General features: G+C 36.4%; 1 protein-coding gene and 1 pseudogene across 3 annotated transcripts; one reads left to right on the top strand and one right to left on the bottom strand.

Annotated features, from left to right (window-relative positions):
* Positions 1–6,945: 6,945 nt before the first annotated feature.
* LOC128554161 (exportin-6-like) lies at positions 6,946–65,124 on the top strand (annotated as a pseudogene).
* LOC128554162 (transcription intermediary factor 1-alpha-like) lies at positions 30,076–41,540 on the bottom strand. Of its 3 annotated transcripts, none has more exons than XM_053535412.1 (3): positions 41,521–41,540; positions 40,681–40,765; positions 30,076–32,009 (listed from the first exon to the last, which is right to left on the bottom strand). In XM_053535412.1, exon 3 carries the CDS (start codon positions 32,001–32,003, stop codon positions 30,225–30,227), a length of 1,779 nt encoding a protein of 592 aa, XP_053391387.1. In that variant the 5' UTR covers positions 32,004–32,009; positions 40,681–40,765; positions 41,521–41,540; the 3' UTR covers positions 30,076–30,224. The 3 variants fall into 3 exon arrangements, with proteins under 3 accessions (XP_053391387.1, XP_053391385.1, XP_053391386.1); XM_053535410.1 differs by lacking the exon at positions 41,521–41,540 and adding an exon at positions 41,063–41,143; XM_053535411.1 differs by lacking the exons at positions 40,681–40,765; positions 41,521–41,540 and adding an exon at positions 39,394–39,676.
* Positions 65,125–66,908: the final 1,784 nt, after the last annotated feature.

Here is a 66,908-nt window from a genome sequence, read left to right as displayed (position 1 = left end):
AATCTTCTTATATAGATTTTATCATGTATTTCTAGAGATCTGAAGAAGGCCTAAATGTTTCTAATTCTTCTGACTTTATTTATATATCAGTATATACATATTTGGATTAAACACACTTTAAAATTAAATACTATACAAACTGAACACTGGTCAGCTCTGAACTTTGGTATAGACTTATGGCTAAAGTATTTGAGAAATTTAAGATGCTCCTACATTATATGTGCTTTATATAATGCCCTGTATAACTTGCATTCATAACTGGAGGATTAAAGAAGAAAATTTTGAAAACTGATGTTAAGAAGAGGTGTATTTGCCATTATTTCTTTCTTCTGTGATATGTTGTATAGTGTCTTGTCCAAATTAAGCTTATGTGATTGTTAAACCCAGTGGTATGCAATCAGTTTTATCTATATAATATATAAGCATTAAATTTCATGGGCATGAGATTTCATGGTTTGGGCCAAAACTGTTATATATGGAATATAAATTCATGGATTTCAAATGTTGAACATAAAATGAAAATTAGGATTTAATATCATGTATTCCCCAACCATGAAATCCATTAAAGTTAGTCCCTCATGAATATTAACGATTTCACAGTATAAGAGAGATCGTGTTTGTAAACAAATCCATTGTATTTTCTATTTTTAGAACTGATAAGACAAAGACCGGGTGGGCAGACGCCGGGCGTCCATGTTTTTTGTAAACAGTGATGTTTTTCTAACGGCTTAAACTTTTTTAAAACAAAAATAATGTCAATATTTTTTTGATCAATGGAAAGTGTATAAAACAAGCAATTTATTGATTACTTTTGATTATAATTTCAAAATTAAATGGATAAATTATGAACGCTTAACTTACAGTGTTTTTTCAAAAAGTTCGGAGGATCGCTACGCCGCTATTAAAATCTTATGTCATTTAAAACGGTTATTCATTTTAAAAAGATATTTAAATGGGAAAATATGAAAATCGTAAGCATTTCAAAACTTTTTGAATTTTTAAAATCCATAAATGAACGAAAAAGTTATTAAAAATTAAAAATTCAGATCCCATACACAAACGATGTAAAAACATTTGTTTTACCCACCACCGAATAAACAGGTATTTATGCGTGACGTCATGGCGATCTCTCCTATAAACTGAATTAATAGAGTGTATAAGTGGTCAGTCAAAAATATATACTGTTGTATTAAATGCAAGGTTACCCAAGTCAATTTAAATGCAATTCAGATATATGTGCACATGGTTTATTTTTTTATCAGTACTCATCCTTTAACCTGCTTAAGTGCTTAAGTGAAAAGCAATAAAATATGTTGAGATTGTAAAAATTTAACCTGCGTATGAAAACAGTGGGATTAATAACTTTATCCGTTGTTTTAGAATATCTGCCATTGTTGTTGTATTGTTAGATATTGGCAGAAATAGGAAATGCTTTCACTACAACTGAAATAAAAAAGAAAAAGTTACTTTAGGGGAAAAAGATCATGGCCAGACTTTGCGGATGTTGTCATTATATAAGCATAATAATTGTTACTGTGTCTTTAACTGTACTTGTCAAACTATATTTTTCCATCTGTGGTATTTTATGCTTGCAAATAAAATATTTAATAAAAATACTTTTCTCTTTAACAATTTACTTACAAAATATGTATGTATTTGCTCTGCTGTTAAGCAAACCTATGACAAGCAGTTGTAAACTGTGGTAGCCCCATGTATATATGCTAAGTGGCAGGTTGAAAAGTAAATGGATAGTTGGAAAGTGAAATTTCCACAGAGTGAATGTTTGCATATATTTAGCCTTTACATACAAATAAGCACCTTTATTATATACAGTCAAAATCCTACAAGACCATATGTAATAAGCGACTTTTAAATTAAACGACCATTAAAAATTCATCCCGAACATTTTCACTATATAAATTAATTCTACTAAGTGATTTTTAGCTCATCTGATTTTTTGGAAAAAAAAGGTGAGTTATTGTCATCACTTGATCGGTGTCGGCTTCGGCGTTGCCTGGTTGTTTTATGTTTAGGTCAGCTTTTCTCCTAAACTATCAAAGGTATTGCTTTGAAACTTGGAACACTTGTTCACCATCAATAGCTGACCTTGTACAGCAAGAAACATAACTCCATCCTTTTTGTAATGCTTTTTGTAAGAATTATGGCCCCTTTTGGACTTAGAAAATATCAGATTTATTGTTTAAGTTTTATGTTTAGGTCAGCTTTTCTCCTAAACTATTCAAGCTATTGCTTTGAAACTTGCAACAGTTGTTTACCATCATAAGCTGACTCTGTACATCAAGAGACATAACTCCATCCTGCTTTTTGCAAGAATTATGGCCCTTTTTGGACTTAGAAAATTATGGGTAGGACAATTTTTCTATTATACAAAAAAAAATCAGATGAGCGGCAGCACCTGCAAGGCGGTGCTCTTGTTTCTTATGCGACCAGCAGCCACAGAAAATATGTTCCAATCTGTAAAGATATATCTGTTAAGAGACTATTAGATTTAACGGCCAATCTTCCCTTAAGGCATTTTGAACCTGTCTAAAGTCGGCTGGTACTTTTGCGATTGTACATGGTATAATTATGGCAATTAAATCAAGATTTCAAACTCATTTGGCGGTCATTTAACTATGAAATAGCTGTTCACCACAAGAAAACATGTTTTGATGATTTGACAAATAAGGTTAGACTTCAGTCACTTACTTTCAACCAAATAATATTATCATTTCCGGTTTACTTCCAGGTCTAGGTTAAGGATGTTTTTCATTTTAAAAAAATTAAGGCCAAGTCATACTTAAATTGAATCTGTTGGCTTTTTAGGGCCACTGACTATTGAGCGAGCCATGGCTATTGCATGGGACTTGGGGAACATGCAACTTTTTCAAGAAAAAATGATGATGATTAATAAGAATGACTGATGGTGACTGGTTATATCAATTCATGCAAAAAAAACAACAACGAAAAATCAAACAAAAAAAACATTTATTTTACATAATTGGTTAATTGACAAACATTGTAACAGAATGTAAAATTAATGTATAATTATAGTATACATAGTTTTTTAACAGTACAATAATACTAGTGTTACTAAAAAAATCTGTTAAGAGACCTCTTTTTGGGGGACTCCTCGGTGGTCTCATGATAAAGGTTTGACTGTTACAGTGCTGTATATAAATTCTGTCAAAAATATGGCTTGTATTTTACAAGTTAGTACCATCTGGCAGAAAAATTCTATATTGTGTCTTTTGTATTGCATGTTACCGGACTACTTTAATATGCAGAACCAGATAAACTTCTATAAATAGCAGGCATAAAAACTACCGGTATCGTACATTCTTATTCGGCAACTTTCACTAGTCTAAGAGCCAAATACAGCATTTCTGTTCAAGCTACTATTATAATGACCCAATTTTATTTCATCCAGTTACTGTAAAAGAATGTATACAGTGCAAAGTTTTGATTGGTTTGTTATGTTGCTTTCTTTGTTTTGATTTAACACCTTTTTCAGTTTATTTACAGTATTTCAGTTATGTTAAGCGTACCAGTGTTCCTGGATATGTACCAGTACAGACAATCAGAGGTGGAGGACGAATGATCGCTATGGATCCATCCTGCAATCTGTTGATCTGTGCTCTCCCTACTAAGTGGATGGGTAATTTGCACCACAGTGGCACAATTATAGGCATTATAGCAACTTTCCAGTTTTTTGTGAAGAAGACGACCTCAGGTAAAAAAACTGACTTTTACGAAATTCAACAACAATGATTGTTTGGAACGTTATTGTTACTATATGTTGCAGTAAAGAAAAGCAACGTTTGTTTTCCTTTATTTTAAAATTCTGAAGTTTTAAAAGGTCATATTGCACAATATTTTATCAATATCTTGAATGAAGATTTCCTTGATTAACTTGTTTTTAGCTTGACTATACGAAGAAAATAGAGAGCTATACTACACGCTGGCATGGGTTAAAGTTTTTAGCTCACCTGTCACAAAGTGACAAGGTGAGCTTTTGTGATTGCGCGGTGTCCGTCGTCCGTGCGTGCGTAAACTTTTCCTTGTGACATCTCTAGAGGTCACATTTTTCATGGGATCTTTATGAAAATGGGTCAGAATGTTCATCTTGGTAAATTCTAGGTCAAGTTCGAAACTGGGTCACGTGCCTTCAAAAACTAGGTCAGTAGGTCTAAAAATAGAAAAACCTTGTGACCTCTCTAGAGGCCATAATTTTCAATGGATATTCATGAAAATTGGTCAGAATGTTCACCTTGATGATATCTAGGTCAAGTTTGAAACTGGGTCACGTTCGATAAAAAAAAATGGGTCAGTAGGTCTAAAAATAGAAAAACCTTGTGACCTCTCTAGAGGCCATATATTTCATGAAATCTTCATGAAAATTGGTCAGAATGTTCACCTTGATGATATCTAAGTCAAGTTCGAAAGTGGGTCACGTGCCATCAAAAACTAGGTCAGTAGGTCAAATAATAGAAAAACCTTGTGACCACTCTAGAGGCCATATTTTCCATGGGATCTGTATGAAAGTTGGTCTGAATGTTCATCTTGATGATATCTAGGTCAAGTTCAAAACTGGGTCATGTGCCGTCAAAAACTAGGTCGGTAGGTCAAATAATAGAAAAACCTTGTGACCTCTCTAAAGGCCATACTTGTGAATGGATCTCCATAAAAATTGGTCAGAATGTTCATCTTGATGATATTTAGGTCAAGTTCGAAAGTGGGTCACGTGCCTTCAAAAAGTAGGTCAGTAGGTCAAATAATGAAAAAACGTGACCTCTCTAGAGGCCATATTTTTCATGGAATCTGTATGAAAGTTGGTCTGAATGTTTATCTTGATGATATCTAGGTCAAGTTTGAAACTGGGTCAACTGCGATCAAAAACTAGGTCAGTAGGTCTTGAAATAGAAAAACCTTGTGACCTCTCTAGAGGCCATACCCTTGAATGGATCTTCATGAAAATTGGTCAGAATGTTCACCTTGATGATATCTAGGTCAAGTTTGAAACTGGGTCACGTGCCTTAAAAAACTAGGTCAATAGGTCAAATAATAGAAAAACCTTGTGACCTCTCTAGAGACCATATTTTTCAATGGATCTTCATGAAAATTGGTCAGAATTTTTATCTTGATAATATCTAGGTCAAGTTCAAAACTGGGTCACATGAGCTCAAAAACTAGGTCACTATGTCAAATAATAGAAAAAACGACGTCATACTCAAAACTGGATCATGTGGGAAGAGGTGAGCGATTCAGGACCATCATGGTCCTCTTGTTTTATAATGTCAGATATCTTGAACAATATAAAAGATATTCAACTGGGACTTGGAGTACTTGCATATAGTGACAGTGTGTACATGAATGACAAGGGACATTACTCTGTCAGCAATATTTTCAGAGTTATGTCCCTTTTTAACTGAAAACATTTTGGTAAAAGTTTTTGATAAAGTCAAATATTTTAAAACACTATCAAAGATATTCAACTGAGACTTGGAGTACTTTCATACAGTGATAGTGTGCACATTTATGACAAGGGACATTACTCTGTTAGCAATATTTTCAGAGTTATGCCCCTTTTAACTTAGAAATTTGATTTAAATTATTTATAATGATAGCTATCTCTGCAATGCATTGATATATTGGATTCAAACTTCACTCATGGTCAGTAAATATAGTCACAGGTCCAGGTCCTAGAATTCTAACTTGTATTTTAACAAAATTATGTGCCATTTAATACTCAGAAAGTTCATGTGTTAATACAGAGTACATTTTTCTGCCTTTGTAAGTACTTGGTGGGTATTGTATTGAAACTTCACTTATGTCTTGAAGTTATAGCAGATAGTCACTGGTCAAAGTCCAATAATGAAATATATTTTAACAGAACTTTACCCTTTTGTCTACTTAGTCCATATTGAGGGTTTGTATGTCAAACTCACAGAATGGATGTTTGATGATGTATTACATGTAAGTTTTTTGGTCATTTCTTTGTGTATTTTAGGACCCATGACAATATAAAATTGACCATCAACATTTTGGATTCAGATCCTCAAACGTACTTGTATGTGTATAGACTAGGCATTAAAGACTGATAATAAAGAATTTGTTACAAAATTTCAACTTTTTTATTTTTTGATTAATATGTTGTACAAATGCCAGTCTATTTAAGAGATTTTTGCAGAAAACAGATAGTAATATTATGATAATGGACATATGATAAAGACTAGATATATTCACAATTTTACAAAGATAAATAAAAAAATATAATATTGTATCTAGTATTTATACTGGACATTATATTCCTTCACATATTTATATTATTTTGTCACTTTTAAGTACAGCAGATACAAATAATTTTTGATCATTGAAAGTCTTTTGATTCTTTTACATTAGAACTTAAGATGTTTCTTGCAAAGAAATTTAACTCTTGACCTTTGTAATCAGTATACACATTATTGTATGCCATTAATTTCATACGTGTATTGTACGAATTACATTCATTGGTGACTTAAAGGCTGTCTGGAATTGGTGCTGTCCGACATGTTTGAAATATGTAACTATATATTGTTACACACAGGTCACAGTAGAATACTTGCCTTGCCTTGCCTTGCCTTGCCCTTACCCTTACCTTTACACTACGGTGACTATGCCTACATCTACACCTTCATCTAACCTTACCTTACCTTACCTTAATACTTAGGTCTTTACTTTAAAGTTGAATCATTACATTATATATATACTTTGGAAGGAAACTTTTTGTTTGGCAATGAATGTAACATGAAATTCTCTATGTTGAGTCATTTAAGATGACGCCCCATTATAAAAATTCAAAATGGTATGTACTAGAATACATATTACACTTAGTAAAATGTTGGGGGCTTTTTTTCAGATATGAAGTTTAGTTATAAAATAAATGTTCTATTTTATTCACCACAGAATCTGATAACAAAGCAGTGGGTTGGATTCTCTGTAGAAGATAAGCGGGAGATTCGTATTTTGTTGAATCATGCAGAACCTGCTGGAACACCATACCAAGGTACCATCTTTCATCAGGAATAAACTAGTCAAACTTGTGGTGGATGTCGCCAAGATTGACTGGCCTCACTTCTATCCAGACTTCTCAAATATTTTGCAGGTATATTGTGAAAGATAATTAAGTATAAAAACTTAAAATCTGACAGTACCTTTGTAAAAACTTTATGTTGCCTATTTAATGTAAATTAAATATGTAAGTTTACAGTTTGCATGTATACGCATTTCCTTAGGTGAAGCTATATAAAGCTGATGCTTACCAGTTTTCATGAATCTTTTGGGTGACCCAAGAAGACTAAGCATTCAATTCTAGATTGATATGTGACATAATCTAACCAGTTATATCATTATGTCTCCCCCCAGCTCTGGGGGAGACATATTGTTTTTGCCCTGTTCGTCCATCACACTTCATTTCCAATCAATAACTGGAGAACCATTTGATCTAGAACCTTCAAACTTCATAGGGTTGTAGGGCTGTTGGAGTAGATGACCCCTATTGTTTTTGGGGTCACTCCGTCAAAGGTCAAGGTCACAGGGGCCTGAACATTGAAAACCATTTCCGATCACTAACTAGAGAGCCACTTGACCCAGAATGTTGAAACTTCATAGGATGATTGATCATGTAGTGTAGATGACCCCTATTGTTTTTGGGGTCACTCCGCCAAAGGTCAAGGTCATAGGGGCCTGAACATTGAAAACCATTTCTGATCAATAACTTGAGTACCACTTGACCCAGAATGTTGAAACTTCATAGGATGATTGATCATGCACAGTAGATGACCCCTATTGATTTTGGGGTCACTCTGTTAAAGGTCAAGGTCACAGGGGCCTGAACATTGAAAACCATTTCCAGTCAGTAACTTGAGAACGACTTGACCCAGAATGTTGAAACTTAATAGGATGATTGGTCATGCAGAGTAGATGACCCCTATCGATTTTGGGTCACTTTGTTAAAGGTCAAGGTCACAGGGGCCTGAACTTTGAAAATCGTTTCCGATCAATAACTTGAGAACCTCTCGACCCAGAATGTTGAAACTTCATAGGATGATTGTTCCTGCAGAGTAAATGACCCATATTGTTTTTGGGGTCACTCCATTAAAGGTCAAGGTCACAGGGGCCTGAACATTGATAACCATTTCCGATCAATAACTTGAGAACCTCTTGATCCAGAATGTTGAAACTTCATAGGATGATTGAACATGCAGAGTAGATGACCCCTATCGATTTTGGGGTCACTCTGTTAAAGGTCAAGGTCACAGGGGCCTGAACATTGAAAACCATTTCCAGTCAGTAACTTGAGAACGACTTGACCCAGAATGTTGAAACTTAATAGGATGATTGGTCATGCAGAGTAGATGACCCCTATCGATTTTGGGTCACTTTGTTAAAGGTCAAGGTCACAGGGGCCTGAACTTTGAAAATCGTTTCCGATCGATAACTTGAGAACCTCTCGACCCAGAATGTTGAAACTTCATAGGATGATTGTTCCTGCAGAGTAAATGACCCATATTGTTTTTGGGGTCACTCCATTAAAGGTCAAGGTCACAGGGGCCTGAACATTGATAACCATTTCCGATCAATAACTTGAGAACCTCTTGATCCAGAATGTTGAAACTTCATAGGATGATTGAACATGCAGAGTAGATGACCCCTATCGATTTTGGGGTCACTCTGTTAAAGGTCAAGGTCACAGAAGCTTGAATATGGAAAACAATTTCCGATCAATAACTTGAGAACCACTTAACCCAAAAATTTAAAACTTCATAGGATGATTGGTCATGCAGAGTAGATGACCCCTATTGATTTTTGGGTCAGTCTATTAAAGGTCAAGGTCACAGGGGCCTGGTCATGTAAAATCATTTCCGGAAAATAACTCGAGAACCACTTGACCTAGAATGTTGGAACTTAATAGGATGATTGGACATGCAGAGTAGATGACCCCTATTTATTTTGGGGTCACTTGATCAAAGGTCAAGGTCACAGGAGCCTGAACAGTGACTTGAGAACCACTAGGCCAAGAGTGTTGAAACTTAGTGGGATGACTGGACATGCCAAGTAGATGATCCCTATTGCAGCCAATCATCATTGTCTCTTTGACTTTCGCTCCTGACCCCTATTGACTTCTTGCCTATAGGACTTTGCATTGGGGGAGACATGCGCTTTTTTGCAAAAGCAATTTCTAGTTATCATCATTTTCAGTAGAAATTACTCATGATTTGGCATATGAAAAATGTGCATTTTACTTGGAAAGCATGCAGTTTGATGCAACATTATTTCATAAATCTATTATAATTGCTAAAATACCTGTCAAATAATAATTGACAATTGATAATGTGTGGAGGGGCACCTGGGCTTTTTCTCCTCCATTAAAGCTGAAAAAGTTGCCATATGACCCAAATTGTGTTAGTGTGACTCTAGACACAACAAAACACAAAAAGTCATTAATGAATTTGTCATTTCCAGCTTGTACAACAGTCCGAGACGACTTCTTTGGGGATCATACTTCTGCATACAGCATCAGAGGAACTGGCGGTACCCAGGGAGGACCTTTCTATGTCCAGGAAGGAGGAGCTGCATAAACTGCTTCTACAACAAGTTCCCACAATTCTTAGCTTACTCAACAGTATGTGTGATATTTATATAGAATGTTTTACCTACCATTCTGATCTTACTAAACAGTATTCATGATATTTTTATAGGCCTCCTTGAAGCTGCATTTTTAGCTCACCTGAGCACAAAGTGCTCAGTATGAGCTACATGTTTTATGATAGCTTGCCACCCGGCATCCGTCGTCTGTCCGCACTTTCCTTTAAACAACATCTCCTAAATCACCAGGCCATTTTGATGAAACTTCACTGAGATGTTCCTTAGATAGTCTTCTTGAAAATTTGTTCATGCCATGGCGACAGAAAGGAAAAACTTTAAAAAACTTCTTGCCAAAACCATATGGCCTAGGGCTTTGATATTTGGTATGTAGCATTCATCTAGTGGTCCTTTACCAAGATTATACAAATTATCCCCCTAGGGTCAAATATGGCTCTGCTCTTAGGGTCACATGGTTTACATAGATATTTATAGGGAAAACATTGAAATTTGTCTAGTCCAAAAGCATAGGGCCTACCGTCATCCTATTAATATAAGACGCACATTTTTTTACGAGATTCTGATCTCGAAGGACAGATGCGTCCTATGTATGGGGATAGAAAAAGACAAGACATTTGCCCCGACTCAAAAATTAAGAAAATCAATCTTTGTTTACCCCGTGTACCTCTATATTGAAGAGAATTCAAAGGGAGTAAATACCAATGACTTAGTCATAGCTAATAGCCGGGACCCGGTGTCTTAAATTACTTTTGTATAAAATGTAAAATTTAGAGCTTGCGTAAAATCTTTAGATAAATAAATGCTGTTTTTCATTAAAATATATTTTACAACGCATTTCTGTAACTGATCATTAAATTTTTAACAAGACCTGTATAAAACTTTCCCGGCGTGTTTTCACACATTTTGCATTAAAATACTTGAAACTCCATATCTGGTAGCCCGGAAATTGATTATCTAATCTTTAAACATAATTATGATAGTTGTCTATAATCCTGTTGTTCATCGAGATATTCACGCCCGAAGCATTACTTATCTTACACATATTAATTTGCAAACCAGTCTTAAAATTGTGTACTTTCATTTCACTGGTGTCAATATTCATGGAGTGGTCAGAGGATGTGGCAGTTTAGTGCTTACACAGAGTTTATGCTTTTCAGTTTAAATACTTGCCACAACATGCAAAAACATCGGCAGTGATTTAGCAAAAACCGACGAGTTCGTAGAAACTATAGCAAATTTCGGACAAACATAAATTTGGATAAGAGATAAGTGGGTATACACATTTTTCCAGAATTCTGCTGATATTTTTTTACTGCGTCCTATACACGAGTGCGACCGATAATCGGCCGATTACAGTAGGGCTTTGATATTTGGTATATAGCATATAATATAGTGATCCTCTACCAAGATTGTTCAAATTATCCCCCTGGGGTCAAATATGGCTCTGCCCTGGGGGTCACATGGTTTACATAGACTTATATAGGGAAAACTTTGAAAAATGGTCTAGTCCAAAAGCACCGGGCCTAAGGGGCTTTGATATTTGGTATATAGCATATAATATAGTGATCCTCTACAAGATTGTTCAAATTATTACCCTGGGGTGAAAAAAGGCCCCGGCCCCAATTTTTACATAGTCTTATATAGTAAAAAACTTTGAAAATCTTCTTGTCTGAAACTGCAAGGTATAGGCTTTTGTTATTTGGTATGTTGCATTGCCAAGTGATCCTCTACCAAAATTGTTCAAAATATGGGTGAAAAAAAGTCTTGTCCTGGCGGTCCAAAGTTTTACCTAGACTTATATAGGAAAAAGTTAAAAAGTCTTCTTGTCTAAACGTTAAAGGCCTAGGCTTTGGATATTTATGCCCCCGGCATCTACTGACTGTCCTGTCCGTCCGTCCGTACGAGGTTAACCAAATTGGACACGTTTCGTCTATCATCAATACTCCTAACTAGAATGACTTGATACTAATGCAGATTATCCTGTGACCATTCCTCATCTTCAGACATCACCTGGCCTCAGTTTGACCTTGACCTTGTTTTGGACTTAGGCTGCTTTATATCGACCACGATGCCACTGGGAGCATCAAGCGTTTATTGAACGCAGCTCCTTGTTGTTATGTAGCATTGCCAAGTGGTTCTCTAGCAGGTTTTTACAAATTATGCCCCTAAGGTGAAAAAGAGGCCCATCCTGGGGTCACTTATTATATCAGTTATATAGGAAAAATAATTATCTGATCATATTTCCTAGACTGTTTAATTACAATTATCTGATGACCGCAAGTAGGGGTCGCTTGACTGTGACCTTGACTTACTGACCTACTTTCTTGTTTTTTAAGATAAAGCCTTGAAATTTAGATGTCATATACAGTTTTGCTTACAGATCTTAAAACTGACTTTCAGTAACCTACTGACCTACTTTAATAATATTATAGCATCAATTTGACATTTGAAACATGTAGCTCATATTACTTGGGGTGAGCGATTCAGGGTCATCATGACCCTCGTTTTCATACAGTACTATTGTCGATTGATTTATACTTTCAAATTCCTGATGATGATTAAGATGACTGTCATCTTACGCAGCAACTTTCTTACTGGTGATAACAGTAGTGATACATGTTGATATGATGTAATTATACTTTATTTAATGCATCATGCTGATCATAGTTAATAAGCTGGCATGTTCAGGGATACAAAACATTGCTTGAATTTGCTGTTTGGGCAAATCAGTCCACTCAAGCAGAAGCTACATATTGTATTTATAAATCCTGGTCATAGCAACGTTTGACCAAGAGCTCCACAAACATTTACTTATAATTTGACAAAAATCTCCACTATTATTCACCAGATAGGGAAGTTTGACTAAGGCCTCCAAAATCTTTTACCTGATGGGGAAGTTTGACCAAAATCTGATCTGCAGGTAAGTTTGACCAAGATCACCACAATATCTTACCTGATAGAATAGCTTGTGCAGGATCTCCAAAGTATTTTACTTATTACGGAAGTTTGACCAAAATTTCCACAATATTTTACCTGATTTGGGAAGTTTGACCAAGAACTTGACAAGTTTTTACTTGATATGGAAGCATGACCGAGATCTCCACAATCTTTTACTAATGATTGGGAATTTGGCCAAAAACTCTACAATTATTTACCTGATATTGAAATTTGACAAAGATCTCTTCAGTCCTTTACCTGATATTGAAGTTTGACAAAGATCTTCTCAATTTTTTACCTGATACTGAAGTTTTACCAAGAACTTGACAGTCTCTCACCTGATATGGAAGTTTGACCAAGATCTCCACAATTTTTTACCTGATATTGAAGTTTGACCAAGAACTTGACAGTCTCTTCTCTGATATGGAAGTTTGACCAAGATCTCCACAATCTTTTACATGATAGGGAGGTTTGATCTAAAACTTAAAAATCTGTTACTTGATATGGAAGAAATATAATTGTAATTTTATTTCTTCATTCTGTAGAAATATATGTACCAACAAAGCACTTTTGACTTTTTATATGTATATTGTTACAGATGTATTGGACATGGCTCTGGAAAGGCATCGTCACCTTGTAATGGCCACACCACCTCCATCCCCTACCCATGGGGAATCAGGGGGCAGGAAACAACAGTCAGTTCTACTGTTTACTGATTCACCACTCAAGTCTGGTAAGTTTGTTTCATTTTACTATCTGATCAAAATAAACTTTTTTTCATAGCATTAACTCTGTTGATCTTATTTTAGAATCAGTGAAAAGTTAATATATATTTGATTTTTAGTTCATCTGATTTTTTGAAAAAAAATGATGAGTTATTGTCATCACTTGAGCGGTTGTCGGCGTCGGCGTCTGCGTCGGCGTTGCCTGGTTAAGTTTTATGTTTAGGTCAGCTTTTCTCCTAAACTATCAAAGCTATTGCTTTGAAACTTGGAATACTTGTTCACCATCATAAGCTGACCCTGTATAGCAAGAAACATAACTCCATCTTGCTTTTTGCAAGATTTATGGCCCCTTTTGTACTTAGAAAATATCAGATTTCTTGGTTAAGTTTTATGTTTAGGTCAACTTTTCTCCTAAACTATCAAAGCTATTGCTTTGAAACTTGGAATACTTGTTTACCATCATAAGCAGACCCTGTACATCAAGAAACATAACTCCATCTTGCTTTTTGCAAGATTTATTGCCCCTTTTGGACTTAGAAAATCAGTTTTCTTGGTTAAGTTTTATGTTTAGGTCAGCTTTTATCCTAAACTATCAAAGCTATTGCTTTAAAACTTGCAACACTTGTTCACCATCATAAGCTGACCCTGTACAGCAAGAAACATAACTCCATCATGCTTTTTGCAAGATTTATGGCCCCTTTTGGACTTAGAAAATATCAGATTTCTTGGTTAAGTTTTATGTTTAGGTCAACTTTTTCTCTTAAACTATCAAAGCTATTGCTTTGAAACTTGCAACACTTGTTCACCATCATAAGCTGACCCTGTACAGCAAGCAACATAACTCCATCCTGCTTTTTGCAATAATTATTGCCCCTTTTGGACTTAGAAAATCATTTTCTTGGTTGAGTATTATGTTTAAGTATACTTTTCTCATAAACTATCAAAGCTATTGCTTTAAAACTTGCAACAGTTTTTCACCATCATAAGTGGACACTGTACATCAAGAAACATAACTCTATCCTGCTTTTTGCAAGAATGATGGCCCTTTTTAGACTTAGAAAATCATGGGTAGGACAATATTTCTATTATACAAAAAAAATCAGATGAGCGTCAGCACCCGCAAGGCGGTGCTCTTGTTAGGAGGAGTTTTAACTTCACCAGAGTTAACAATGGAGTAGCCAGTTACCCACAGAATAACTGGTTTATAAATGTATTTCAGATTCTTTTATGAATGACATGTTCAAGTCACCTGGAAGCCATGTACAGATGGAGGCCCTGCCACCATTGGACTCTGGAACCCAGGAAGTGTGCCCTCACTCTGAACTGCCTTTCTCGCTACATCAGTTGGATCCCTCTGTCATCCTTCATCACCCTTTCCCTTCTTAGCACCATCTTCCATTTTGCTGGTTTTGGGTGCGAAACCCAGGGAGGATGTACCATGAATTCTGGTGCCAGTTTCAGCTCCACATCGTGTCATCTAGGTATACTTGCAATGAACTGTATCAATGAACTGTTATCTAAGAACTGTGTACCAGCAGAGTTTGAGGACTACTTATTACAGATGTTCCAACAAACATTTTACCTGTTACAGAAACTGACCAAGGATAGTAGTACATGTTCTAGCGGAAACAGACTGACAGAACTGGATGAAAAGTATGTATATGACTTATTTTTAGCAACATGTACATTAAGCCAACCTTGAAATAAATTCTTCATCTTCTGTCATAAGTAAAACTCTGTTTCCAGATGATGGGAGCAAGTAAGAAACCAAGTTAATTTTATAGAGTTATGAGTTGTTCTGCAGGTATTTGGTAACATAATATAGTCATCTGATGTTATCAAAATAGTATCGGATATTTCTAATTAGTAAAAACAACTGTAGAGAATTTTGTAAGGATTTATTTTTATTCATTTGTGCAGTCTTAGTGAAATGCTATTAAAATTTTTTTTCAGTTATGTAGAGAAGTTCACCGACTTTTTGAGGTTGTTTGTTAGTATACATCTACGGAGATTCGAGTCGAGCACGCAATTTCCTGTCATAGAATTCCTGGCTTTACTCTTAATACAATTGAAAATGGAAGAACAACTTCAATCTGGTTTTTAATTTATTTCCAACTAGTTTCGGCTTTCAATGCCTTCATCAGGGGTATAATGTTTACAATCAATAACGTTGATGACGTCATGTAGAGCATGACGCCATAACAACGACGTCAAAACGTATGCAACAGCATGGCGTAATATCACATTCAAAAACATTATACATATAATACAGAAATGCACAATGTAAAGGATCTATGAAGATACATTATTTCCAGAGAAAATGCAGATAGCAAATAGGATATTAAAAGTCTGGAAAAAACTTGAACATTTATAATGCTTATTACTGTATTTTATATATCAAAAATAGTCTATAGAATTGACTGATTATACAGAGAAAAATGTAAGAAATGTAAAACATAAAGATCAAAAATCTTAAATTAATTATTAGTACAAATATTTTGAGTTCATTCCATTTGGATAAACTGTGTCTAACTCATGCATCCAGTAAGTCTCCCTCAGTAGATGTTTCCAATCACCATTTATGTGTTTTATGGGCATGAATGAAAAGTCATCAGTTGTGTGAAGGTTGGAATTAAAATGTTCAGAAACATTAGTTAAAGATTTGGGATAATGGTTTATATCAAAACAATGACTATTCATGCGTTTAGAGCACATCTGGTTGGTCTGTCCAACGTACTGAAAATTACATCTTTTACATGTGATAACATAAATTACATTTTTGGAACTACATGAAAGACTCTTTCTAATTCTGTAGTTTTTCAGAAGATGTAAAAAATTTAGATTCATTTATAGTTGAACAATGTGAGCAGCGAGCTCTATTATATTTAGAAATTTGACCATACCTACTTGGTCTTGTAAAAGAAGAATGAACCAGAATATCATTTAAACTAGTAGGTCTCTTGTAAGCAACAATAGGCTTGAATTTAGAAAGGTACTGAACACTCTGCCTATTAGAAAGTTGTAATAAATTCCAGTACTTATTCAAAACCTCCCCAATGTTAGGTAGAGATGGCTTGTATATACATACAAAAGGAATTATGTTATTAGAAGTGTCATCTGTTTTACTACTAATTAGTGCATCATCCATAGACACTGACTTTATTTTATCAAAACACTTATCAGTTATCGACGTGGGATAATTTCTTTTGATAAAAAAAGTTTTTAATTTCTCCTGTTCCTGTACAAAAGAATTATCATCTGAGGTAAGACGTCTGTAACGCTTTGCCTGACTTAGAGGGATACTCCTTTTACAAGACATAGGACGAGAAGAAGAAAATTCTACATACTGATGGCTATTAGTTTGTTTTTCGTGAACTTTTGTACAAATAATACCACCATCATTCTTGTATATCTCAACATCCAAAAAGGTTACTGTTTCCCTAGAGATGCTACTGGTAAACTTTATGCACGGATGATAACTATTTAGATTTTCTATGAAAGACTGAAGCTTATCAAAACTGTGCTCCCAGATAAAGAAAATATCATCCAAAAATCTAAACCATATGAGAGGTTTATATTGACAAGTTTGTAAAAAATCTGATTCAAGCTTGCCCATAAAAACTGAAGCATAACTTGGAGCCATTTTCGTACCCATAGCAGTACCATGAATTTGCAGAAAGTTTTCTCCATCAAACTGAAAATGATTTTTTGTTAAAACCAAATTTATCAAGTCACAAATAGATTCAATAGAAAGCTTGCTTTTGGTATTACCATTCTGCTGCAAGAAAAATTTACAAGCGTCAATACCATCTGCATGAGGAATATTGCTGTAAAGTGAACTTACATCAAGAGTTTCTAAAAAACATTGTCCTTTAACTTCGGGACTGCTTTGAGTTTAGTAATAAAGTCTGCAGAGTCCCTAATGTAAGAAGGTAAATTTTCCATGTGAGGTTTTAAAATTCCATCAAGATATGCAGAAATATTTTCAGTTATTGAGTTACAACCTGATACAATAGGTCTGCCCGGAAAACCTAATGGCAATTCATTATTATGTTCTTTGTGAATTTTGGGAAGAACATACTTACATTGTATGGCACTCTTAATAGTTCTTCATCATTACAATCTATTGAATTCAAAGTATTAAGAATTTCTTGTTGCAAGTTTGCACTGGATTATAATCTAGCTTTTTATAATATACCAAGCAAATCCTATTTTTTAAACATTACTATTAAGGGGTCCAATACCTTAAGTTTACTTATAATGTTCTATAACATTGGAAATATGGTGGAGATATAGAGTGTGAGCATTATTGCCAAACTACTGTTTAAGCACACCAGCATTGTTTCGCAACTGACCGTTCCAAGTCGTTGCCGCACTACGTTCCTTTATTTTACGTTTTGAACTTTCTGTCTATTGCCGCACTACGTTCCTTTATTTTACGTTTTGAACTTTCTGTCTATTGGCTTTATTTTGTTCATGTATTTGTCATGTTCTAAACTATGCATGCATTGCTAGTGTTACGGTTCAAAGATGCGTTGCCTTAACATGAATAAGAGTATATCACAAATTGGATCTGTTGAGAAATATTTTCAGTTGCAGAGAAAGAATGATGAAAGAAAGAAAATGGAATGATTATCTCCTGCCCCTGATGCCCCTCCTCGTGCTATTAGCTAAACATAATTACAGAAAACCCATATTAAACTCAGAACGTTATATGCAGGTTTGATTAATAATACTGTTTATAGATACCTTTGTTATCGCGGAACTGAAGACGAATTCAGTAAAACGCTTTCAGTGTTGATGTCAAGTTTAAATGAATATAATTAAACAGTAATTCTGAGTAATTAAGCCGACTTGAGTCTAACAATTGTATTAATTTTTAGAAAATATCTGTCAAACTTCTACTGGCATAGTCGTCTTGATTGTGCTTAAATCTAAATAAAATAAAATTGCAAACAATGCACCTAATATGCACATGTTCTAATGATAGGAGGATAGACAATTACTTGTGCCGACATTGATTTGTATTTCGACAAAATCATTTCCCTCTATGTACTGATCAAAAGCAGATATTAGGCCTCACCAAATTAAAAAGTTGTTCATCGGATTTGCCGCTCGTATATTTTCAGAAACACAAAAAAATTATTTTTTTTTGTTTTTGGCTTGCGCTCGCCCCATTGAAAAAAATCAATCCAAAATTTTTTGGTGCACTACTTTTTACGGACGTAAAAGTGTATAAATGCTTATACTTCCAGTCCCAGATTGTTCTCAGATGGATTTTAATCAAAATAAATACATACTACGAACACATCGTCTATAATAAATCCTAATACTTATATTTAGTTGCATTAAAGTTATTTCCCCTTTATGCAGTTACGCCATTTTCTTCATATGTTTACCAAATTACATACTACAAAATCGATTTATTTCATTGAAAACTGGATGAAGAAAAACATACTAATTTGTTTGATAACATCAATCTACATTATTTTGGTAAGGGTAAATACTTATTGATGCATGTCACTTATCTGTTTTTTCCTGTCCAAATGATCAGCATTTGCATACGAAAGTTGGTGGGGTAAGGAATTTACATTACGAGTTGTTTTCAGGACAGTTTTGATTTTTCAAATGTTCCGATCATTTAGTAGACTAATGTTAATGCACGTTAATCTCCATTTCAGACTTTAATTGAGACTTTGTTTCAACAAATTTAATATGTTATGAAAGTTTAAAGTTAGAAAAAAGAGCTGTACATAAGACATCATGCTCGACTTTTCTAAATCAGAGCTTGGCCAGTAAAAGGGGCATAATAGTCAGAAGCTATTAAAGTACAGAGCTATTGGTCATTATATAAAACTTAATTAAAAATATTCTATGTTAAAAAGGGGCATAACTCTGTCTAGATTCAGACTTAAGAGTATTGTTTCTCCTGGTGTAGACTTTGACTGTAAATAACTGTTCTAAGTTTCAAATCAGAAGCTTTAATAGATCTAGCAACACTCACATAGATATTTGATGTATCAAAAACTTTGTAAAGTCAGCTAAGAATGCCACATTTTCATAGCAGTAAAATATTCGATTTGATTACAGTGTACTGTATGACAATGTTATTACCTTTTTTCACGAGTTCGCTTTGTTGTGCGTCTGCGGGTTAGATTTTCTCAATCCCTGGGGACTTACTTTTTAATTTAAAAGGGCTATACATTCTATTTTAAGGTTTTTATTAGTCAGTCGAGAGCCAAATGAAGACAAATATATTTCTTCGCTCTTCGCTCGCTCCTGATTTTCTCAAAAACCAAAAAAAATATTTAAATTATTTTTTCGCTCGCCGCCTCAAATTTTTCAGAAAAAAATCCGATGAACAACTTATCAATTTGGTGTGGCCTTAATAACATATTTTCCCTTATTGTATGTTATATTTCTTATAACTTTTGGAAATAATCTTATTTCAGATTCAACATCATAAGATTAGTTGAAAATAATTAATTTCAAGAGGTAGCAGCGACAGGTATAAATGCCTTGTAAATTAAGTGGGTGGGGTACAAAACAAACAGTTAAAATAAATTAAATATACTTTCTACTGAGAAAGTGTAAATTTAATATATTTGATATGTCTAATTGGCTTGTTTAATAACATCATATCCGATATTATAAGCAATTTTACTAATATTTTCACCCATTATTCAGCAGTATTATTTTTGTAAACGGTCGCCATATTGATGACGTCATTTCCTTATCTCGTCGCTGTCCCCAGAAGAGATACATGCATATTATTTTTGTCTTGGACCAAGGAATAATTTGGTATATGTGGCTATACTTCTCAACTACTTTCGAGCAGGATTATGAATGGCCGTGGACTATATGTTGTGACTGGCAATCTAAACGTCAAAACTTCTAATAAGGACCAAAATAATGGAGGATAAATCAAAGTTCACAGTCATGTAAAAGTTATTGGTTTTATCGCTTGCGTGTATACACAATACATACATAGGTTTAAATCACCAGAACATTTGTAATTTTGGATTTTTACATGAGGAATTTAATTCCCCTTTTGATACATTTAATTTTTTTTTTAATTTATGGCCAATTCGTGAAATAATCAGCATTTAAACATTAAGCCTATAAGCATGTAAAGCGCCGGCAGGGATGGGAATTTCATCGGAAATTGCTTCAACTATATGTTTGACATGAGTGGGGATATTGCCCATATATATATTTATATACTAGTTTATTTACAGAAAATAAAATAAAATAAAAAATTAAATAAAATAAAAAATCTCAGTAGGCCTAGCTATTACTTCGGTTTGCTTCAGATTAGTTATCCCCGCCGATGAAATCGGGAGAGGGGTATTGAAATGGCATTGTCCGTCCATCACCTTCATGCGTGCGTCAGTGCATCCGTCCGCAGCCATTTCTCTAGCAGGTAATAGCAGGTAGAATTTCATGAAACTTGAAATAAACATGAACCAACATACTGTGATGATGCCCGTCAAGTTTTTTTGTGCCCTGCCCCCCCACCCCATGAGTATAGATTTGCTCTTGTCCGTGCTTCCGTCCGAAGTTCGTGATAAGCCTAGCTCAAAAAGTATTTGACATAAATTAATGAAACCTTGCATGAGTCTTTATCATGATATGAACTTGCGCACCTTCTATTTTTCGTCTGGCTCCGCCCCCTAATTTTAGAGTTATGGCCCCTGAAATAGTCAAAAATGCACATTTTCACCTTGTGACATGCCTAGCTCAAAAAGAATTTGATATAAATTGATGAAACCTTGCTTGAGTCTTTATCATGGTATGAACTTGCGCACCTCCTATTTTTCATCTGGCTCCGCCCCCTATTTTTAGAGTTATGGCCCCTGAAATAGTCAAAAATGCACATTTTCACCCTGTGACACGCCTAGCTCAAAAAGTATTTGATATAGATTCATAAAACCTTGCACGACTCTTAATCATGATATGAACTTGTGCACCTCCTATTTTTCATCTGGGTCCACTTTCTATTTCTAGAGTTATGGCCCCTGAAATAGTAAAAAATGCACATTTTCACCTTGTGACACGCCTAGCTCAAGAAGTATCTGATATAAATTGATGAAACCTTGCATGAGTCTTATCATGATATGAACTTGCGCACCTCCTATTTTTCATCTGGGTCCGCTTTCTATTTCTAGAGTTATGGCCCCTGAAATAGTAAAAAATGCACATTTTCACCTTGTGACACGCCTAGCTCAAGAAGTATCTGATATAAATTGATGAAACCTTGCATGAGTCTTATCATGATATGAACTTGCGCACCTCCTATTTTTCATCTGGGTCTGCCCCCTATTTCCAGAGTTATGGCCCCTGAAATAGTCAAAAAATGCACATTTTCACCTAATTATGTGCCTCACTCAAAAAGTATTTTCGACATTGTGTCTGACATCATTAGTCCTCCACCTCTGATTCATGTGGGGAAGTTGGCAGTTACTTGCGGAGAACAGGTTTGTACTGGTACAGAATCCAGGAAAACTGGTTAGGTTAACTGCCCGCCGTTACATAACTGAAATAATGTTGAAAAATGGCATTAAATCCAAAACAAACAAAAAGTATTTAATGTAAATTCATGAAACCTTGCTCGAGTCTTTATCATAATGTGACCTTGCACACTTTGCATTCTTCTTGAGAATTTTAGCATTTATTACAGAATTATGGCCCTTGAAATAGCCAGAATAGTGGATTTTTTATTTGTGATGCTCATAGCTCAAAAAGTATATGATATAGAATAATGAATCCATTTCATAAATCTTTTTTTTTTGAGGCTATACCCCATTCAGACTGCAAACATTTGAATGATTTCCCCTTATTTGTGACAAATGTACCAGTGGGGGTGGGGGGCACACCCTGTGTCCTACAGACACATTCTAGTTTTGGATTGGTCAATTTCCCTTAGAGTTATTGCCCTTGATTTAATGAAAAATGCCCAAAAATGTCCGTCCGCAGCCATTTCTCAGTAACTAGCAGGTAGAATTTCATGAAACTTTAAATAAATATGAACCAACATACTGTGATGATGCCCGTCAAGTTTTTTTTTGGATTGGTCAATTTCCCTTAGAGTTATTGCCCTTGATTTAATGAAAAATCCATGTCTGCCGCCATTTCTCAGTAACAAGCTTGTAGAATTTCATGAAACTTGAAATAAATATGAACCAACATACTTCGATGATGTCTGTCATTTTTTTTAGCTTGACTTTTCGAAGAAAAAGTAGAGCTATTGCACTCACCCCGGCGTCGGCGTTGGCATTGCCGTCGCCGTTGGTTAAAGTTTTTGATAAAGTCAAATATCTCTGTTACTATCAAAGCTATTGACTTGAAACTTAAAATAGTTATTTACTATCAAAGTCTACACCAGGAGAAACAATCCCCATAACTCTGATTTGAATTTTGACAGAATTATGTCCCTTTTTAACTTAGAATTTTTGGTTAATGTTTTTGATAAAGTCAAATATCTCTGTTACTGTCAAAGCTATTGACTTGAAACTTAAAATACTTATTTACCATCAAAATCTACACCAGAAGAAACAATCCCCATAGCTCTGATTGAATTTTGACAGAATCATGTCCCATTTTAACTTAGAATTTTTTGTTAAAATTTTTGATAAAGTCAAATATCTCTGTTACTATCAAAGCTTTTGACTTAAAACTTAAAATACTTATTTACCATCAAAGTCTACACCAGGAGAAACAATCCCCATAACTCTGATTTGAATTTTGACAGAATTATGCCCCTTTTTAACTTAGATTTTTTTGTTAAAATTTTTGATAAAGTCAAATATCTCTGTTACTATTAAAGCTTTTGACTTGAAACTCAAAATAGTTACTTACTATCAAAGTCTACACCAGGAGACACAATTTCCATAACTCTGTTTGAATTTTGATAGAATTATGCCCCTTTTTAACTTAGAATTTTTTGTTAAAATTTTTGATAAAGTCAAATATCTCTGTTACTATTAAAGCTTTTGACTTGAAACTCAAAATAGTTATTTTCTATCAAAGTCTTCACCAGGAGACACAAGTCCCATAACTCTGATTTGAATTTTGACAGAATTATGTCCCTTTTTAACTTGGAATTTTTTTTTACTGGCAAAGCTCTAATTCAGAGTCAAGCACTGAGAAAAGTCGAGGGCGCTGTCTTACGGACAGCTCTTGTTTTTCAATTGGTCAATTTTCCTTAGAGTTATTGCCCTTTAATTGTTTAATCTACAGATTTGTACATTACCAATTGGTAGAATTTCATAAGACTTCTTTCATTCTTTTCAATGAACATTTATTATAAACATGTGGTCACCACCTTGCCTTGGTCACACCCCCCCCCCCCCCCCCCCCCCCCCCCCCCCCCCCCCACAAAAAAAAAAAAATTCCTTTTTATGCCCTCGAAGGGAGGCATATAGTTTTTGAACTGTCTGTCTGTCGGTCTGTCAGTCTGTCCGCAATTTTCGTGTCCGGTCCATATCTTTGTCATCGATGGATGGATTTTCAAATAACTTGGCATGAATGTGTACCACAGTAAGACGACGTGTCGCGCGCTAGACCCAGGCCCGTAGCTCAAAGGTCAAGGTCACACTTAGACATTAAAGGATAGTGCATTGATGGGCGTGTCCGGTCCATATCTTTGTCATCGATGGATGGATTTTCAAATAACTTGGCATGAATGTGTACCACAGTAAGACGACGTGTTGCGCGCAAGACCCAGGTCCGTAGCTCAAAGGTCAAGGTCACACTTAGATGTTAATGGATAGTGCATTGATGGGCGTGTCCGGTCCATATCTTTGTCATCGATGGATGGATTTTCAAATAACTTGGCATGAATGTGTGCCACAGTAAGACGACATGTCGCGCGCAAGACTCAGGTCCGTAGCTTAAAGGTCAAGGTCACACTTAGACATTAAAGGTCATTTTACATGATAGTGCATTGATGGGCGTGTCCGGTCCATATCATTGTCATTCATGCATGGATTTTAAAATAACTACGCATGAATGTGTGACACAGTAAGACGACGTGTCGCGCGCAAGACCCAGCTTCGTAGGTCAAAGGTCCTAAACTCTAACATCGGCCATAACTATTCATTCAAAGTGCCATCGGGGGCATGTGTCATCCTATGGAGACAGCTCTTGTTATTATTTTTTCAAACCTCCATGAATATTTATCAAAATGCAAAGTTGCACCGTTCCCCCACTTCACCCACCTAGTCGTGCCCATCATCCCGATCATGCATCTCACCCCCCTTTTTTTTTCATTTTTACTTTTCCATCAATGTTTCAATATTCATAATCAACATCAATGATAAATGACAATAATCAATGTTTTGTACCCTCACCCGGTCACCACTGCTGCCCCCCTCCTCCCCCAACCAAAAAATAGCATTCATTTTCTGTTAAATTGATTTTGACTAATGAAATGATTTGCTTCTTAGTAACATCCTTAACTTTTTGCCAGATATATTTTTTTGCCATTCCTGACCACAAACCCTTTCGGCGGGGGATACCAATTCATCGAATTTGCTTGTTGGACTATTTTTGGCAGTGGCAGTCGTCTTTTACCAATAATACTGGAATATCTAGACATCTGTGAATTTGGCTGACAATTTAAATATAAAAGATTCAGGCTTTAAATTAAAGCCCCTTTTTATATGTATGATTTATGCCTTGAACACATTCCCTCGAAATGAACAATTTGGAAGATATTATACAATGTTTTATTGTATTAAATATATAAATGAAAAATAAAATAAAAAAAAAAAAAAACTTTTAGAAGGCTGTCACAGATCACGTCCTTTTTTCGACAATGGGACATCTTTTAACCTTTTACCTTTGATAAGTTGGAGGAAATATGTAGGGTAATACTTGTGATTTGTTTAATATAATGGTTATTGGTCCAAGCTTTTCCGGACCATGTTCTGATTAGTTGTATGGTTTTCTTTTGTTTTTATTGTTTTTTCTTGACTATTTCACCTAGGCCAAGCACAATGAAACATTACAATTTAAAAACATTGTTCTTGAACATATCAGTTCAGTTTAGATCATGATGCATTCATTTAAATCATCGTCATACTTTAGATACGATCAGTATACCTTTTGAATTTAACAACTGAGTCTGCCCCAACTCATTTGAAGGCAAGTTCGAGTTTGGAAGGCCCGCTATTTGCTCACAAAAATGGTAATCATGCTACTCGATACCAATTTTCGGCTATATTGCGCAAATGCACATCTCTTCCTAGGTTTAAGACAAAAACTTTCAAACGCATAGTTTTCGTATTGGCAAGGCTACTGATTAAGCTAGAAGGGGAATCTCGGGATCCGTCTTTATGGAATTATGCAGGTGGCGCTCATTGTCATATGTCATACACTCAGGATTTGTTTGTCACACATTCAGTATTAATGACATCCTTTTAACAACGGATAATCAGGGACTTCATCACATACTAGGCTGTAACAGAGGCAAGGTTAACCCGAAGTTACCCAACAATTTCTCCGTCGCTTGGTGGTGCAAGAGAAGGGTGTGTCTTTAGGGCCTAAAGCACGCCATGCAGTTGCTTGCTCTCGGATAATAACGGATCAATTTGTTCTGGAATATTGCTTGGATTCATTGAATGAACGTGTTCTAAAACTACCCTTACAGAAGAAAAAGGCCTGCTGCGTACTCTTGCTGTGTACATACAGCGTATATGATGCGTACATGATGTGTTCTGAAATCAAGGGCTTTAAATAGTACGCAGGATATACACCGCACATACACCGATAGTACGTTTGTAGTACACTTTTGACATGCAAATGAGCTCTGCCGCGTACTACTTGCTGCGTACATGCTGTGGACTACATAGTACACATGATGTACGCTGGAGGAATTTAGTATGCGGGAAATAGTACGCAGCATGTACGTGGCACATACACTTTTCACATACAAATGAGCCTGCGGTGTGCTACCCCTGCGGCGTACATGCTGTGTACTCCTGCGGCGTACATGCTGTGTACTCCTGGCCCGAGTCCTGTTGCGTACATGCTGTGTACTCCTGCTGCATACATGCTGTGTACTCTTGTGGCAAAACTGCTGTGATAATGTAAATTCCTTACCCCACCAACTTTCGTATGCAAATGCTGATCATTTGGACAGAAAAAAACAGAAAAAAGATAAGTGACATGCATCAATAAGTATTTACCCTTACCAAAATAATGTAGATTGATGTTATCAAATAAATATGTATGCTTTTCTTCATCCACTTTTCAATGAAATAAATCAATTTTTGTAGCATGTAATTTGGTAAACATTTGAAGAAAATGGCGTAACTGCATCAAGGGGAAACAACTTTAATGCAACTAAATATAAGTGTTATGATTTATTATAGACGATGTGTGCGTAGTATGTATTTATTTTGATTAAAATCCATCTGAGAACAATCTAGGACTGGAATTATATAAGCATTTATACACTTTTACGTCTGTAAAAAGTAGCGCACCAAAAAATTTTGGATTGATTTTTTCCAATGGGGCGAGCGCAATTAGCCAAAAACGTTCTGAAAATATACGAGCGGCAAATCCGATGAACAACTTTTTAATTTGGTGAGGCCTTAATGAGTTAACATAATGAGCATTAAAGCCTTTATAAAACATGATAGAATGGTGTTTTGCTTAAGAGTATTCAAATAACAGTGAGAGCTATTAATTCTTCTCATTCGGGCGCTGTTGAGGCATTATCTTGGTAATTATTTCATGTATTACAAAATGTAATGCAACGAAGTTCAAATAAGGCTTTTCAATTATCCAAGTTAGAAAGCTCCAGGATTAATTCAAAATGAAAAAGAATATATTTTTACACTGCATGCAAGGTGCAGCTCAGAAATCACTAAGATGTAAGCTTCAAAAATGAACATTGCAAAAAGTTTGGCAAATTTTCATTGTTCAGAATACTGGTAATCTGAACTATTCTATGCTATTAAGATAAAAGTTACTTGGAAATCAAGTTCTTGCTTCCAAAAAAAAAAAAATGTACAAATCCTTCCTGCATGAAGTGTACTTCAGACTTTTACCTAAAAAAATTCAAAGTATAAACACCAAAAGAAAATGAACAAGTCCCTCCCACGTATATGAAGTTTACTTCAGACTTTAACTTATAAAAAAAAAACTAAGTATAAATGCCAAAAGAAATTGTACAAGTCTTTCCCGCGTATATGAAGTGTACTGCACAAATTTCAAAGTATCTGCATTGTACATGCAGTGTACTATTTTCTTGTACAAGTCCCTCCTGCGTACATGCAGTGTACTCCTTAAATTTTCAGAGTCTGTGCTGCGTACTTGAAGTGTACTAGTGACCTCCTGCGTACATGCTGTGTACTCGTCGAAATAGTACGCGGCATGTATGCGGCATGCGGTGTATGTAAAATGTACTCCTCTGGCATACTACTGTGTTTGCGGCATATACACAGCAAATACGCAGCATGTACGCCACAGAGGCTTGCTTCTGTAAGGGTAGTATTGTAAGAATTTTGGGGGAAATAAAAAGAAATTTTAGTTATTTCTTTGTTATTTTGTGGTGGAAAATTCTTATGTCTGGGTGCGACTTGGGCATGCCATACTGAGTTGTTAACTGTCAATTACTAAATCTTTTTGCATACTCATGGGTCCCTCAGACAAGCCGCTGCCATTCAACGTGGTTGGTGACACTCGTGGGTTCAAAATTCAATTTTTTCTGGTTCATTTTTTCGAGCATATAAGAATTGGCCAGAGAGCGAAAAGGGCTAGGCGTTCTTGTAGTTGCTCAACCATTTACATAGGTTACGTTGTTACATTTGTTGTTATTAGGTTTATATTGCACCAATGGTGTTACCTTGGAAACTAACGGTGTACCAGGCTTGTGGTACCAAAGGGGTACCTGGTTCGTATATGGTACATGGAAGTACCTGGTTATTGTATGGTACCAAAGGGGTACCTGGTAAGTATATGGTACATGGAAGTACCTGGTTATTGTATGGTACCAAAGGGGTACATGGTTCATATATGGTACATGGAAGTACCTGGTTATTGTATGGTACCAAAGGGTACCTGGTTTGTATATGGTACATGGAAGTACCTGGTTTTTATATGGTACCAAAGGTGGTGCCTGGTTCTACCTGGCTAATTGTACCGAGGGGTACGGGGGATGGCATGGCATAGTGTTTGTGAAATTTTTTTAGCAGAACGAGGTTAGAATTATCTAAGACATGCCCGGGTTGCTCCCTTTGTGAGGATTTTCAACTTCAATTGCCATTTAACGTTTGAAGTCTTAAGCCACTACGACCGTCTTTCAATCCACATTTACCCTAAATGAAAAATAAACATATTTATAATCAGAAGTGTTTTTTAGCTCATCCATCGTCTGTTGTCCGTCCGTAAACTTTTACTTTAAACGACATCTTCTCATAAACCACTAGGCCAATTTCATTCAAATTTCACAGGAATGATCCTTGGGTGAAGCTCTACAAAAATTGTTCAAAGAATTGAATTCTATGCAGAACTCTGGTTGCCATGGCAACCGAAAGGAAAAACTTTAAAAATCTTCTTCTCAAAAACCAGAAGCCCTAGAGCTTAGATATTTGGTGTGAAACATTGCCTAGTGGACCTCTACCAAGTTTGTTCAAGTCATGACCCCGGGGTCAAAATTGACTCCGCCTGAGGGTCATATAATTTTACATAGGAAAATCTTAAAAAATCTTCTTCTCAAAAACCAGAAGCCCTAGAGCTTAGATATTTGACATGTAGCATTGCCTAGTGGACCTCTACTAAAGTTGTTCAAATCATGACCCCGGCCCAGGGGTCACTTGATTTTACGTAGATTTCTATAGGAAAATCTTCAAAAATTTTAAAGAATAAACCAGAAGGCCTAGAGCTTAGATATTTGACATGTAGCATTGCTTAGTGGACCTCTACAAAATGTGTTCAAATCATAACCCCCGGGGTCAAAATTGACCCCGCCCCAGGGGTCACTTAATTTTACATAAGAAAATCTTCAAAAATTTTTCTAAAAATAAACCAGAAAGCCTAGAGCTTAGATATTTGACATGTAGCATTGCCTAGTAGACTCCTAGTAGACTTTGAGTAGACTTCTACAAAATTTGTTCAAATCATGACCTCCGGGGTGAAATTGACCCCGCCCTATGGGGTTACTTGATTGTACATAGAAAAATCTTCAAAATTTTCTAAAAATAAACCAGAAGGCCTAAGGGTTAGATATTTGAAACGTAGCATTGCCTAGTGGACCTCTGCAAAATTTGTTCAAATCTTGACTCCCCAGGTCAAATTGACCCAGCCCCAGGGGTTACTTGATTGTACATAGGGAAATCTTCATAAATTTGCTAAAAATAAACCAGAAGGCCTAGATCTTAAGATATTTGATATATAACATTGCCTAGAAGACTTCTACAAACTTGTTCAAATCATGACCCCTGGGGTAAAATTGGCCCCACCCCAGGGGTTACTTGATTGTACATCGGAAAATCTTCCAAAAAATTTCTAAAAATCATCAGTCTGACATTTGAAACATGTAGCTCATATTACTCAGATGAGCAATCCAGGATCATAATGACCCTCTTGTATTTTCTTTTAAGCATGAAAGCATAGGTTATATGATGGTACGTCAACCCAGGAATTTAATCCTAGAATAAAACTGTTTGGGTATTTTTTAAAATGCGTAAAAAGGTGGAAGTAAAAAACTAAATGAATTGACTGCTTCTTTGGTTTACAAATTATTTCGGAATCAGTACTTGTGTCTGGTGAATCTGGTGGAAGCTTTTTTGTTTCATGAGCAATTTTATTAAGAGTACAAATGTATGAAGATTATTTAAAATAATGTTTACATTATTTTGATGTTGTTTGCACTTTGATTCTATATCAGAATAAAATCAGTTCTCTGTGTTATGACATCTTAAAGATTTTAATGATGTTTCTTTCTTTTTCGTCATCACTGTAGTTACTGACATAAAATGTTTTGGTAGTATCACACCAGTAAATAGCCCTTGGATGATCTAAATCCTTCAGAACAGTTGTACTCTCTTTACAGTCACCAGTTACATTGAGTATGTTACATTGGCCTTTTTGTATATCACTCACATAAAATGATCCATCATCTGACATGGCAATACCTTGTGGAAATCCCATCCCTCCATAACTACCCATCAGTTCTCCTTGCCAGTTTAACCAGATAACTGCAAACATGCCTCGGTCAGATACATAGATAGACTTGCTGCTGCTAGTGACATATTCTGGTCTTCCGAAAATGTTTTCCCCATTTGAGTTTGCTATGACTGTTGTTAGTACAGTGCCTTTTAAATCCATGATTTGGAGTTTTGCAGGACCAATAAATGTTACTGCAAGTTTTCCCTGACAATAACTGATACCATAACACCTTCCATCTACTTCAAGTGTGTTTTTCTTAGAGAGTCTGTTTGAAGAGTAGGACATCAACTGTATTGTGTTGTTACTTGGTAGTGTGACAGCAAGTTCATCTCTGGTGGTAGGAATGACATGATAGGGCCATGAATCTAGGCTCAGATTTTGAATAGATTGACTATTGATGTCTACCATTTTAATTGTGTAATTTGTGTTATCTACTAGAAATACTTGGTTTGGGAAAGAGGCTGCAATTCCCGTTATGTAACAATCTTTTTTATCTGATGATGTCTTAACACAGATGTTTTTATGATTTGAAACAGTTCTTGATTTTGAATCTGGAGTTGAAGAAGGACTTGGCTGTTCTAGTGTTTTAGCATTTAAAGTACCAAGTGACTTCTCATTTTGAAGAAATGTTTGAATGGCTTCACTTGGATCAAATGTATATTCTTTTGTAATTCCTGTGGTTTTTACTTGTGACATTCTCTTTTCACAATCTCGGATTAATTGGTCAGCATTTTTAAGCTCTGTGAAAAGTCTGTCTGCTTTCTTGGTTGTGTTGAGTTGTTTTATCATATCAGAGGAGGCTTTAAGAGATTTACTGACATTATCACATGTTTCTTCTGTAGTTTTCAACTTGGTGTCATTCTCTTGTTTTAGAGCATTTGCTGCATCTGAAGCTTCCTTTTCAAGTTCATCTAATCTTTGGTTGATCTCTTTCCTGAACTTTGCTATTTCTGCAAGAACATCTGTCAAAGAAGTATTTGATTTTGCAACCATTTGCCTTAGATCTGCTGTAATCTTCTGACATTTCTTAGTTATTTTGTCAAGCTCTTTAAGAGTGTCTTTGAACTCAGTGCTGTCGATGGTGTGTCGTGATATATCGGGTATGTAGTTGACCTGGCAGGATGTACAGGGATGGTCAAGGGTCACACATACACTGCATAGAAGTGCTTTATGGTCATGGCAGTAGAACTTGATCGTTTCCTTTTTGTGTTTAGAGCAAGGAGATGTTAGATCATCTGGCTGTCCAACGGTAGTAGAACTACACATTGTAGAAAGATTTTGTGTGTGTGGCATGTTGTCTTTATCTAGGAGTTTATGATGTCGAAGTGGTTTTGGTCTTCTGTGGGTGTTAAAGCACGAGTCACACAGGTGCTCTTCACAATCTACACAGTACCCAGCGGCAGGTAGTCTGAGGTCATCTCTGTCACATGGCTGACAGAAAACTTCAAAATCTTCTTCAGAACCTCGAGACAGAGTTGAAGATAATTTCTTTGATGCTTTTTTACCAGGGACAGCCATGTTTCTCTGAAATTAACAAAATAAACAGTGTTAAAATCATAATTACGTGTTTATACATACACATTCTGTGTGTGAAAACTTGACCTTTTGAAATGAAGTAATTTATTTTATTTTATGAATTTTGGCATTTATTTCCATAAATCAGAGTTCCCAGTTGATTTACTTAAGAAGAAGTGTTCATGCGAAATGAACTACAGAATAGGATCTGGAAATCCATGAATCATGCTAGCAATTCATGTTTAATTTGCCGATCCTATTTTGTCATTCATTTCGCATGAATACCAAAAAAAGTTTCATTTCTTATATTTACATTATAATTCCTTTCCATTTTTAAACAAGATACTGTTATAAATTGTGCACATTTTGTTGCATTTAACATTAAAATCAGCTTCCCAGCCATTCTGTTCACCGATGGAGCAATTGTGACATCATCTAAGGAATGTTCTCCCTGGACGTCATCAAAACAGCGGTCTGTTATAATATCATTAAGCAGCGATGATGTAACTTTTGCGCCTTTCCTTCTGCTGTTCATATGGAATGAACGTCATAATTTTCAATGGAAAAGACTAGGGTGAATTTAAAAGTTATGTCGTAAGCTAGTGTTACTAGTTGTTACTGGTGTAAACTAGTGTTACCTGTTTATTTACTACCAAAAACCGTGTTTAATACCAGTTTATTTACTTAACCACAAACTAGTGTTACCAATTGATATACTACCACTTACAAATGTTAACAGTTGATTTTTATGCCCCCCCCCCCCTCCCCCCCTGCGCCCCATCTACTGCATATAGTGATTGTCTGTCCATTCGTACATCAGTCCATCTGTATGAGGTTGACCAAATGGGACCGTTTCATCTAGCATCAATACCCTAACTAGAATGACTTGATACTAATGCAGATGTAACCTGTAACCATTCCTCATCTTCGGACATCACCTGACCTCAGTTTGACCTGGACCTTGAACTTGACCTCGTTTTGGACTTGGGTTGCTTTGTATTGACAAGGATGCCTCCGGGGGCATCAAGCGTTTACTGAACGCAGCTACTAACTGTCTTGTTACCAGCTGATTTACAACCTAAAGGTTAATACCAACTGAATACATTGAAATTTATCTTGATATCTGTAGGATAGGAGGCCTTGACAAGAAGTTTTGATATATTTTCAAATTTCTGCAGTCATCAAATAAAATTGTTAGAGAGATAGTTGTGGAGGTCATAACGCAGCAAGTTACTTTTGATTGCATAATAATGTCTGCTAAAATCTTCTGATGAATTATGTCTCCCCCATAAAAGGGGGGAGACAAATTGGTTTTGCCTTTGTTGTCCATCTGTCCGCATTAAGCTTGTCCGTCTTTCACAGGTCAAACTGCTGTCTGGATTTTAACAAAACTTCTCAGGGATGATCAGTACCAATCCTAGTTGTGCATATTGCCAACACTACAAAAAATGGCCATTAGAGATAAAAATAGAAAAATCTTGTCCTGCTTTCACAGGTCATACTGCTGGCCGGATTTCAAAGAAACTTCACAGGAGTGATCAGTACCAAGACCTAGATGTGCAAATTGCCGACACGTTCCATTTCACTGCACAAAATGGCCCTCAGAGCTAAAAATAGAAAAATCTTGTCTGGCTTTCACAGGTCAAACTGCTGGCTGGATTTCAATGAAACTTTACAGGAGTGATCAGTACCAAGCCTAGTGGTGCATATCGATGGCCTGTTCTGCTTCACTGCACAAAATGGCCACCAGAGCTGAAAAAAGTAGAAAAATCTTGTCCAGCTTTAGTAAAGGTCAAACTGCTAGACAGATTTCGACGAAACTTCACAGGAGTTATCAGTACCAAGCCTAGTTTTGCATATTGCCAACACGTTCTGCTTTGCTACACAAAATGGTCGCCAGAACTAAAGGTATACATAGGGGGGAGACTATGTTTTTGTGACAAAAACACCCTCTAGTTTTATTGTGTTGTTGGCTACAGGTAAATCCAATCTGTTTTAAGTACTTGATCTTCTAAACGAAGATCTGAGAATGACCCATTCACATACATCTTCTGTATATTTTGGATTTCCAGTATTGCTAGTTTTATTTTAACCAATCAAATGACTTGTTCGGATGTCAAAGAGTAAGAAAAATGTGCAGTTATTCCAGGGCTCGAACCCGGGACCCCTTGCTTACAAAGCAAGTGGCCTACTGACTGAACTAACCAGCTATCTGACACATTACGACATAAGAATTGTAAATATCAAAAGTCAAGACTACAGGTAGAATTGCAAAATGTTGTAAGTTAAGCTCTGATTGGCTAGTGAAAGGGTCGTCAAAACGAGGCTATGAATAGGTCGTTCTCAGATCCTATGCGTAGCGTAATAGGAGATGTACTTCAGTCAGATTGCAGGTAAATCAACACCTTTAAAACTTTTGAATTAAATTTTGACACAAACAGCTTTTCAGTTGTCTGAACTTTTTGTCCCAGAAGCTTGAAATAAAGAAAACACATTTAAGTATGAAATACCACTGGCGCCAGATCAGAAAGAAAATGCCTCTGTACATGTTATTCCCTACCCCTAGGTATTCTATAAGAACCATGGTCGTGAACGGGAAAATATACTAACCCATTTCAATCGCGTATTTCATACCTAAAACACGCAGTTCAGTAAATGTGTACTATTCATATTAAACAAGTGGTAATTTATCTTCCGTTTTGTACCGGTCACATTTCTTCAATACTTCTTATCTAGAAAAACAACGTGTAGTTTACAGTTTTTTCAAAGGTACACAAAAAACTTGCTTGAACTTCCCTGGTGAAGTTCCGGTATAGATTACAGACACACTCTGATTGGCTGATGTGAAAATGTATGTCAGTTGTCATTTTACTACACGTGTATGCTAAAATGTTTATATGCAGCATAAATGTGCAAAATGAATTAAATAAACAGAATAGATGTATACCAATGTATGATTTCAAATTCAAAATCATATACAAGATGAATTTCATTCATCATTTCGAGTCTTATCATAAAACTGTGAATATATTGCATTCTGTTTTTGTTAGCTCACCTGTCACATAGTGACAAGGTGAGCTTTTGTGATCACCCTTCATCCGTCGTCCGTCGTCAGTCCGTCTAGCCAGAATTAGCTATTTTGACCTTGTCTGCACAATAGCAGCTTCATTTATGATTTTATTTTAACCAAACTTGCACACAACTTGTATCACCATATGATCTTGGTTCCTTTCTTGAACTGGCCAGATTCCTTTATGGGTTCCAGAGTGATGGCCCCTGAAAGGGCCAGAATTAGCTATTTTGACCTTGTCTGCACAATAGCAGCTTCATTTATGATTTAATTTAATCAAACTTGCACAAACCTTGTGTCACCATAAGATCTCGGTTCCTTACTTGAACTGGCCAGATCCCATAATGGATTCCAGAGTTATGGCCCGTGAAAGGGCCAAAATTAGCTATTTTGACCTTGTCTGCACAATAACAGCTTCATTTATGATTTGATTTTAATCAAACTTGCACAAAACTTGTGTCACCATAAGATCTCGGTTCCTTTCTTGAACTGGTCAGATTCCATTATGGGTTCCAGAGTTATGGCCCCTGAAAGGGCCAGAATTAGCTATTTTGACCTTGTCTCCACAATAGCAGCTTCATTTATGATTTTATTTTAACCAAACTTGCACACAACTTGTATCACCATATGATCTTGGTTCCTTTCTTGAACTGGCCAGATTCCATTATGGGTTCCAGAGTGATGGCCCCTGAAAGGGCCAGAATTAGCTATTTTGACCTTGTCTGCACTATAGCAGCTTCATTTATGATTTGAATTTAATCAAACTTGCACAAAACTTGTGTCACCATAAGATCTCGGTTCCTTACTTGAACCGGCCAGATCCCATTTTGGATTCCAGAGTTATGGCCCCTGAAAGGGCCAAAATTAGTTATTTTGACCTTGTCTGCACAATAGCAGCTTCATTTATGATTTGATTTTAACCAAACTTGCACAAAACTTGTATCACCACAAGATCTTGGTTCCTTTCTTGAACTGGCCAGATTCCTTCATGGGTTCCAGAGTTATGGCCCCTTAAAGGTCCAAAATCGGCTATTTTGGCTTTTGCAGCAATATAGAGACTTCATTTATGGTTTTATTGTACCCCCCCAACAACAAAGTTGTAAGGGGGGGTATACTGGTTTCAGGTTGTCTGTCTGTCCGTAGACACAATCTTGTGCGCACCATCTCTCCTCATCCCCTTGACACAATTTAATGAAACTTCACACAAGTGATCAGTAACAACAGTAGTTGTGCATGGGGCATGTTAGGTTCTTTCAGAAAAAAAAATTGCAGAGTTACGGGACTTTGTTTTTTGTTACTATACTATATACATAGACACAGTCTTGTGCGCACCATCTCTCCTCATCCCCCTGACACAGTTTCATGAAACTTCACACAAGTGATCAGTAACAACAGTAGTTGTGCATGGGGCATGTTAGGTTCTTTCAGAAAAATGTTTTGCAGAGTTACGGGACTTTGTTTTTTGTTACTATACTATATACATAGACACAATCTTGTGCGCACCATCTCTCCTCATCCCCTTGACACAATTTAATGAAACTTCACACAAGTGATCAGTAACAACAGTAGTTGTGCGTGGGGCATGTTAGGTTCTTTCAGAAAAAAAAATTGCAGAGTTATGGGACTTTGTTTTTCGTTAACATACTATGTACATACTGTCTACATATGCAATTTTGTGCGCGCCAAATCTTCCGAACCCTTGCACACAATTTAATGAAACTTCACACAAGTGATCAGTACCAACCCTAGTTGTGCATGGTGCATGTTACGTTCTTTTAGATAAATATTCTGCATAGTTATGGGACTTTGTTTCTTGTTAACATACTATGTACTTACAGTCTGCATATGCAATCTTGTGCGCACCAAATCTTCCGAACCCTTGCGCACAATTTAATGAAACTTCACACAAGTGATCAGTACCAACCCTAGTTGTGCATGGTGCATGTTACGTTCTTTTAGATAAATATTCTGCATAGTTATGGGACTTTGTTCTTTGTTACTATACTGTATACATACAGTCTATATACATACAGTCCACATAATTATGCAATCTTGTGTAGGTCAGATTGCAATGTACTGTGTCAGTGCATGCGGGGGGTACATTCATCACCTTTAGTGATAGCTCTAGTTTGATACAAACTTCCAAAATATCTTCAACAACAATAAATCTTGGATTCCATGACAAATCAGATCCATTCGTAGGTTCCAGAGATATTTCATATCTGATTACCTCCCCTGATTGTAATCAAAATGGATTTATATCAGTAAGTACTTATAGGACTTATTTGAAATTTCATTATTGTCATTAGTTGGACTGAGCCAATGAGGGTAGATAACTATGGACTGATTTTATGTCAAATTACCTCCCTTTAGAAAACCTGAGTTATTAGATTTGGGTATGTCGTTGGTCGGGCGGGCAGCAGCGTCAAACTGGTGTTTCCGGTCAATAACTTTTGTTTCGGTAAAGATATTTGAATAAAACTTGGTATGTATGTAGCTTATATCAAGACAAAGGCTGGGATTGATTTTGGGGTTTCTGGGGTCAAGGTCAAGGTCACTGTTACTTAAAATAGAAAAAGGGTTTCCGGTCAGTAACTTTTGTTTCGGTAAAGATATTTGAATAAAACTTGGTATGTATGTAGCTTATATCAAGACAAAGGCTGGTATTGATTTTGGGGTTTCTGGGGTCAAGGTCAAGGTCACTGTTACTTAAAATAGAAAAAGGGTTTCCGGTCAATAACTTAACTTAGGAATGAGCTATCACGATGAAACTTGATGTATAGAAAACTTATATAAAGTTGTAGCTTGGGATTGATTTTGGGGTTTCTGGGATCAAGGTCAAGGTCATTGTTACTAAAAATAGGGTTAGGGTTAGGGTTAGGTTAGGGTTGTGCTTTAAAGTGGTGCACTGTGATTCAGTATACTTTCTTATTCTTATGAAAAGTAAATTGGGGTATGTCGTTGGTCGGGCGGGCGGGTGGCGGCGTCAAACTGGTGTTTCCGGTCAATAACTTTTGTTTCAGTAAAGATATTTGAATAAAACTTGGTATGTATGTAGCTTATATCAAGACAAAGGCTGGGATTGATTTTGGGGTTTTTGGGATCAAGGTCAAGGTCATTGTTACTAAAAATAGGGTTAGGTTTAGGGTTAGGGTTAGGTTAGGGTTAGGGTTAGGGTTGTGCTTTAAAGTGGTGCACTGTGATTCAGTATACTTTTTTATTCTTATGAAAAGTGTTGAAAACCTGGTTTCGTGGCATTGCTGCGTTTCTTGTTTCAAATTAAAATGGGTATATCTCCGTAACTAATGAAGATACTGATCTGAAATTTCATTTATGTCAACAGATTTATTTGGCAGATCCTTCTTTTGTTAACTTACAATCATTTTTTTTAATTACTTCCCATTTACATTACTATAAATAGCTTGTTTTTAGTAACTTTTTTATTATTGGCCGTAGGGAAAAACCAAGACCACTTTTCTGTGGTACAGCATGGATGGTACCTCCAATTTCTAGGTGTATTTTGACATATCTGTACCTTGTAAGAATTTTTTTTTCTTTTTGGTTTAATTTCCTCCCTTTGTTGTTCCTGTCCTTTGGACTTAGATATTTTTTCTGAGGACCTTCTTGTCCTCAAGTGCAATGATAACAGGTGAGCGATATAGGGCCATCATGGCCCTCTTGTTTGTTTACATTTCGCTTAACATGTGCACACTGCCGTGACCTCTAGACCGGATGTTCATTAGGGGAGTTCACGCAAGTTTTTTCTGTAACGTTGACTAAAGCATAAAATATATGGAGCATCTCTGCAATATGGAATATTGAGACAATGTGACTGGTGCACGATGGAAGATAAATTATCGCTTGTTTAATATCAATAGTTCACATTTACTGAACTGCGTGTTTTAGGTATGAAATACGCGATTGAAATGGGTTAGTATATTTTCCCGTTCATGACCATGGTATAAGAATACCTAGGGGTAGGGTATAACATGTACGGAGGCATTTTCTTTCTGATCTGGCGCCAGTGTGAAATACCAGATTATGTGTATTTTCTTAGTATTGAAATATTGCAGTACATTTAGGATTTATTTTTGTTTAGATTTCGTGTTAAGGGTTATACATATTATACAATCTTGTTTATGATAATACTGTGTTCTAAATTCTGAATAATCACTTGTATGATTAGAGGGTCAAATTTCTTAAAAGATATTCTTTAGCGCAAATACATCATTCACAAGGACACAATCGCGTAGATGAAAATTTATATGGATTTAAGTTTTAATTTGAGATAGTGAATCATGATAACAGATAATATAAACTCACCTGTTTTACTATGTATAAATTTCCAAACACTGTCAATATTTTTTAGCGACTGAACTAGATTTAACAAATTTACACAAGTTTAGGGGTGTAATATACTTCCTTTCATGTAATAAATGCTTGACTGCAGTTTGTTGGCGATTACAAACCTGATTGTTATTGATATATGATACTTAGGTGAAATAGAAAAATTGTATGGTTTAGGTAATGATCATATCCCCCGTCCCCAAACAAAAAGAGAACATTTTAAGGTAGGCAGAGATTTTTTTGCTCACCAGAGCACAAAGTGCTCAAGGTGAGCTATTGTGACCAGTCATTTCCGGCGTCCGGCGTGCCTCGTGCGTCAACATTTGCCTTGTGAACACTCTATAGGCCACACTTTTAACCCAATCTTTATAAAACTTGGTCAGAACATTAGTCTTGATGATTTCTAGGTCAAGTTCGTAACTGGGTCATGTGGGTTCAAAAACTAGGTCAGTAGGTCAGATCAAAGGAAAAGCTTTTGAACACTCTATTATTACTAAGACCACATTTGTGACCCAATCTTTATGAAACGTGGTCAGAATGTTAGTCTTGATGATTTCTAGGTCAAGTTCGAAACTGGGTCATGTAAGGTCATAAACTAGGTCAGTAGGTCAGATCAAAGGAATAGTCTGTGAACACTCTAGAGATCACATTCGTGACCCAATCTTTATTAAACTCCAAATCCATTGCAGGCTGACCATGGTCTGCACTGTTTGCTATTCAGTCAGTAAATTGGGGTATGTTTTTGTCCCATGTATCTGACCAACATTGCAGGATTGATAAAGAGCATGTGAAGTTGCACACCTGGTGTTCTTTTGGGATTTCACTCAGCCAGACCAGAGTTACATATACACAAAGAGTGCTTAAAAGATTGTGTTGCATATATATCTTAAAAAGTATTTCACTTAGAGTCATGAAACCATGTACACTAGCTGACAGGAAGTTGGGGCACCAGTGAACTATAGACTCACATCTAGATTTTTAGCTCATCTGATTTTTTGAAGAAAAAAAAGATGAGTCATTGTCATCATTTGATCATCAGTGGCGTCTGTGTCGGCGTTGGCTGGTTAAGTTTTATGTTTAGGTCAGATTTTCTCCTAAACTATCAAAGCTATTGCTTTGAAACTCACAACACTATGTTTATATCAAGCACTTACAAGACGAGTGCTGGCACACACAAATGGTGCTCAAGTCTTATTCAGTATGCACAATGGTTTTTGTTTCAGTTATAATTAAGTTTTAGGGAATATTGGAAAGATGACTTACCTGGTGAGATTTGTCTTGATGCTGTTGTTGAAATGAATAAAAGTGGGTCTTAACGTGCTGTTGCTACCAGTTGAATTCTGCGAAGCTGCAAAATAAATTGCCGTGATCTTTGTGCATTATGAATGCAGTAAAGAAGACGAATTCCTACATTGACACAAAGTTTAGTTATGTTACCAAATTTTTATGGTTGCCAGGTAAACAAAGTAATTTTCTGACAAGTAATTCAACATTTAAATAATGCAGTAAATGTTACGAACGACAAATAATTAAACAGAATGAGCTAAAAATCCAACACAATATACTTCATTTCAATTGCATTATGTGTCTCAATCTTGCCAAAATCACAATTTAGAATGAGATATTTTTGTCTGTTCTAACTTACAATTTTATCTTACAGGTAGAGTCCAAGGATACATTGTTGATCAATATTTACGTAAGCCGCTATCATTGATTTAGTTCAGGTTTCAAATCGATACTGTAAATTATTATAAAATTGCCGATATATAAACTTTTGAACACTGTCAGAGTTTAAATGTAGCCACCATAAATATAAAAAAATGTTTTAGTCAGTTTCTAGACCTGGATAGATTTTCTTTTTGTGATCATTGTGCATCAATTGGGCTGCTTGTTTTACTTTTAGTTTCTTTTGTTTACTGATATTGTCTCTTCAGGTATCCTGTCACAGCCACATCCAATACCCATTCTCACTCTACCCACACTCAGTCCTCTCTCTCTCTGCTCCCCACCCCACAATTTTACAATTTTTTACTGTAGTTTGTTTTATTGTCTATTTGTATGCTTTTTTCCGCACATATCCCCTGCCATTGGTGCACTGCTCACCTGGACTTAGTTCAGAGTAAGCAGCTTGGTATAATAGGTGTATGTTTAGTTCAGAGTAAGCAGCTTGGTATAATAGGTGGATGGTCTGTTTGTTCCTTGTTCTGCTTTATCATTTTGTCTTACACAGCTTCTTATCTTAAACTACTGGTCAGAATTACACCAATCTTAGTCACATCTTGCATCCTGGCATGGACCTCTATCAGCTTCGTTAAAATGGTTACGGTAGCTCTATAGAAAATGATTGTAAATGACTTTCTTTTATGAATGCTTCATGGATCTTCATCAGATTTGGTCTGTAGCATCATTTTAAGGTCCTATTCAAAAATTGTTCAGATGGGCACTTGGCCTCCATTTGGAGCCACTTGAGCTATAAATAGAAATACTGTTAAATACATCTTGTCATGAACGGCTCGATTGAACTTCATCAAATACAGCCATTATCATCAGCATAAGGTCTTCTCCCAAATTTGGGAATGAGGGAGCTTTATTTTTAGGGGCCAATAGAGCTTAAGATAGAATACCTTTAAATGAATTCTTTTCATGAACTGTTTGATGGACCTTCATTAAAAATTTGGTCTGGTCCATCATTATAAGGTCCTCTCCCAAATGTATTCAAAATTAATGTCCCCTTTCTTTGGGTCAATAGAGCTAAAAATAAGAAATATCTTTAAATGACATATTCTCATGAACTGCTTCTCATGGATCTTCATCAAACTTGATATTCACAGTTCTAAGTGTTTCAAGTTCATATCTGAAAACCAGTTTATTTAATTTCATTAATTTGATTATAAAATGATTTTATTATGTTTTCATTTCAGCCATCCAATGAGGGTTTTTATAACTGTTTAGATATCTGGACAACATTTCTGGACTACTTACTAACAAAATCCAAGGGGAGACAGGGAGAGATACAAGCTATAGTTTTAAGGTACTTTCTTCTAATAAGCTGTATTTCCATTTTTCACTTACAGTCCATATTGTTTTGACTTCTTGGAACAGTGTTCTAAAATTGTAGAGTAATTTTCTGATTGTTCTCAAACGAATGGAGTAGTACAATTTCCTGCTGTGTTACCCAGCTCCATTGAGATCATCAATAGTACGCAGTTCTGCTGTAGTACCCAGCTCCATCGAGTTCATCAATGGTTGAAAGGAAACAAGACTGTTTTTCCATTGTAACAAATAAAATAATGACATGACTGATCTGTCTGCACTAGGTTTTATCTGTACTAGGTTTTATCTGCACCAGGTTTTATCTGCACTAGGTTTTATCTGTACTAGGTTTTATCTGCACTAGGTTTTATCTGTACTAGGTTTTATCTGCACCAGGTTTTATCTGCACTAGGTTTTATCTGTACTAGGTTTTATCTGCACTAGGTTTTAACTGCACTAGGTTTTATCTGCACTAGGTTTTATCTGTACTAGGTTTTATCTGCACCAGGTTTTATCTGTACTAGGTTTTATCTGCACTAGGTTTTATCTGCACTAGGTTTTATCTGTATCAGGTTTTATCTGTACTAGGTTTTATCTGCACTAGGTTTTATCTGCACCAGGTTTTATCTGCACCAGGTTTTATCTGCACTAGGTTTTATCTGTACTAGGTTTTATCTGCACCAGGTTTTATCTGCACCAGGTTTTATCTGTACTAGGTTTTATCTGCACTAGGTTTTATCTGTACTAGGTTTTATCTGCACCAGGTTTTATCTGCACCAGGTTTTATCTGCACTAGGTTTTATCTGTACTAGGTTTTATCTGTATCAGGTTTTAACTGCATCAGCCTTTGTACCAAGTTTTTTTCTGTACCAGGTTTTATCTGTACTAGGTTTTTATCTGTACCTGGGTTTTATCTGCACCAGGTTTTATCTGTATCAGGTTTTAACTGCATCAGGCTTTGTACCAAGTTTTTATCTGCACTAGGTTTTATCTGTATCAGGTTTTATCTGTACTAGGTTTTATCTGTATCAGGTTTTTGTCTGTACTAGGTTTTATCTGCACTAGGTTTTATCTGTACTAGGTTTTTATCTGTACCTGGGTTTTATCTGCACCAGGTTTTATCTGTATCAGGTTTTAACTGCATCAGGCTTTGTACCAAGTTTTTATCTGTATCAGGTTTTATCTGTACTAGGTTTTATCTGCACTAGGTTTTATCTGTACAAGGTTTTATCTGCGCTAGGTTTTATCTGCACCAGGTTTTATCTGTACCAGGTTTTTATCTGCACTAGGTTTTATCTGTAACAGGTTTTATCTGTACTAGGTTTTATCTGCACTAGGTTTTATCTGTACTAGGTTTTATCTGCACTAGGTTTTATCTGTACCAGGTTTTATCTGCACTAGGTTTTATCTGTATCAGGTTTTATCTGCACTAGGTTTTATCTGCACTAGGTTTTATCTGCACCAGGTTTTATCTGTAACAGGTTTTATCTGCACAAGGTTTTATCTGTACTAGATTTTATCTGCACCAGGTTTCATAAGGAACAGTACACGCACATTCCAAACATTTTTTTCACTTTATAAACCAAGGAGTATTTAAAGTAGTCAAATGTATACGGCCATAAAATCACATTTATGGTATCACAGTTTTACTTAATTGAATTGATACCTGGTAAGTCTGCAGCTGATGTGATTTATTTTGAAATGGCTGCTAGTTTTGTCATGAAATGATAGGTGGTGGCATGTTTAGTTGACACCAGTTGTAGAAAAATATAACTACTTTTCGTGAATATAATCTTGGTGAGAACAAAATGCTGCATCTCATTAAAACTGACAATAGAAAACTGTACCCAACACTGGATTAGATTCCTGCAGGGTTCACACAGACCTTGAAAATTCCTTGAATTTGAATGTTAGGCCTTGAAAATGAATATAACCATTAAAATACACTTGAATTCTTTGGGTGGGGGGTGGGGGGGGAGCCTACTTGAATTTCACCCAATATGGCTTGGAAAACATTCTGTCAGGAACTTCTTTTGTGGAAATATTAAATTTAAAAAAGAAAAAGTAGAGGTACAGTAACTGTTAAACACCACTTAGTTGAGCATTCATGGCTCGAGCCCCATGGTCAACCTAAGCAGTTTATAAGGTCCAGTGCCATTTCCGTGTATTCATCATTCATGGCTCAAGCAGTATTGCTGATCCAAGCAGTTTATAAGGTCCAGATGCCTCCGGTATATTCATCATTTATGGCTCAAGCACTATGGCTGACCTAAGTGGTTTATAAGGTCCATTGCCATTTCTGTGTATTCAGCATTCATGGCTCAAGCACCATGGTCGACCCAAGCGGTTTATAAGGTCCAATGCCATTTCCGTGTATTCATCATTCATGGCTCAAGCACTATGGCTGACCCAAGCAGTTTATAAGTACAGATGCCATTCCGGTGTATTCATCATTTATGGCTCAAGCACTATGGCTGACCCAAGTGGTTTAGGTCCATTGCCATTTCTGTGTATTCAGCATTCATGGCTCAAGCACCATGGTTGACCCAAGCGGTTTATAAGGTCCAATGCCATTTCCGTGTATTCATCATTTATGACTCAAGCGCTATGGCTGACCCAAGTGGTTTATAAGGTCCATTGCCATTTCTGTGTATTCAGCATTCATGGCTCAAGCACTCTGGCTGACCCAAGCGGTTTATAAGGTCCAATGCCATTCCAGTATATTCAGCATTCATGGCTCAAGCACTATGGCTGACCCAGGCGGTTTATAAGGTACAATGCCATTTCCATGTATTCAGCATTCATGGCTCAAGCACTATGGTTGACGCAAGTGGTTTATAAGGCCCACTGCCATTTCCGTGTATACAGCATTTATGGCTCAAGCACTATGGCTGACCCAAGTGGTTTATAAGGTCCAATGCCATGTCCATGTATTCAGCATTCATGGCTGTAGCACTATGGCTGACCCAAGTGGTTTATAAGGTCCAATGCCATTTCCATGTATTCAGCATTCCTGGATCAAGCACCATGGTTGACTCAAGCAGTTTATAAGGTCCAGTGCCATTTTTGTTTATTCTCGTTGTTCGGAACACTCTCAGTTCTGGATAATTGGAGCATTTTGCTCATACCTTTGCAACTTCAAGTGACAAGTATGTTATTTGGTCACTTATAGATCCTGGTATGCAGTTTCAGGCATTTTTAACCAGGTTTTCAACGAAAACCTGAGTTATTAGATTGGGGTAGATGTCGGTCGGGCGGGCGGGTGGCGGCGGCGGCGGCGTCATACTGGTGTTTCCGGTCAATAACTTTTGTTTCGGTAAAGATATTTGAATAAAACTTGGTATGTATGTAGCTTATATCAAGACAAAGGCTGGGATTGATTTTGGGGTTTCTGGGGTCAAGGTCAAGGTCACTGTTACTTAAAATAGAAAAAGGGTTTCCGGTCAATAACTTTTGTTGCGGTAAAGATATTTAAATAAAACTTGGTATGTATGTAGCTTATATCAAGACAAAGGCTGGGATTGATTTTGGGGTTTCTGGGGTCAAGGTCAAGGTCACTGTTACTTAAAATAGAAAAAGGGTTTCCGGTCAATAACTTAACTTAGGAATGAGCTATCATGATGAAACTTGGTGTATAGAAAACTTATATAAAGTTGTAGCTTGTGATTGATTTTGGGGTTTCTGGGATCAAGGTCAAGGTCATTGTTACTAAAAATAGGGTTAGGGTTAGGTTAGGGTTAGGGTTAGCATACCTTCTACATGCATAGAGGGATTTTGATGAAAGTTGGCACAATTATTCACCATCATGAGACGGAGTGTCATGCGCAAGAACCAGGTCCCTAGGTCTAAGGTCAAGGTCACAGAGGTCAAAGGATACAAGAATGAAAACTTTGTCCGGAGCATATCTTCTTCATGCATAGAGGGATTTTGATGTAACTTGGCACAATTATACACCATCATGAGACGAAGTGTCTTGCGCAGTTCCCTTCTTTAGAATTACTTCCCTTTGTTGTTACTATAAATAGCTTATATTGTAACTTTTTCATTACTAGACGTAGGGAAAAATCTAGACCACTTTTCTGTAGTACAACATGCATGTTACATCCAATTTTGAGGTGTATTTTGACCAATCTCTACCTGGTAAGGATTTCTATGTGGACTTACAATTTTTTTTATTTTTTATTTTTTTTTTTTAAGATTAACTTCCCTTAGTTGTTACTATAAATAACTTATATTGTAACTTTTTTATAATTGACCGTAGGGAAAAACCAAGACCACTTTTCTGTGGTACAACATAGTTGTTACTTTCTAATTTTAGGTGTATTTTAAGGTATCTCTACCTGGTAAGGAGTTTTTTTGTGGACTTAGAAAAACAAAAGAATTACAATGATTACTAAACAACCACATAATTAAAATTACATCTGCAAATACAGGTGCTAGAGTAAAGAAATTTGCTGTGACGGGCGTATATTGTGACATTCTGGCACTCTTGTTTATTCTTATGAAAAGTGTTGAAAACCTGGTTTCGTGGCATTGCCGCGTTTCTTGTATCACAGTTACAGAGCTAAAAGTACTTGAACTTTGTCTATGATGTACTGTAAGACCTTGTTTTTGTTTGAAAGACAAAGCAGGTTTTGAAAATTTCATTATAACTTTAAAACTTTTAAAATCAAATTTTACAGCTAGAACTTGCGTTTGACAGATTTAAGTTTTATTAAGATTTTAAAGAAGTATACATTAACATTCCGTTGCTATAGTTTAAATTAGCATCAAGTGTAATGTGTATTGAAATGTTCAGGTATAAAGAAGCATTGACGTCCCTGGTACGACATATCCTGCAGAAACTACAGTTCAGATATAATCAGACACAGCTGGAGGAACTAGATGATGAAACATTGGATTATGATGTAAGTTATGATTCTATAAAATAAAAAAAAGAAAACATTTTGTGCAAAAAAATCACATGATTTTACTGTATGTGCAAATAAGGAAAAAGTTTATTTTCTGAATATGTAATTTGATATAACAAAACTTCTAATCACTTTCTATTGTTTTATAAAGCTCAGCCTTCACTTAAAAATTCAAAAATTTGTGCCTTCAGGAGGAGACGGAATGGCAACATTTTCTGCGACAATGTCTAGAACTGATTGCTAGAGTGGCTGAGATACTTACTGCAGAAACCTTTCAGATACTGGTAAATGTACACCGCATTTTCATTAACAAATGTGGAATTTATTAGCATATTAATTGTACAAATATCTTTTAACTTGTAAATGTTTTCTTTGTTCTTTTTATGCCCCCACTTTGGGGGGGGCATATAGATTTGCTCTTGTCCGTCCGTCCTTCCGTCTTCCGTCCGTCCATCCGTCCGTCCTTCCGAAAATGTTGTGTCGCGCGTAGCTCTGAAAGTATTTGACTTAGAGTCACAAAACTTTACAGGAATGTTGGTCAGCATGTGTAGTTGTGCACCTGGGGTTTCGCGTCCGGATCCATTCAGTCATGTAGAAGTTATGGCCCCTGACTTTGTAAAAATTGGTCATTTTAATGTTGTGTCGTGCCTAGCTCCAAAAGTATATGACCTAGTGTCACAAAACTTTACAGGCATGTTGGTCAGCATGTGCAGTTGTGCACCTGGGGTTTCGCGTCCGGATTCATCCAGACATGTAGGAGTTATGGCCCCTGACTTAGTAAAAAATTGGTCATTTTAATGTTGTGTCGCGCATAGCTCCAAAAGTATTTGACCTAGAATCACCAAAGTTTACAGGAATGTTGGTCAGCATGTGTAGTTGTGCACCTGGGGTTTCGCGTCCGGATTCATTCAGTCATGTAGAAGTTATGGCCCCTGACTTTGTAAAAAGTGGTCATTTTAATGTTGTGTCGTGCCTAGCTCCAAAAGTATATGTCCTAGAGTCACAAAACTTTACAGGCATGTTGGTCAGCATGTGTAGTTGTGCACCTGGGGTTTCGCGTCCGGATTCATCCAGTCATGTAGGAGTTATGGCCCCTGACTTCGTAAAAAATTGGTCATTTTAATGTTGTGTCGTGCATAGCCCCAAAAGTATTTGACCTAGAATCACCAAAGTTTACAGGAATGTTGGTCAGCATGTGTAGTTGTGCACCTGGGGTTTCGCATCCGGATTCATTCAGTATTGTAGGAGTTCTGGCCCCTGACTAATGTCATGTAGTGGGGGCATCTGTGTCCCATGGACACATTTCTAGTTTTGTTTTTCTTTGTTGCCCCTGTTTCTTTGTTTTTGTTCAGATATGCACCTGAGTAGAACAGGCATCCTTCAAACGTCTTCCTTATGTGTACTTTAGTCAATTTAAGCTAACTTTCCTGTTTATTGCCAAGTTTCAGTACTTTTTGGCAGTCACTATCACTGCCCTTCAAATTATTGTTTGTTACATAATTAATCTTTTCAGTATGAGCCATTTCAAGAAGTGATGGAGATATATTTTGGTTTAGAGAGACATATACAGTCGGCAGATTCCAAACGTAGTTTGAACATCCGAGGAGAGAATGATTGTAGACGGCTTCATTGTTCTCTACGAGATCTGTCCTCACTGTTACAAGGGTTAGGGAGACTAGCTGATCATTTTATAGCTGATAAATTTGCTGAGAGATTTGCTGATGGCCAGGTGCTTTTAGAGAGGTAAGAGGGGATTAATAAAAGATTAACACTTTTAAAATGTTTTTTTTGAAATTCAACATTCTTCCTGCTGTTTTGCCCAAGCCTAACACTAACATTAGTTAGAAATTGGTAAAAATGCAAGAAAAATGCAGTTAATTTTCAAAAGTGTTGCAATAGTTAACTACCTTCTGCACAATATTTTGGTTGTTTATAAGACTATCTTGCAAAAATATTATGTCAGTAAGTTTATACCACTAGTTACTTTCAAAGTACTCACATTCTATCAATTTTTTAGAAAAAATATTTATTGTCTAAAATGCGTGGGGTAGTTCCTTTGAACAGTTACACTAAATATGTGGGCTTTCTCCTTTTTCAGACTGATACATATGGTTGTATATGGCAGTAGAGTGAATCTGTTTGAATTGACATCTACAGAGCAGAGTGTTCTACAGACTGATCTGATTGAAGTGTAAGATATTTGTATATCATATTTTGCCATATTAATGCCCCTTCTGTGCATTATGTTTTGCAATAGGGGGCATTTATTCTGACCAAAAAAATCCTTTTTAGTTAATATAAACTACAAATCTTACTTACAGTGAATGACCATTAGCAGTACCAACACTACCATAGTCTGGTTTTTAAATTATCAACTATTAACTTCTGTTTTAGCCCACCAGAGGTGAGTTATTGTGATCACTCTCCATCTGTATGTCCACACTTTTCTTCAAAGAACACCTCTCCTGAAAAGGTGTGGTGGAAGTTGATGAAACTTAGCCAGGATGTTTTTCCAAAATAGTTCAAATTGTTCTGCATGGGTGCACATACGTACAGCCAGAGCTAAAAGTAGAAAAATCTCCAAACAAAATCTCTTTCTAAACTATTTTTCCAATTGTGAAATAATTTCACACAATTGGTCCTTCTATGAATCTCTTCCAAGGTTCTTCGAATTATATCGATTTGTTAAAACACATGACCACCAAGGGGCATGGTCATTTTTCCCCATATGTATTTGTGGAAACTTTGAAAATCTCCTTGTGTGAAACTGCTTGCCCAATTTTAAAATTATTTCACACAAATGGTCCTTATGTAACCCTCTACTCATGAGTATTTAGATTATTCTGATTCTTCAAAAGACATGGCCACCAGAGGGCATGGTCACGTTTCCTATGGGAAATTTTCTTGTATGAAACTTCTCTCCTGAGTTTGAAAAAATTCATACAAATGGTTTTTATTTTATGACTACCGAAGTAACAACAACGGATTTCATGTTACACATTTAATGAACCATTTAAAAAACATTTTGTTCCAATTACACAGCTTATAGTCAATAAAACATACGGTATCAAGTACACATTGATCTAAGGCCTAAACGCTTGATTAATAGTTTTGTGGCAGAAATGACCACGAGAAAAGGTACTCCAGGAGTCACCACTGTCGTACCAATAAAACCTGCTGCGCGACAAGCGAGCAAGCACACGTGTAAACAAATATCTCCAAATTTAATGTTAAAAAAAACATTGCCTAGTACACACGCATGATAAATCTGGAATTACCGAACACTGCCATGGGCAGAACGCTGTTCACATACTTAAACCAACCAGCAAAACACATGGGTTTACATGACTTTACACCGTAACTCTACACACAGGTTTACAAAACTTTACACACTGTAAACCTATACATGTGTTTACATACTTTTACACTGTAAACATTTACATTACTTTATACACAACTGATAAGTACACCTTTATACACAACTGACTTGTATACTTAAATACACCACTGATATGCACAATGACACCGACAAGGGCAGGCCCAAGAACAGACTTTTACACACAAAGTGATGGGCACTTAACGGACAAAATAATGGATGTATACAATATTACAGACTTGGACACGCAGCATAACTAACACGGACCAACCGACATATGTATACGATATTACATGATATCACGGACTTTCTAGCATTTGTATACATTATTACCTGAAGCATACATACTAGCGGGCATGAACGCTACTGCTTATGCAGACATAATGGCATTTGCATACCTAATTATTTAAACGGACAAACTTGAAGGTGTACATTACTACTTACATGGACAAACCGGCTGTTTTGTACATACACAGTAAATTGGTTCCGGTGATTTATGTGAGGCAATGAGTACTACTGAGATTTAACGATTTGAGAAGATTTGATGTAAATAACCGCTACCAACTACCAGTGGAGAAACCAAAGTATAATAGACAGCCGCAATTTACATAACGAAATAACGTATAAAATGATTGAAAATGATTCAAATGTGCGCTCCCCCGCACATCCCACACGACTGATTGAATTTTTTCTGCCACTATAAATTTGTAAAATTTATTCCCCCAAAAATTCTAATTCAATTAACTAACAAATATTAAATCAGATATGACTTCTTATTGATTATGACTAACATGGACCAAAATATCTATAAGTTCTTTATAATGGCATCATTAATAGCATTTAAGTAAAAGGCAAGTCCTACGTCTGACAAATGGACCCCATCATCTCTGAAGAAGCCTGGAGTTTTATAGTCAATATCAGTGGACAAAATGTCATGCTGCGGATGAAGACTGACCTGCTACCTGCTGCCTACCCCAGCGATTAATTCGCTTTCTAATTGACTCAATTTCCTTAATTCCATATTCGTTGGTTCTCCATGACAGGCGTTGTAAAATGTTTACCCAAATTAACTTGGAATCGGGCATAGCCTCCCTTGGATATGTGACCTCACATTGAATTATCCCTCTTAATTCTGATACAGGCATTTTGGTTATGTCATTACCACCTAAATGTATAAAAATCATTTCAGGGGGTTTACCTAGCAAGACCTTTACTTCTTTAGAATGGCAGAAGTCTTCCCAGGACATCCCCCGTATGCCCCACCAGCCAATCCTGATACCCGCAGGTGCCTTCAGGTCTGAGGTACTTAACTGATGGGCTCTCACGCCAGCCCAGTAAGGCAGTGAGTCACCAATAATCCAGATATCTGGATCTGGCTGTAGCAATCTGGAATTTTCAGAATCTGCTGCTCGTGTTTTCCTCTTGACACCTTTGTCTCTGCCGGGCATGATTCTATACCAAGAAGGGTGGTATAACGCAGATTTACTTAGATATTTTTATAACTTTTGAAAGCGATGTTGTCAGTTGGATAGCACGGGATTGAAAGAAATCGGAATCGGAATGTGCACTATCATATACCTTTAGCAAGATTGTTAAAATTTATTTGATTTGTAAAAAAACATTCCAGCCAGAAGGCAGGGTCACTTACCTATATGTATATAATTGAAACTTTAAGAATTTTCTTGTATGAAACTGCTGGCCCAATTTTGAAATAATTTCTCTCCAATATCATTTTGTGACCCTCTACTCACAGATTATGCAAATTATTCTGATTCGTTAAAAAACTTGGCGGAAAGTGGGTGTGGTCACCTTTCCCTATATATATATATTTGAAATTGAACTTTTATATATTTTATACTTGCACAAGGATTTCACTGACTTTCTTTAAAATATATATATAAAGTAGAAAAAATTTATACAAACTAATTCACCACCACAATATACTAGACCCATAACGGCAAAGCGCCTAGCAGTACAAACACATATGCCACAGCAAGTCCGCTAACCCAATAAGATTAGTTTCGATGCTGCTTTATATACAAGCCCGAATGGTACTATACACATTCATACTGCTTCAACATTTGCATTTATATATACTCAAATCTCTGTTTTCATGTCTCACAAATTATTAGTGACATTTTAGTCTATATATAATATGTATATATTGGAAATTTTAAAAATCTTGGCAGAAACTGCAAGCCCAGTTTTATAATAATTTTACACAAAAGGTTTCTTGGGTGACCTTTTACGAAGATTTAAGAAATGATTTTGTTTTGTCAAAAAACATGGCTGCCAGTGGGTGCATATATTTGTTTCTTAGATGATCTTCTTTCAATATCCAAAGTTTGAAGAAATTCTATTATTGGGAAAAATTTCACCCACCTCATTTACAGGAAATTGTAGTGTACACCTTTAAATTGACAAAACAACAAATTTAAGTTACAGTATGGTAATTAGTGAAAGAGGTGTAAATTTATTTAAAGAATGACTTTGGTATTAAGAACTTTCGGGAAAAAAGTGACTAAAATGTCTCCCTTACAAAAATAAGCTTAAACCTTTCATCAATTTATGGAGCAAAACTTACCCAGGTGCCCGCTCGTGATGAAATAATGCACGGAGGGGCACCTGGGGTCTTCACCATTAAAGCTGGAAAGTCGCCATATGACCTATCATGTGTCGGTGCGACGTTAAATCCAAAAAAAAAAATAATAAAATGGAGCAAAACTACCCTTTCTCAGCCTTGTTTATCTGTTATAGTTCGTAAGTTCAGTATTGCACTACCTTTCCGTCATTTTAACCATTTAGGACTGCTGCCGGCATTCTGCCTTTGCAACCAGTGCAGACAAAGATAAGGCTGCACATCTGTGCAGGCTGGTCTTGCTATTCAGTTAGTAAATTTTCAGTGAATACCCCTTCAAATCATAAATGTTACTGCCCAGATTGAATGACAGACCAGTCCATTTTAGAAATTAAGCAGGGTAAAGGTTAAAGGTAAATTACAATTAATGAAGATATATGTGTTTATGTTTGTATATTATAGGCATGCCCAAGCATTAGCAGCAATCAAACCATTTGCTCACTGGCTGTCACAGTTCTACGCTGAGTCGCAGAACTATCCGGATCAGAGACAGAAATTTACTGACCTAATAACAACATTGCTAGATGCTATCACCTGTCTGTTCGAGGAACAGGTACGTACTATTATAATTGATGGTATATAACTGAAGCTGCAATAATTGGAGCACTATTGTTTAACTAATTATACTTTTTAGAATAGTTCAAGGAAAGAATGTTGTGTTTTACCAGGAATTAAGATAATTTCTTATGCCCACGGCATCTACTGATGCAGGAGGCATATAGTGATTGTCCTGTCCGTCCGTTCGTTTGTTCGTTTGTCCATCCTTACGAGGTTAACCAAATGGGACCGTTTCATCTAGCATCAATACCCCTTTCTAGAATGACTTGATACTAATGCAGATGTAACCTGTGATCATTCCTCATCTTCAGACATCACCTGACCTCAGTTTGACCTTGACCTCATTTTTGACTTAGGTTGCTTTATATGGGCCATCTCTTGGTTACCTAATGGGACCATTTCATCTAGCATCAATACCACTTACTAGAATGACTTGATACTAATGCAGATGTAACCTGTGACCATTCCTCATCTTCAGACATCACCTGACCTCAGTTTGACCTTAACCTTCAACTTGACCTCGTTTTGGACTTGGGTTGCTTTGCATTGACAAGGATGCCACCGGGGGCCATCAAGCGTTTGTTGAATGCAGCTTCTTGTTACAGTTGAAAAGGGATAAATTGTATTCTTTTTTTACAATTTAAAATTAATGAGAAAATATACTGATAGACAATAATTAGTACTATAAAGGATTTAAGCTTTTCCGAATAATGCGTGGCAACATCTTGTTGGCAAAACAGACTATTTTTTTTCTTTTGTTTAAAATTGCCTACAGAAAGTAAAAAAAAACATGAAAGATTACTTGACTCTTATCAGGATGTTCCAGTTTACTGTATAACTATATTTCAGATTCCAGATAAGATAGCACACTCTGCTGCTCATTTGCTACTGTCGTTAGTGACCACAGTTAGACCTAAATTCCTACTTCAGATACCATGTGTGCAAAAACTCTACAACTCCGCCAGTCAGGGTGCATTTAGAAAAGTCAACTTGGAGGTAGAACTAAGATCATAATTATGATACATATCTGTTGAAATATGTGTTTAAAATACAGAAATATGCAAGTCAGTTTTATGTGTACAAAATACAATCGTGAATATACAAATACACAAAAAGAAGGTAAATCCATATGTTTGGGCAATACGTCTTCTGTTTACATCATGTTACGCCCCCACCCACACAAATTTTTGTGGGGTGTCTGTGGCACTTAAATATTCCATTGTATGTCTGGACATTCATCCTAATGTCATTCCATCTGTCTGTCCATTCATCTGAACTTTTGTTGTGCATATCTTAAAAAGTAACCATCAAAAATTGTAGGATTGTTGTTCTGCATGTGAAGATGTGCTCTGGATTTCACATGGTGAGTCAATGATTAAGTTAAAGGGTGCATAAAGGGTGCCTTTACACTTTGTGTTACACATGTGTCAAAAAAGTGGGATTTACACGCTCCCTCAACCTGACTAAAGTACATTTCCAATTAACGCTACGCTTTGGATCTGAAGACGTGCTATTGATAGACTTGTTCTGACAACCCTTCCGCTAGTCAATCAGAGCCTTGCTTACAACTTTTGAAAGTGAAAGTAGAAGTTTTAAAACATCTATATTTAGCCTGGGTTTTTCATGTTTATTATGATGATCACTTCATGACTGCCCTGTCATGTTGTTTTGAGAGGTATCACGATTGTCACGTACGGTATGGACTTGGTCACATAAGAAGAGAATATGTGTCAGGCAGCTGGTTAGCTCAGTCGGTAGAGCACTCTCCCTGTAAGCAAGAGTTCCTGGGCTTGAGCTGCGGACTGACATTCGAAGCTATTTTGATGATTCAGCCAAATGCTTGTTGAAACAAGTCGCCTGATTGGTTCAAATAAAAGAAGATGTGTGAAAATAAAAATAGCAATATCGGGAAATCCAAATATACAGAAAGATGAATGCAAATAATTATGTCATTCTCAGATCTTCGTTTAGAAGATCAGGTACTTTAGTCAGATTGCACCCTCCCTCCTCCCACCACTAAGTAGTATGTCTTGTAATTTTGCCTTGAATTTTAATTATTTATAACAAAAAAAATGTTTTGTCATTGCTTGCATTTAGGTACAGGTATTGCTGTACAGATCTCTTAGTCTACACTTACTGTTACCCTGGAACAATGTTCCTGATTCAGAACAAGACTGGAGTAATCGAGCAAGCACACACCAGAGTTTCTGCCACCAGATGGCAGCACCATATTTCCAGTTGAAAGATACATCTTCTTTGATAAACAACAAGACTGCACAAGATGCAGGTATATAACATTGTACTTTAGTGATGAATGTCAGACTGTTTAGAATCTTGACATAGTCAGATTAACTCATAATCTCACAATAGTGGTGACTTGTATGTACTTGCATTATGACGTCAGCATTTATGTCATACTTGGAAGATTATGTCTGCAGTGTTGCTCCACAATTATAAAATAAATATCATAAGAAAGAGATATAAAATAAAAATCTTCAGTTAGATATAATTTTTTTATTATTATTAAACACTAGCTATTAAACACCTATGGCGATGGACGGGCAGGCAGACAGTTTCCAAAGCATGTCCGCTTACTAAATCAAACAGTTTTCATTCGATCTTCACCAAACTTGCTGACAATGTTTGTTGGCATAATATCTCAGCCAAGGTCGATAACCACCCAAACCTCCTCAGGCACACTTGGACTATGGCCCTTGAATTACCAGAAAAACTGCGAATATAGCCTTGTCCGCTTTCCAAGTCAAAGTTTTCATCCAATTTTTACTAAATTTGCTGACAAATGTTTGTGGGCATAATATCTCGGCTAAGTTTGATAACCAGTCAAATTGATCCAGGTAATATTGGATTATGGCCCTTGAATAACTCTTAAGAACTGCGAATTTAGTCTTGTCCACTTTCTAAGTAGAACAGTTTTCATCTGATCTTCACCAAACTTTCTGACAATGTTTGTGGGCATAATATCTTGGCCAAGTTTGATAACCACCCATTCAAATCACCCCAGTTACTCTTGGATTATGGCCCTTAAATTAGACCAGGTTCGATGATGGGCGTATTTTGAGACAGTCTGGCACTCTTGCTTAACATGATCTTTCAGTTATCTGTATTATCTAGTGATGTACATGATTGTCCAAATGTTCTAAATGTATCAAGTTAGACCTGAAGCATTGTCAGTGAAAAAAAGCGTTTTCCTTCATAATACATTAGCTCAATAGTTTACATATATGTTTACATTCCAGCCAAATTGGTGATCAGTAACAGTTTGAAGCTGATGGTAGACTGGATCGAGTGTGTGTCAGGAGAGGTGGTGAAAACAAAACAGATCTGTTACCAGTCTATGTCAGAGATTGTCAGTATCAGCCTGGCTGTTTTTCCTGTTTTTATTCACCAACCAGGTAAGAAAATTGTCTGTACCCTAGTACAAATTTACTCTGGTTAGTTAGTCTAGTCAGATGCAAGCCGACACCTGAATATAATGTCTGGAAGGGCACTTATATTATTATAATGCATTTTCTGCAACATTTAAAGGTGAAAATTTGTCATATGACCTTAACTGTCAGTGTTGCATAAAAGATTTCAAGAAGTGTTCCTTGCTTTTAAAATGGTGTCTGGTTTGTATAACATATGGTAGTTTCAAGGATGACTGTTTCAATTTTATGATTTTAGATGTTGTAGAGGACCTGATGACATTTTTCCTGGCCTTGTTCCAGTCGTGTAGGGTACAGATGGGTGTCCCATTTACAGAACATGCCATACAAACATTCATGGGGCTGTTCAGCAAGTATGTACTTGAAATATTTTTTTGATAATACTTAAAATTGGAGATGTGTCTGTCTTGTCTGTAGTTGCCATTGTTATGTTTAGAACCAAGTCTACACTTCCCATTTGTTAGGTTGCAGAGGCAGCAAGATTATCTTTGCCTTGTATGAAGAAACCTTTTAGCTCACCTAAGCCAAAGGCTCATGTTGAGCTTTTGTGACCATTTGATGTCTGTCGTGTGTCCGTCCACAATTTCTAAAAAAAAATCTTGAAAATCACTGGGCAGAATTACACCAAACTTCACAGGAATGATCTTTGGGTGGCCTCCTTTATAAATTGTTGAAAGAATTTAATTCGAAGCAGAATTCTGGTTGCCACTGCAACCGAAAGGAAAAACTTTATAGAGGATATTTCTTTGTTTTGAGTGAATATGGAATATATCTTACTGAGAAGTGAGAAAATTTCAATTATACTGACCTCCTTTCTAATATCAGTTTGCCATTTTAAACTTGGGACTCGTAATACTCAGATGAGCGATTTAGGGTCATCATGACCCTTTTGTTTTCTTTGCATTATAGTTACATATTTGTTCAAGCTTGAATGTGTTTTTTCTTTCTTTTGAGTCTGCGTTATTGAGAAATTTAGCGGTAATTTTTAGCATCTGTGAGATATAAGTCAAGTCCTTTGGGTTGTGTGAAGGCTGCCTTCAGAAATTTAACATGTTTACTGAAAAAGCATTGAGCATAGCTTTTGGAATAAGATTATAAATATATTTTGGGGATTAAAATTTGAGGATTTTGTGTCAGTCCACAAATTTCAATTCCATTGAACAGGTTGAATTCCTATTTATTTTATATTCAGTAGAGAAAACCCATAAATTCTTAACCCTGAAAAATAGCAATTTCTGCCCAAACCACAAAATTGTATTCCCACAATATTAAATGATTTCTCAGTAATTTTGAAAAAGATTGAGAGTAACTGCTTTAAATCTAACTGTAGACAAACGCATTTATACCTCGAGTACTCACTAATGTACAAATCGTATTTTACACATTGTCAAATGATTTTATTGTTTTCAGAGAGCAGTTAGCTGAAACGATTAGGCATGAGAGCACTGCTGCACACAGGGTTATAGAAAAGTAAGTTGTTCTTTAAAATCTTTAGTTTACTTGGCGAATTCTGATATAGCATACATAAACCATGACAAAGAAACTGAAACGGTGGGATAGAAGTTGTAAAAGTGTTGGTTAAAGTTTTATGGCAAGCTTATTGGTTTCAATATTTCTTCATAACTTCTGCGCGAAAATGGCTAAACCTTACATACTGCTTGGTCTTTAAAAGTGGCAGACATCCTTTGATTTAAGGTAGAATTCCCCAAAAGTCAAAGACATTGGGGTCAGACTTTGTGATGATATTAGTTAAAGTTTTATGGCAAGCTCCTCATTGTCACTGTATCGTTTAAACTAAAAGCTTTTATATTGTTTCTTAGAATCCCACGTAATGATATTACATCTGACTCAGTTGTGTCCTCTTTCCACATTGTTCCTTGGTACAACTTCACTACAGCACTCTAGTGTAATGGTGATTTGAATAAGTTTTCTGTGGAAACAGTTCTGTTGATAAGTACAGTATTCCTGAATGTCAAGGCTATAATTTTCCACACTTTCTTTGACATATTTTTACAGGTTTTTGAAGATTTTACAGATAATTATACAGGAGCCCGGTTCAGCGTTCAAGAGATTCCTACCCAGTATAATTGATATATGTATGGAGCATATCTACCCTGTTATAGCACAGGTATGTACAGGCCATTTAAGTCTGGTTCTTCAGTTTTATATCCTTAAATATAATCTACCCTGTTATAGCACAGGTATGTACAGGCCATTTAGTCTGGTTCTTATTTTTTAAATCCTTAAATATAATTAAGTGTTAGAATGATAAGTTCTTGTCAACAAAAGACAGTAAACCCAACAAGATCAAAAAACAAACTTGTTTAATGATGTTATCGGTAAACCCAACAAGATCAAAAAAACAAACTTGTTTAATGATGTTATCGGTAAACCCAACAAAAAACAAAACTTGTTTAATGATGTTATTTTTATATATCTCTATAATTGTGCTTAGAAATGGACACACTAAACCTTTTTATCTTTTCTGTATATAAAGCTGCAATAAAATTGTAATATACCTTTCAGCGTCCCTCGCCAGACATGAAGCAAGTGTTGTATGAATTACTGCATGAGTTCCTAATCAACAATTGGAGATATTTCTTCAAGGGTTCTGTATTGACAAAATTGAACAACAAGGAGGAAACTATTGAAAATGAAGCACAATTCTCAGCTATCATGCAGGTCAGGAAAAAGTCCTCAGATTAAATCTGTATTTATTTATACATGAATGCATAACTTAGGTTAATGGTGCAAAGTGACAGTATCCCAAGTTTCTTACCTGGACTTGCATCTTGGGAGAGGATTATGGAGGCAGATTTTAGCAAAATTTTACCTTTTGACCTCTGAATCAGGAATCCACTGTGTGACTCCTTTGCATTTGTGCCTCTGTTTTAAGAGTTTTGTTATGAGATTTTTATTTAGGAAGTTATAGGTCAATACTGGAATGACTGCCTTCAGATCCTAAAGTTACTGGTTATACTTTTATTTTTGCCTTTGTAAGAGCTAGACTCAGCAAATAGACTTCCCCCACATACATTGTATATTTAACACTAGAATGTAGAATAATATTTGCAAGTAACAGTTTTGTCACTCGTTATGTATATCGTCCTAAGATTTTGACAAGAATAAAAAAGTAGAAATAAATTTTTTCATGTCTGGGTGTTTTTCTGTACTTCACTACATTAAGGTTGCAGCTGTGTTGGTTGAAAAAAAATCTTTCGTATTTCAGGCATACGGCCAGTCTTTCTTACAAACAGATATAGCTGTTTTTAAACAGAATCTAGAGTCACTAGAGAAGCTTCATTCAAAATGGAAACTTTTTAAAAAGGTAAACTGTTTTATAGTCTTAAACTTAGTTTTATCAGTTATATAATATGTATAATAGTTTTATTGTGCATCATCTTAGAAGACAGAAATATTTTTAAATAATGTTGATTGGTCTGTTAGTGTGTAGAATAATATTGGTTTTGATCAGTAACGTTAAAGTGGTCAAAGTCCTAAGATGATATGCTGTAGTCAGTATAGATTTATCCTAAAATTTTGCTGGTCAGTAGACCAAAGGTCAAGGTCACATAGTCTTTAAGACTGAAAATGGTTTCTGATCAACAGAGCTTATAGCTGTCTTCATAGGATTATAGCCTGTGGTCATTAGATGACCACTATTATTTTGGGGTCAGTAGGTCAATAGTTAAGGTCAATAACTTTGAAATGCTTGGGTCTATGGCAACAAACTTTATAGAATGTGTTACCATGTCAGTAAATGAACAATGTCCACTGAAAAGCTTTCTTATCATTAAATGTAGAACATTTGGGTTCAGGACTATATATCTTAATAGGTTGATTGCCCCTGGTTCTTTGATTGAATCTGTAGTTAAATGTGGGGCGGTTAGGTCAAAGGTCAAGGTCACAGCATACACAAGACTGAAGATAACATACCTTTCTGTCTCTGACAGGCTATCATGGGAGATGTTTGTGGTCTAACAGCTCTTGTTTAACTCTACTATCCGATTTACTCCAACAGGTAGTTCTATACCTGCACTACATTAGCATACTTTTTTAGCACGACTATGCGAAGTATATGGAGAGCCATCCTACTCAACCCGGCACGGCGTCCTTCCGCATCCCCACCTTGGTTAAAGTTTCTTTTTAAACTAAGTCACTTTCTCTTCTTTCTCCTTACCTCTGTTCTTACTTGATGGATTTGTTTCAAACTTAAAATAGTTATTCCTCATTATCACCCACATCATATGACACAAGGGCCATAACTCTCACACCAATATTTCATGAATTATCCCCCTTTTTACTTAGAATTTCAGAGGGGCCTGAACATGGAAAACCATTTCCGATCAATAACTTGAGAACAACTTGACCCAGAATGTTGAAACTTCATAGGATGATTGGTCATGCACAGTAGATGACCCCTATTGATTTTGGGGTCACTCTGTTGAAGGTCAAGGTCACAGGGGCTTGAACATTGAAAACCATTTCCGGTCAGTAACAGGAGAACCACTTGACCCAGAATGTTGAAACTTCATAGGATGATTGGTCATGCAGAGTAGATGACCCCTATCGATTTTGGGGTCACTCTGTTAAAGGTCAAGGTCACAGGGGCCCGAACATTGATATCTGTTTCTGATCAATAACTTGAGAACCTCTTGACCCAGAATTTTGAAACTTCATAGGATGATTGAACATGCAGAGTAGATGACCCCTATCGATTTTGGGGTCACTCTGTCAAAGGTCAAGGACACAGGAGCCTGAACATGGAAAACAATTTCTGATCAATAACTTGAGAACCACTTGACCCAGAATGTTGAAACTTCATAGAATGATTGGACATGCAGAGTAGATGACCCCTATTGATTTTTGGATCGGTCTGTTAAAGGTCAAGGTCACAGGGGCCTGGTCATGTAAAATCATTTCCGGAAAATAACTTGAGAACCACTTGACCCAGAATGTTGAAACTTCATAGGATGATTGGTCATGCACAGTAGATGACCCCTATTGATTTTGGGGTCACTCTGTTGAAGGTCAAGGTCACAGGGGCTTGAACATTGAAAACCATTTCCGGTCAGTAACAGGAGAACCACTTGACCCAGAATGTTGAAACTTCATAGGATGATTGGTCATGCAGAGTAGATGACCCCTATCGATTTTGGGGTCACTCTGTTAAAGGTCAAGGTCACAGGGGCCCGAACATTGATATCTGTTTCTGATCAATAACTTGAGAACCTCTTGACCCAGAATTTTGAAACTTCATAGGATGATTGAACATGCAGAGTAGATGACCCCTATCGATTTTGGGGTCACTCTGTCAAAGGTCAAGGACACAGGAGCCTGAACATGGAAAACAATTTCTGATCAATAACTTGAGAACCACTTGACCCAGAATGTTGAAACTTCATAGAATGATTGGACATGCAGAGTAGATGACCCCTATTGATTTTTGGATCGGTCTGTTAAAGGTCAAGGTCACAGGGGCCTGGTCATGTAAAATCATTTCCGGAAAATAACTTGAGAACCACTTGACCTAGAATGTTGAAACTTAATAGGATGATTGGACATGCAGAGTAGATGACCCCTATTAATTTTGGGGTCACTTGATTAAAGGTCAAGATCACAGGAGCCTGAACAGTGACTTGAGAACCACTAGGCCAAGAGTGTTGAAACTTAGCAGGATGACTGGACATGCCAAGTAGATGATCCCTATTGCTGCCAACCATCAGTGTCTCTGACTTTCGCTTCTGACCCCTATTGACTTCTTGCCTGTAGGACTTTGCATTTTGGGAGACATGCACTTTTTTACAAAAGCAATTTCTAGTTTGTTCTAAATGCAGGTACTAGTTTATATGCATCAATCAGTTCTTAAGAGTCACATGCATGTATTACACCAATATTTCATGAATTATCCCCCTTTTTACTTAGAATTTCAGATTAAAGTTTTGATGCACTTTCACTCTAACTTAATTATTACTAAATGGATTTGATTAAAACTGAAAGTAGTCATTCCACATTGTCTCCCACATCATATGACACAAGGTCCATATCTCTGGTACCAATACTTAATGAATTATTCCCCAATTTTACCTAGAATTTCAGGTTAAAGTTTTGGTGCACTTTCACTCTATCTCAGTTATTACTGAATGGATTTGATTCAAACTTGAAATTGTTGTTCCACCTTATCACCAACATCATATGACACAAGGTGCATAACTTTGGCATCAATTTTTATTGTGATCGCTCTATGTCCAGCGTCTGTCAACATTTAGCTTGTTTATGCGATAGAGATTGAATTTTTCAATTGACCTTCATGAAATTTGGTCAGAATGATTGCTTTGATGAATTCTAGGTCGAGTTTGAATATGGGTTATCTTGAGTCAAAAACTAGGTCAGAAGGTCAAATCAAAGAAAAACCTTGTGTATGCGATAGAGGCTGTATTTTTCAATCAATCTTCATGAAATTTGGTCAGAATGATTGCCTTGATGAAATCTAGTTTGAATATGGGTCATTTGGGGTCAAAAAGTAGGTCATTAGGTCAAATCATAGAAAAACATTGTGTATGCGATTGAAGCTGTATTTTTCAATTGGTCTTCATAAAATTTGGATAGAATGATTGCTTTTATGAAATCTGTGTCTAATTAGAATGTGGCTCATCTAGGGTTAAAAAGTAGGTCACTAGGTCAAATCAAAGAAAAACATTGTGTATGCGATAGAGGCTGTATTTTTCATTTATCTTCATGAAAATTGATAAGAATGATTGCCTTGATGAAATCTAGGTCAGGTTTGAATATGGGTCATCTGGGGTCAAAACTAGGTCACTAGATCATATCAAAGAAAATACTTGTTTAAACACAAGAGACCACATTTTTGGTCCAATCCTAATAAAAACCGTCCAGAATATTTGTTTCCATGAAATCACTAGGTCAAACATGTTTACATTGTTATGGTGTGTTTCTCAGGTGAGCAACCTAGGGCCATCTTGACCCTCTTGTTCATGAATTATGCCCCCTTTTACTCAGAATTTAAGGTTAATTTTGATGCATTTTCACTATGTCTTAGTAATTACTAAAGGATTTGATTCAAACTTGAAGTAGTTGTTGCACATCATCACCCACATCATATGACACAAGGTGTATAACTCTTGCACCAGTATTTCATGAATTATGTCCCCTTTTTGCTTAGAATTATACTTATTTAGTGTTTTGATGCACTCTTATAACTTAATATTTTTGACACATACTCGAGCTATTGTTCAATATCTTCATCCACCATTGGAGTCATTATAGATTCCAGTGACAGCTACAGCTTCCTCAGATGTGCCCAGTTTCACTATCCAGCATCGAAATAGTCGAGCGCGCTGTCTCCTGTGACAGCTCTTGTTTTACTTAAAATAGATTTACTTAAAAAATGATTTTGAAACAAATACAGAAAAAAACTAGATTTTATGATGAATTAGTGATTAACTGTTAAGGTCATTGATATTTTGCCATTTAATGTATCGTAAAATATTTCAGCCAATATTTTACAATGGAATGCAGTCACAGTTTATGAACGTACTCCTACAAGTATTAGTTCACAAGTCACATGACCTGCTACAAGAAGAGGTGGTTGTGATTGTATATAACATGGCCTCTGTAGACTTTGATAGATTCTATGCAGAATTCTTGCCACAGTTCCTGTCTGGATGTGAAGGTTTAGATAACGGACAGAAACATATGCTGGGTCAAAATTTCAAACTGGAAAAGGTATGTACACTTTTGCTCAGCATTGCAAAAGTCATTATTACATAAATATTTAAATGTTGATATTTATGTCTCTCCCCCCTCTGGGGGAGACATATTGTTTTTGCCCTGTCTGTCCATCCATCTGTCCGTCTGTCCATATGTACGTCACACTTCATTTCCGAGCAATAACTGGAGAACCATTTGACCTAGAACCTTCAAACTTTATAGGTTGGTAGGGCTTATGGAGGAAACGACCCCTATTGTTTTTGGGGTCACTCTGTCAAAGGTCAAGGTCATAGGGGCCTGAACATGGAAAACCATTTCCGATCAATAACTTGAGAACAACTTGACCCAGAATGTTGAAACTTCATAGGATGATTGGTCATGCACAGTAGATGACCCCTATTGATTTTGGGGTCACTCTGTTGAAGGTCAAGGTCACAGGGGCTTGAACATTGAAAACCATTTCCGGTCAGTAACTTGAGAACCACTTGACCCAGAATGTTGAAACTTCATAGGATGATTGGTCATGCAGAGTAGATGACCCCTATCGATTTTGGGGTCACTCTGTTAAAGGTCAAGGTCACAGGGGCCCGAACATTGATATCTGTTTCTGATCAATAACTTGAGAACCTCTTGACCCAGAATTTTGAAACTTCATAGGATGATTGAACATGCAGAGTAGATGACCCCTATCGATTTTGGGGTCACTCTGTCAAAGGTCAAGGACACAGGAGCCTGAACATGGAAAACAATTTCTGATCAATAACTTGAGAACCACTTGACCCAGAATGTTGAAACTTCATAGAATGATTGGACATGCAGAGTAGATGACCCCTATTGATTTTTGGGTTGGTCTGTTAAAGGTCAAGGTCACAGGGGCCTGGTCATGTAAAATCATTTCCGGAAAATAACTTGAGAACCACTTGACCTAGAATGTTGAAACTTAATAGGATGATTGGACATGAAGAGTAGATGACCCCTATTAATTTTGGGATCACTTGATTAAAGGTCAAGGTCACAGGAGCCTGAACAGTGACTTGAGAACCACTAGGCCAAGAGTGTTGAAACTTAGCGGGATGACTGGACATGCCAAGTAGATGATCCCTATTGCTGCCAACCATCAGTGTCTCTGACTTTCGCTTCTGACCCCTATTGACTTCTTGCCTGTAGGACTTTGCATTTTGGGAGACATGCACTTTTTTACAAAAGCAATTTCTAGTTTGTTCTAAATGCAGGTACTAGTTTATATGCATCAATCAGTTCTTAAGAGTCACATGCATGTATTATTAAGGTTAAAGATGCCATGTAACAGACAAGTTTGTTCAAGTTTAACATGTGATAGGACAGTCAGCTCAGGATTTTTGACAGGACATTTTACTCAGGATTTGTGACTGAACATTTTACTCACGATTTGTGACAGGAAATTTGACTTGGAATTTGTGACAGGAAATTCAGCTTGGCATTTAACCCGCCCACTTAGCTCAGTAGATAGAGCGTTGGTCTACGGATCGCGGGTTCGTGAGTTCGATCTTCGGGTGGGGCGTATGTTCTCCGTGACGAGTTGATAAACGACATTGTGTCTGAAATCATTCATCCTCCACCTCTGATTCATGTGGGGAAGTTGGCAGTTACTTGCGGAGAACTGGTTTGTACTGGTACAGAATCCAGGAACACTGGTTAGGTTAACTGCCCGCCGTTACATGACTGAAATACTGCTGAAAAACGGCGTTAAACCCAACACAAACAAACAAACAAATCAGCTTGGCATTTGTGACTGGAAATTATACTTTGAATTTGTGACG

The sequence above is a fragment of the Mercenaria mercenaria genome, unplaced genomic scaffold (genome assembly GCF_021730395.1).
Source record: "Mercenaria mercenaria strain notata unplaced genomic scaffold, MADL_Memer_1 contig_4772, whole genome shotgun sequence".
Taxonomy (NCBI): Eukaryota; Metazoa; Mollusca; class Bivalvia; order Venerida; family Veneridae; genus Mercenaria; species Mercenaria mercenaria.
The sequence above is the reverse complement of the archived record's forward strand: the minus strand, read 5'-3'. Positions and strand labels throughout refer to the sequence as shown.

Coding starts and splice junctions, on each gene's coding strand:
- LOC128554162 (XM_053535412.1), bottom strand. CDS start 32,003: ATGGCTGTCCCTGGTAAAAAAGCATCAAAGAAATTATCTTCAACTCTG.